The sequence below is a fragment of the Mauremys mutica genome, chromosome 3, assembly GCF_020497125.1.
Source record: "Mauremys mutica isolate MM-2020 ecotype Southern chromosome 3, ASM2049712v1, whole genome shotgun sequence".
NCBI classification, from domain to species: Eukaryota; Metazoa; Chordata; order Testudines; family Geoemydidae; genus Mauremys; species Mauremys mutica.
Window position 1 is genome coordinate 53,842,039 of NC_059074.1, and position 72,089 is coordinate 53,914,127.

A 72,089-nucleotide genomic window follows, 5' to 3' on the forward strand; every position below is an offset into this window, starting at 1 on the left:
AGAGCCATGTGAGCTGCCTCCTGGCCCTGTTGCTGCTCCTGCTCTTTGGACCTCTGGCCCTGGGGCTCCTGCTGCTGCCTGGTGAGTCCCCGGCTGCGTCCTGCTGCTCCCAGCCCCCCCCCCCGTGTGAGTATCTGCGCCCCTCCCCCGCCTTCCCTGCCCCCAGCCACCCCCAGCCACCCCCTGCCCCACCCCCTGCCCACAGCCACCCCCTGTCCCCAGCCAGCCCCTGTCCCCAGCCACCCCCTGCCCACAGCCACCCCCTGCCCACAGCCACCCCCTGCCACCCCCTGCCCCCAGCCAGCCCCTGCCCACAGCCGCCCCCTGCCCACAGCCACCCTCTGCCTGCAGCCAGCCTCTGCCTGCAGCCCCTGCCACAGCCACCCCCTGCCTGCAGCCAGCCTCTGCCCACAGCCGCCCGCAGCCACCCCCTGCCCACAGCCACCTGCAGCCCGCCCATCTGCATCACCTGCCCACAGCCAGCCCGTGTCACTCCCTGCCTCCAGCTAGCCCTGCCCCACGCCCCTATCTGCAGCCAGCCCCACATCCACTGGTGCCCTGCAGTTCCCAGGGCAGTAACCCTGCACACCTGCTTTAATGAGGGGGGGGCAGGGAGCAGCTGGGACCCACACATGTGCACACCCTAGAGTGACCAGACAGCAAGTGTGAAAAATCGGGACGGGGGTGAGGGGTAATAGGAGCCTATATAAGAAAAAGACCCAAAAATTGAGACTGTCCCTGATCACCACCCACACATGTGAAACGGAGCTCATTTCTAGTTCAGCCCCATCTTTTTAAAAAAGAACTTTAGGTAGGGTTAAAATACATCTGTATTTCCCTGGACATGTCAGGCTTTTCGGTTCTTAATCACCTCCTGGGAAAATATGGACGTATGGTAACCCTATTGGTACAAAAAATACATGCTGTCGCACATCCCTTAAATCAGAACTTTTTATAGGGAACCCGTTGTTAAATCAGAACTTTTTATAGGGAACCCGTTGTTAAGATTTTGGCAGCTCATCACTGCCTGTGAAGACTATCCAAGTATCAGGATCCGTGGTTGTGGAAGGTCAGACTAGAGGCAAGAAGAAGTATGGCTGGCCATTCTCTGTTAAATCATCCTAAATCCTCAGAACTTTGGTGGGTAAGTTTTTACTGCTGACCGTATCTGTCAGCATTACATTTCTGATGAGCATTAGTGAACTAAGTGAGCAGTTTTTTTCTGGTTTCAGTTCCAGCTCTTCTAATCCCTTTTGTTGTGGTCTGAGCTGTCTCCTCCATATCACAGTTCTAGATGTGTTTGTCCTTAGCATCCCAGAAAACTCTCACCTGCATGCAAGTGGTATGTCCATACACCCCCTGCACTTCACCAATGTTTCTGTCAATATTTTCTGAAAGCAAATCAGAATTATAAAATAATAACTAGCTCTTATATAACACTTTTAAGATGTGGACCTCAAAGCACTTTCTAAAGGAGGAAACAATCATTCTCCCCATTTTACAATGGGAAACTGAGGCACAGAGCTGTGAAGTGAGTTATGCAAGGTCAGTGGCAGAGTCAGGCACAGAACCCCGGTCTTCTAAGTCCCTGTCCAGTGTCCCATCCACTGTGTTTTATTCACAGAAAGGAAAGCTGAATGCAAGTTAAGCTGAACAAGTGGAATTTTAATAAACTCTGTTGTCTGCTCTGTCTTTGTGGCTTAGTTTTCCAGCCTAACTCACCTGTTACAGTTGTGTCCTGTCAACAGTCTCTTCAAAGACATGGGCCCTCTGACTCCAGTTCTACTGATCACAATACATACTGGCAGGGCTGATGAGAGAGTAGAAAGGGATTACAATTGTACTAGGGATCTCAGCTCAGGGCCAGCGTCAAATGGGAGGGGGTAAGGCCCCAGTGAACATAGTGTACCAGGGCCCCAAATGTCTCTCAGTGGGCTTTCACACTGGACAATAGGCTCCAACACTTGAAGTCCCTAGCAAAACACCTATCAACATGGAAGGGACCAAGGGAAGGGCCATATGATACAAAGCAATATTATCTTTAGTTTCTGTTTCTGTTCTTCTCTCTATATACCTGGAACCTCTCATGGTGCCTCCTTCTGGTGAGATATTGTTCCTCTCTCAGGTCACCTGTGGGAACAAACATGGTTGCATGCTGGCTCCCAAGCTCTTTTCCAACTTTTTTTTTTTTTTGCAATGCTCATGGATGCATTTCATGACATTGACAAGGGAGTATTTATTCAGTTCCATATTGATAGGAAGTAGTTCAATCTGCACTGCTTCCATGCTCCTATGTTTTGCTTTTTCAATCAACCTATAGAAAACTGAATATTATACCAACATGTGCCAGGGGATGATCATTTCTATCCAATTGATAAGATCAACATTGCTCCTCTCAAGTCTGTGGAGAAGTTTTGGTATGTAAGCAGTATGATGTTACAAAATGCCACTACTGATGATGAGATTACCTATCATATAGCCAAGACCAGCTCTGCATTTGTAATGCTGTTGTATTATCTGTGTAACAATAGGAGAATTCAAATAAGCTCTAAGCTAAATGTCTATTAGGCAGCTATGGTTACAATACTTCTATATGGTTGTGAGACATGGACACTGGATCCACAACCACATTAGGAAACCTGACCTGTTCCATATGCGCTGTCTTTGGTGTGTTTGCAGGGTCAAACTGTGGTATAAGGTTCCCAATATTGAAATCCTTAACCATTGTTGGATGGCTGACATTCAAAGCATGCTCATAAAAGCTAAACTGCAATGGTCTCAGGATCTCATTCATAAAAGCTACTCAAGAACACCCTTTTCTGCCTGCTATTAAATCATCCCTACCAGAATTGATATCTCTGAGGCTCAGAAAACTGTTCTGGAGAGCAAATACTTGGCTTTTGGAATGAATTAAAGTTACATCAAATGGCAGGTATTTAAAATTCTCCAGGGTAAAGTACACCAGATGCCCCTCTAAATGTTTTTTCCTCAGTTCCCAGTTCAAATAACATAAAGACACTTTTCTGTACTATCAATATAGTAAGTGTTTTTTTTCCAGGACAAAGTAAACATTTCCAGCAAATGCACTTAATGTCTTTTTGTTTGCCAAGCTGTGTTGCCTCCCTCTTTAGTAATGGGAATAAGAAAGCATTTTTCTGTTTCAATAAGAAAACAAACTGATTTCTCAGTCTCTCACCCTTCCTATCAGTAAGTGCACGCACCACTGTGACACAAGGATGATTAAAGGGGAATTTTCATGGAAGCCCCTTGTTAAATAGTGGTAGCACATCATTATCAGTTTGGAAACTCTCTGAACATGGACTATGCAAAACCATGTTTTTGTGGTGTTAGTTTTTTTGAGACCTGGAAAAAAAGAAAGACCCTTTTAAAAAATCAGTTTAAACACCTGACTGTGTGATTTTATTTCATTTGACAACCAACCTCTGAAAAAATCAAGTGACTAATCCAGATGCATTAATTTATTAGCATGCTCTGTAATGTGACATACATATATCTCTTACACTTAAATTAATGGGACATAGGTTATTCAAAGAGATAATGTTGTCTAAATGATTCCATATGAGCTTCACAAGTTAGGCTATACCTTAAGTCTTTTTGCTCTTAAAGCACAAATTCCTTCCCAACTAACTTGAACAAGAATATCATTTATTTACAGAAATCTTAGGAATTATGAAACATGGGGGAACATGTCTCACATACAGACTTGTTGAAGACAGGGGTCAGATGCCCACTAGCTAGTGTGTTGCATAATCTATAATTAAAAATAGATCTGAAAGGAAATTTTTCTATAGGGAGGCTTGTTTTCTAGCCCAAGGTGAATATCTCACCTGACAAAACATCTGTTGTATTTTTCCCATAAAAATGCCAACAGTCAAGTGCTTTTCCTGACTGACTGGGGATAAATTACTACAACATTACTGCAGGGCGATGATATATAGGCTAATGAAAAGGTAGTGATTGCAAGACTATAATTCACTGAAATAGCTTGGAGATGCAATAGACACTTGATAGAAACTTGGGAATTTAACACTACTCTCAGTTATAGATTCATAGATTTTTGAGGCCAGAAGAGATCACTATGAACATCTATCCTGACTTGCATACCATACCATGGATGAATAGATTATAATTGCTGATTCATACATGAGCTACAGTATTTTTCTTAATGTATATTTACTGTCTTATCACTGAGCCAAGTTTCAGTATTTTGGCTGGTCTGGGACGTCTCAGACCCTCAAGACTTATTGGAAAATCTCAGGATTTGGGGGTGGGAGCAGTGTCACAGCCTGGAGTGCTCCTGGTGCCATGACCACAGGTATAGCAGTTGTGAAAATGGCATTGAGTAGAACAGAAGAGTAATACAGGGTCCAGGCTGATGCAAATAGGACAGTTGTTGAGTTCTTGAATCCCCCATTGTCTGGATTCACTTATAGTTGATACAGTGTATATCTGGTGCACAAAATAATTGAAGTTTGTATGATAACAGGTTTTTTATGTTTGTTTGTTTGTTTTTGTTTTAATTGCAAATACATGAGATACCTAAGTGGTGTAGGAGAGCCATCTGAGAGGAAAATCTTAGAGTTTTCAGTTTCCCATTATAGTCAGATGTGAATACTGCTCTATTACACAATTTATCTGGTTATTCATAGATTGCCTATGTACTATTATGATTCTAATATCTGGGGAAACAAATAATGTTTACAATAGGCAGGTTGATACAGTTCTGTCAAACGTACAGTTTCAGGAGTGTCACCAGGTTATGCAGCTGCCTCTCCAGTACAAGAGCAAGAAGACATCTCCTGGAAATAGAAAGGCAATATATTTAAAAGTAATACAAGAAAATACTATTTACACAATTCATAATTAACCTGTGGAACTGCCTTCACAGGTGCGCAGTAGGATTTTTAAAAACAAGAATTAGACCTTCACATGGATAATGAGAGCATCCACATTTGATAGGATAATACACCCCCCCATATTCTCTGTGAGTGGATTATTCTATAATTATCAATTATTAGATTACTTGCACTTTCATCTGAATCATTAGTCAGAATCAGCCCACTGGACTAGACGTCCATTTGATATGACCCAGTATGGTGATTTTTCAGTTCCTATAGTGTTTGCTGGTTTTGCTTTAGTGCTTAATGTAAGCTATTACTGGCTCAATGAGACATCTGTGATGACAGTAAACACCTCGAACAAATTGAAGTTTATCCCCCTTTTCTGTTCCTTTGTCCCCACAAACACATACAGTCCAATTGTGGTTATAGTAACTACTGACCAACACCCCCTCCCCTCACCCACACCAGGCAGTTTTGGAGAGCTGAAGGGAGTGGGAATTACGGTAATGTTACATGATGAGGGTAAAACCCTGGACCCCTGAAGTCAATGTCTAAACTTACATCAACTTCAATAGAGTCAGGATTTTACCCTGAATCTTTGCCCATGCAACGAAGGGACTCTAACAAACAACCTATAGGGGGGCCCTGATTTTCTGGAACTGGCTCTGGAATTTGATTGAAATTGAATTGGAACTGGGATTCCAAAGTGCCTGGTATGTTTCAAGTAATCTTACAAATCTTCTTGTGCAATAGAATCCCAATGAAGGTCTGATTTCAGAAAACTTGAATCACATCACACTATGCAGGCCCAGTTACAAGTTAACAAAAACTAAAATTAGCAGAACTAAGTAAACCAAAATTAGTAACAGCATGTTTCTTGCCTAAGGCAACATATACAGTAACTAATGGATGATGACAGATGAATCTTCAGTTCTCCTTTTAATTCTTCTAATAAATTAAATCAGCAATTTTCATCAATGTCACTGACACTCAGGGGCATATCCTGCCTATGGGGTCTGGAAACCTAGTGAATTTTAACCCTTTGAGTTTGCTTTTCACATCAAGTGGAGGCAAGACTGTCATTAGTAGAACTGGGCAGGAATTTTTCAATGAAATATTTTTTGCCAAAAAAGGCTGATTCGTCAAAACCAAAATCTTTGCATTAAAGGGTTGCATTTGATTAGTTTCTCAATTTAAAAGAGGGTTTTTTGAGGGGGGTTGGGGGGAGGAAGGTTGAAATTGATAGAAATATCTCATTTAATAGAATAATAGATTTAGAAGGAATCACCAGGGTCATCTAGTCTAACCCCCTGCCAAGATGCAGGATTTCAAAACTTCTGAAACAAAGTGTTTTGGTTTGTGCTTCTAAATGGCTTTTTGTTTCAAAATTTAACTTATTTTTAAAAGTTTTTTAAAAGATTGACATTGAAATGAAATATCTCTAAATTATTGAAATGAAATGTTTCAATTGATCCAAACTGATTTCATTTATTTATTTATTTTTGGTTTGTTGGTTCATGAAAAAAAAATGAGATTTTTGTCTCTTTCCTGATTTGGGACAAGAAAATAAAAATGAAATCTTGAAAATTCTCCCAGGAAGGAAAACAATTTCCCACCAAGCCATAGTCATTAGCAATAAAGAGGGAGTATTGCATCAGGAGGTGCCATTAGAAATACAGAATTCTACCAGGTGGTGATGGACGACCTACTTAGATACAGCCAGGATGATTCCACATGCACCTTCCATGGGGAGAGCTGTTCAACAGACACATTGAGAGTCTGGTTCCCACAAAAGCAGTAGTTCATGGGATCCTGGCCTCTTCCATAGCTTATCATCCATTTCCTTCTTGGGAGGGCTTCATATTAAAAAAAGAAAATATTGATGGGGTCATAAATCTAGTGAAGAAACAAATTCCAATAGACAATGATGAGGCACCTTTTTCACACTGTTAAGTATTAGTGGAATTGGACACTGATATGGGTTCATAGATTCATAGATTGTAGGGCTGGAAGGGACCTCGAGAGGTCATACAGTCCAGTCCCCTGCCCTCATGGCAGGACCAAATACTGTCTAGTCCATCCCTGATAGACATTTATCTAACCTACTCTTAAATATCTCCAGAGATGGAGATTCCGCAACCTCCCTAGGCAGGGAGGGTGGACTCTCCTCTCTCTAACACCAGTAAAAAAGTAAATCAGGAGTAGCTTCACTTAGGTTAATGAAACTGAGAGGAGATTCAGGCCCTAACAATACAATAAGAGTCCTAAAATATTATTTAGAGCATATCTCATTTTGCCTTTATTTTAGTAAATCTAGGCACTCTGATAGAAGTAGTCTTCTATAAATCCACTGAGATTATACTGAAGACCAATAGATTTTGCATAATACCTTGTCATCACTCTTTCTCTAGCCTTTGCCCTTATCTATTGAAATGATGAGTTATACTGATGAGAAATATAATTAATCAGGTATTTCGATAATATATACCAGTGATATGATTTTAAAAGGTAGCATTTTAATATGATGAGTTTTTACTGTGAGTAACTCTACATTTAGGAAAGTATATTAACATTTTAGGATGATTAACATTTACATTTTCTAACATTTGTATTTTTTTTTTAATTTCTCAAGCACTGCTCACAGTTTCTAATACTTAAATTTGGAAATCTCTTAGCAACCCTTTCCAGTATCTGCGTAAGTAAATATCAAAAGTAAATACAGATTAAATTTCAGTGAGACAGAGAACAATACTACTCAACCAGAGCAGGGTGGGGCAGACCTGTGCAGAGCACTATGGTTACTGTCCCTGCATGGAGCTCATTTCATATTAGGACCTTAGATTGTACATTCCTGGGACCCAGGACTGACTTTGCTTGTTTTGGGGGATTTTATATAAGCACTGAGCACATTGCTGCCACTAAACAAATAACAAATGATAAGAATAAACTTCCTATGTTAGAAAAGAATCAATTTCTGTTGCCTACAGTTGCCATCTGAGGGAAAGAGAAACTATCCTTATTTGATGGTACAGAGATGTCTACTTGTTCAATTAGTTCCAGAGATTCTTAAACCATAGCATTATCACTGGTCACCTTCAGGACCACAAAAAGTCAAAATGCTAGAGAAAACAACCCCACAGGATAGAAGTAGGGTAACCTTAGTGTTGGCTAACTTTAATCTTTATCTCCTAAATGTTAATACACTCTGAGTATTATCATATCATTACCTACACCAACATGACTCCATTTAGCCTCTGTTTTATGGGTATTTATAAGTATGTTATTTGATAACAATTGAAAAAAAATAGTTTTTTTTTTAAAGTAGCTTCTCATCTGTCATCATCCAGCTCCTTTTCCATGTTTTTGCCTCTCTCTTAGGGTTCTCCATTATTAGTTTTCTACTAGAGACAGGCCCACACTGGAGCACTGATCTGAACTCCCTGAAATTTAGAGCAAGTCTGGGTCTGGATCTTCATCTAGCTCTAAACTTCACAATTTGGGCTACTCTCGATAATGGGGAAATGTACACACCACCTCATTTAGGTGAAGTTCACATAGAGATATATTTCTGGATCTTAACTTCCCAGTTCAGGATCTCTCTCTGTTTCCAACACGTGACACTGAACCTATGACCATCATTAAAATGTATATAATTTACTCTTAAAAATGTCATTTTCTATTCTCTTTTATAATGGTCCAGTAAAAGAAGTATATATCAGACACTTACCTGAGTCACTGGTGAATTAATTTATATCAGTGATACCCAGACTGAGGCTTGTGAGCTACAAGTGGCTGTTTAATGTGTTTCTTGCAGGTCTTTGCAGCACATGATATAAAAACACTGTGTGACTTAACTATTAACCAATCTAAGTTATTAACCAATCAGGCTGCTTTTACTGTGTTATGAACTAATTGTAGTTGGTAAAATAATAGGTCACTTTTTCTGTGAAAATTGCCAGCACTATTATGATGGGTCCCGTGCTTTCTCCTCTTGTGGGGGGTTCAGGGCTCTGTTTTTCACCCTTGAACTGGGGTATCAACTGTCCCACTAGTGTCCCAGAAAAGGGGAGTGGAGAGGGAGGGACCCGGGCCTGTTCTCTACTCCAGGTCCCAGCCCAGGGGCCCTAGGGATAGCGGTGAACCACTTGAACTAGCGATTCACCACTTGAACTAGCGATTCTTTCCCCTGGGCTCCTTCCACTGTCTGATTGAAGCAGGGGGGTTTTATCAGGTGACTAGCTTCAAGTGCTCTAATTGGCTTAAGGTGTTCTGATTAATCCATAGAAACCTCTCTTCCCTCTATAGGGAATAAGGCTCTCATCATCCTGGGGCTTACAGATCTCCCCTCGATCACTCCTCTGCTGCCCTCTGGCCATGCTGTGTGTGTGTGTCTCTCTCTCTATATATATATGTATATATACAATGTGTGTGTGTGCTTGTGTGAAATAAATGAAATAATGAATTCGCACTACTGTAGCTCTTTTGGGTAATATTGATCACTAATTTGGCTACAAAACCACTGAGGTGTGAGTCTCAATGGTTTACATACTGCCCTATTGGTAAGCTTTATAAGAAAATGCTTGATATTTGAGATAATTCATTCACAAACCTAAACTGGTAAGTGTCCAAAGATGAACTTGCTAGTACTTAGAATCTGTTTATTTATAAATATAAATCAGACACTGGTCAGATGCACCACTGTGATCAGCATATAATAGGGGAAACTGAATTGAAACTCAAGCTATTCTTAGCTCAAATACTGGCAGAAAGCAAAATTCCTATCTGTTTAATTTTTGTTGTGATGAAATTAAGTTAATTTTAAGCAGAAGCAAAAGTTTATAAATGTTAGATCATCCATACAAGGAAGAGAAACAATGCCATGTAATTTAGTCTGCAAATTTGATTAGCCAACCTGGAATATAAAAATAAATTGACTCAGTACTTTGGGAACAGTCCACCGCTCCAATATGCTCACTGATACCCCTTTGTGAACAATTTTAAATAATGAACAAATTTATAAAGCAATTATGATCTGTTTCTAGCCAATTTTCAGACAGAAGTGTCTAAACGCATTACATATGTATAATCCACAACAAACAGCTCAAACAGCTCCAATGGTTTTGGAAGATTTTCTCAGTTTTAAGGTAACAAGTTTAGTTTGGGTTTGTATGAAAGTTTATGTTCTTATTTTTATCAAAGCTATTCCTGTTTCAACTGAGCTACCTCTATGAAATAGTAAACTTATCAGTTGTGTTTATTCCAGACACTAGTGAGTTTACCTGAACAATACAACATGTCTCTAACTAGGGAGTGAAAATTGTAAGTCTTAGTTCTAAATGTAAAGGAAAACATGAGTACTGAAGATGCTTCTTCCTCTTGTACAGCCATGATTATAACGGAACACAACTGTATTGCAGAAACATCTATTTATGTCCTGCTTTTCTTGATGGTGGCTTTCTGGATGGTTTTGGAAGCTAATCACAACTGAACTCTGGTTTATGAGTGGTTTGGTTAATATCTCAAACATGGCATCTGCTTTTTCTGTATGTACTCACTCTACTAAGAAAGTTAAATCATCAATTGAATTTGATTGCACTGCACATGAAATTTAAGACAGGTATAAAGTGCCACCAGCCACCAAATGCATTGTTATCAGCAAACTGGCAAATAACCCTGTGTGTCATGAATAGTTAGTAGAGGGTTAAAAATAGTACCTGGTAGGCACCTGACCTGAGGACCAATGAGGGAAGAGAATTTGAAATTTCTAGGAGGGAACTTTTTCCCTCTGTTGCTGTGTTTTTTGTCTTTAGCCGTCTGGAGTTACAAGAGTCCAGACGATTTAATCAAGTCTCTCAAGTTCCACCTTTCTGAACTAATTTCTTCTAGCCAAGATAGTGAGTATTAGAAAGATACGTTGTGTCTTAAACTAATGATCCTATGTTTGCAATTCTGTGTGTTTGTTATTGATTATTCTTAATTCTGCTTGTACTGGTTGTACTGAGAAGGAGAGGGGATTCTCTCCAGAACTTAGCAAGGTTATACCCTATGAGTGTCCAGCTTGGACTCATAGAGATTCTGTATTTTCTTGTTTTTCTTTTAATAAATTCTTTCTATAAAGATTTGATTAAATCCCTCTACTGTGAATACAGGGGAGGGGCTAAGACGGTCTCTCTCGGTGGTGAGACAGCTTATCTCCGGGCAGAGAGGGGAGGGGGAAGGTTCCTCCTCTGTGAGTTGATCTGTGTTCCCCAGGGAGTGTCTTTGGAGGGAGACAGGGGGAAAACAGGGGTGTCCCGGCCCACGTAATTGACCGAGGTGGTGGCAGCAAAGGGGAGACCTACCCTAGGATTTTGGGGTGGGGGAAGTCATGTGGGTCCTCACCTTGAAACCCCCCAGTTTCAAGTGAGGGTAGACTCTGACATGGTGGCAGTGGTGTTTCGGACCCAGAGAGAGAGGCAAGGCTTTTCTACCAAAGGCACTCTGAGGCAGTTTCAGGGTTAGAAGCATTTTCAGTTTTTTTCAGGGCTTTCTGTTACAAAGCCCTCCTGCGGAGCGGTGCTTTCGTCCATTGTGATACGAGGTACCACTCAGGATTCCTGAGGTGGGGGGAAGTGCTGATCAAAGTACATTCCCATCCAGCGGGAAAAACAGGTTTGGGGGGGGGAGAGATAAACCCTCCAGCCAGGTTTTTTTCCCTGTGTCTTTTGAAATCCTCTGGAGCCAAGGAATACAAATGCCTGAGAGGATTCACTAGATTTTTTTTCACAGGTACTAAGTAGCAACAGCCGTCAGCTGGGCTTATTAGTGCCACAGCTCAGAAGGACAGGGAGACAGAGAAATATTTTTTTAATCTTTCCCTCTTTCTCAGTACAAAACAGTAACATTACACAAACCACAATTTGCTATACAAAGGACTGAATTCTCTTTGTTTGGTCAGCGAGAGGCAGGGTTAGAAACTGTAACCCAAGCAACTGAAGCAAGCAAAACAGCACATACCCTGCCTGCATAGGGGTGTGGCCAGCACCAGAGGGCACAGACATGAGTGATACACAGGAACAAATGGACCTTGCTAGATTGCAAATACAATTAATTGAGGCACAAAAGGAGAGGGAGGAAGCTACCCACCAGAGGGAGCTGGAGATACTTCAAGCCAGAGAGGCTGACTACAAGAGACAAATGGAGTTAAAAGACAAAGACCTGGAATTGGCAAAGGCTAAGCAGCAGGAGCCAACCAATCCAACCCCTTTTCAACCTACTGATCAACCTTCTCGGAGAAAATTTCCTGCCTACAGGGCAGGTGAAGATGTTGAGGCCTTCTTAGAAAACTTTGAAAGGGTCTGCCTTGGGTACAAGATCCCTGAAGACCAATACATGGTAGAGCTGAAGTCACAGCTCTGCGGAGACTTATTACAGGTGGCAACTGAAATGCCTAGGGGCAACATGAACGACTATAAACTGTTTCTAACCAAGGCCAAATACAGAATGGGCATAACCCCTGATCACGCCCGTCAGTGTTTCAGAGAGCAGAAATGGAAACCAGAGGAGTCATTTCCAAAACACGCCTCCTACATTGAAAAGCATTATTCTTCCTGGTTATCAGGAGCCAATGTTAAAACCATGGATGAGCTAAACCTCCTGATAATGATGGAGCAGTTCTTGGATGGTGTTCCTGAGGACATTACACGCTACATACGAGATGGAAAACCAAAAAATATCACTGAGGCAGGGGAGATTGGAGCCAAATGGATGGCAGTTACACCGAACAAGAAAACTGCTGCCAAGGGGAGCGAATCCCACAAGGTACCCACCGAGACTAAACCCTACCATCGAGGGCCAATCAAGCCCACACCTACAACCCAAGGACAGTCACACCCTACCTCTTCTTCTACCTCACCAGTCTCCAGTAGACCAACACAAACCGGTGACCCATCAAGTGGGCGATGTTTTCGATGCAATGAATTGGGGCATATCAAAGCCAAATGCCCAAAGAACCTAAACCGAGTGCAACTCCTTGCACCTTCACACCAAGGAAAGCCGGACATAGATGTATCTCAAATACCCTTAGAACATAGGGAAACTTTGAGAGTGGACGGAAAGGAGATCATCGCATGGAGAGACACTGCAGCACATGTGTCAGCTATCCACCGAACCTTCGTGGACCCCAAATTCATCAACCAGAAAACCAAAGTGACAATTCGCCCCTTCATGTCAAAACCTGTAACATTACCTACAGTGCGTTTACCTGTCCAGTACAAGGGCTGGTCAGGGAAGTGGACTTTTGCTGTCTATGACAACCATGCGATTCCCATTCTACTGGGGAACGACTTGGCCCGACACGTTGAACAGCAAAAAACAGAGGGAGTGGTTACACGCAGCCAAGCCAGGCGAGCTGCCGGACCCATCCCTGTTCCTGAGCCATCCACCAGGACCCCGTCTGTGTTACCAGAGACCCAGACAGAGGTGGTGGAACCGGATCCCAGGCCAACACCTACAGCAGCCATAGTACATCCAGTCTCAGAACCGGAACTGGAAGAGCAACCGGCGCCAGCACCGACGCCAGCGCTTACAACGCCATCGCCAGAGGGCACCAGCGAGACAGAACTGGCAGAAGAAGCAAACAACCCTACCCAAGAGGCTCAGCCAGAGCCTGAAATATCACCTTGTGCACCAGCGGAGAGCGGTTCACAGTCAACGGAAACAACCTCATCATCTACATCGCTCCCAGAGGAACTGGTGTCTCCCGCCTCAAGGGAACAGTTCCAGACAGAGCAGGAAGCCGATGACAGCCTCAAGGAAGCATGGGCGGCGGCACGCAGCAACCCACCGCCTCTCAGCTCTACTAACCGATCCCGGTTCGTTGTGGACCAAGGACTTTTATACAAGGAATTTCTTTCTGGTGGACACCAGGAGGGCTGGCATCCTCAAAAACGGTTGCTAGTTCTGACCAAGTACCGGGAAAAGCTCTTAAGCTTAGCCCATGATCACCCTAGTGGCCATTCTGGGGTGAAGCGAAGCAAAGACAGGTTGGGAAGGTCCTTTGACTGGGAGGGGATGGGCAAGGCGGTAGCCACTTACGTCCGGTCTTGTAAGGTATGCCAAACGGTAGGAAAACCCCAAGACCAGGTCAAGGCCCCTCTCCAACCACTTCCCATAATGGAGGTCCCATTTCAGTGAGTAGCTGTGGATATTATGGGTCCTTTCCCAAAGAAGACCCCCAGAGGAAAGCAGTACATACTGACTTTTGTGGACTTTGCTACCAGATGGCCGGAAGCAGTAGCTCTAGGCAACACCAGGGCTACAACTGTGTGCCAGGCCTTAACTGACATTTTTACCAGGGTGGGTTGGCCCTCTGAACTGCTTACGGATTCGGGAGCAAATTTCCAATAATTGGGATCTAGTGTTACAGCAGTTGCTGTTTGCCTACAGGGCTGTTCCACATCCCAGTTTAGGTTTCTCACCATTCGAGCTGGTGTATGGCCATGAGGTTAAGGGGCCATTACAGCTGGTGAAGCAGCAATGGGAGGGGTTTACGCCTCCTCCAGGAACTAACATTCTGGACTTTGTAAGCAACCTTCAAAACACCCTCCGAGACTCTTGGGCCCTTGCTCGAGAGAGCTTAAAGGATGCTCAAGCGGAGCAAAAGGTTTGGTATGATAGACACACCAGAGAGCGTTCCTTCAAGGTTGGAGACCAGATCATGGTCTTGAAGGCGCAACAGGCCCATAAGATGGAAGCGTCCTGGGAAGGACCATACGTGGTCCAGGAGCGCCTGGGAGCTGTTAACTACCTCATAGCATTCCCTGATTCCTCTTTAAAACCTAAAGTGTTTCATGTTAACTCTCTAAAGCCCTTTTATCCCAGAGAATTACAGGTCTGTCAGTTTACAGTCCAGGAAGGAGATGACACCGAGTGGCCTGAAGGTGTCTACTACGAAGGTAAAAGAAATGGTGGTGTGGAGGAGGTGACCCTCTCCACAACCCTGCACTGTCTACAGCGGCAACAGATCAAGGAGCTGTGCACTCACTTCGACACCTTGTTCTCAGCCAACCCAGGACGGACTGAGCAAACCTGCCACTCCATTGACACAGGTAATGCTCACCCGATTAGAACCCAACCCTACCGGGTGTCACCTCATGCCAAAGTTGCTATTAAACAGGAGATTGACAACATGTTGGAGATGGGTATCATCCGCCCTTCTACCAGTGCATGGGCATCTCCAGTGGTTCTGGTTCCCAAACCAGATGGGGAAATACGCTTTTGCGTGGACTACCATAAGCTAAATGCTGTAACTCGTCCAGACAACTATCCAATGCCACGCACTGATGAGCTATTGGAAAAGTTGGGACGTGCCCAGTTCATCTCTACCATTGACTTAACCAAGGGGTACTGGCAAGTACCACTAGATGAACCCGCCAGGGAAAAATCTGCCTTCATCACCCATGCAGGGGTGTATGAATTTAATGTGCTCCCGTTCGGATTACGGAATGCACCTGCCACCTTCCAAAGGCTGGTGGATTTTCTACTAGCGGGATTGGGAGACTGTGCAGTTGCATACCTCGATGATGTGGCCATTTTTTCTGATTCATGGCCCCAACACCTAGAACATTTGAAAATGGTTTTTGAGTGCATCAGGCAGGCAGGACTAACTGTTAAGGCCAAAAAGTGTCAAATAGGCCAAAACAGAGTGACTTACCTAGGACACCAGGTGGGTCAAGGAACCATCAACCCCCTACAGGCCAAGGTGGAAGCTATCCAACAGTGGCCTGTCCCACAGTCAAAGAAACAGGTCCAATCCTTCTTAGGTTTGGCTGGATATTACAGGCGATTTGTACCACACTACAGCCAAATCGCTGCCCCACTAACTGATCTGACCAGGAAAACCCTGCCAAATGCAGTTAAGTGGACTGAGGAGTGTCAGAAAGCCTTTACCCAGCTTAAGGCGATGCTCATGTCTGACCCTGTATTAAGGGCCCTGGACTTTGACAAACCCTTCCTAGTTACCACCGATGCATCTGACCGTGTGGGGTAGGAGCGGTACTAATGCAGGAAGGACCGGATCACAACTTCCATCCTGTCGTGTTTCTCAGCAAGAAACTGTCTGAGAGGGAAAGGCACTGGTCCATCAGTGAAAAAGAATGTTACGCCATTGTATATGCCCTGGAAAAGCTACGCCCATACGTTTGGGGCCGGCGCTTCCAGCTACAAACTGACCATGCTGCGCTAAAGTGGCTTCACACCAACAGGGGAAACAACAAGAAACTTCTCCGCTGGAGCTTAGCTCTCCAAGACTTTGACTTTGACATTCAATACATTTCAGGAGCTTATTGGCTCAATACATCTCTAAAACTGGGCAATCTAACTAAACTTTGTGTTCTATAAACTGCATGGCTCAAGTGGGATTTCCAGTGAAGTGTGTTTTGTCATTATTGAGTTTCTCTGCTGTATAATTTTTCAACTTTCAATAAACTCTGTAAAATCCGAACACTCTAAAACAATCTTGTTTCTATGTCTTCATAGCAAGGAGAGATGCAAGGAGGGCTCCTATGATTTTTCAGATTAGATTTGTTGTCACTGTAACCAACAGTGTCATGAAAAAGGGAAAAGGGAAGCTTAATTCTGATTTGTTGTGACTCCGGTGTTTCCACTTGCTTTGAGCATTGCAACAGTAGAAACTGTGATTCTAACCTGGAGCCAAAATAACCAACCAACCAACTACATATACCATTTATTAAAACAACACAACACAAAACAACACTGAATTTAACTCACTCATCCCACCCCAGATATTACCAACTTTCTGTTGTAAGATAAAGCTTTTCAACAGGTACAATCTGCGAGTCTCAGATGTTTTACTCTGTTTTTACTATATAATTGAAACTGGTAAGGACCTCTGCCAGCCCTCCATCTTGTTTTCAAACTGCAGTGAGATAGGCACTTCAAAACAGCACTGATCAGAGGAGTTTACAAAGATAGTAAAGCAAAACTAACCTATTTTGCAAAAGTAACTGATACTGTGGAAAAGCATTAAATGTTTCTAAGCTTTTTCTTCTTTTCCTTTATTTAATCTCTCAAAAAGCAGAGGGGAAGGGAAGGGAAGGGATAACATTGTCTCTAGTTGTTTCCTGTCCATTTCTATAGACATTCTTCTCTTTTTGCCTGAGCACAGCTATGCCTTTAGATTACACCTGATTCTTTGCCAACAAACACCTTTTCAAAGGTTTTGTGCTATTTAATGATTTTGGAATCTCTATTCAGACTTCTGAAACTGCAGCTTCCTTCTCCATTCGACGTGGGAAATATAAATTCACTTTTTATTTTTTTCTTTCCCTGAAGAATGAAGCTCAACCACTTCATCTTTCTTCGTCTATGCTGAAAGAAAGACAGGAGGCCATGGATGTGGTTTAATTAGGGGGCACCTTTATTCACTCAAATCTGGGAGTTCCCAGTAACAAATTGTACAATGCAGGGGAGGTTTGTTCCCCGCTGATCCAGCCATAGGAACCCCATGCCTCCCCTTACTCAGCTCCCATCAGAGATTTTCCTTCAAATCCTTCTCCTATCCAATTTAACTGATAATCCCTTCCATACTGAATCCCTTCCATACTGAATATGTGTACTGGACATATCCCACAAGGAGGCACCAGCAACGTGCTTGGCTGTCTCTTTCCCATCCCGCTGGGTTTCCAGAATTCCACAGATCCTTTTATTTTTAAACCAAGGTGAACCATATTTGCATCCAGTGTCCACTCCCAGGCTGCCAAAGAATGTATAAGGTGCAGAAGTTGGTCCCATAGCATACTTCAGTTTGCTGATATGGGTTGCAAATCCTGTAATGACACCTCTGTGATGTTTTGGGGATTGTCCCAACTAGTAAGGGATTCTCTCACAAAATGCCTTATAATTTTGGGTGCCTTAATGCTATGATGCTATGGCTCAGAGCCTTGACACCAGTAGCCAACCTACAAGCAGAAAGGTCTCATCCTGTCTTCCACCAGCCTTCTTAGCAGGGTGACCTCAACAGGCCATCCAGGCCTGAGTATCCTCTTATCTACCAGACACTTGAAATTTTCCCCTTTACTTCATCACACTCAAAAGTGTGAGAACAGCCCCCAGTTCGCAGTTTACTTTGGGGGACACACTCTAGACAGTTTGCACACCAGAGACACATGTGGTATAAAAATAAACAAAAACTTGTTTTTTAATAGAAAACTCAAAGATGAAGTAATAAGGACAAGTGAACACCTACACATTACACAAAAATAAACATAAAGATGCAACTTCAAGTTTCACACTTCTATATTAGATTAATTCCCTTTTCTAATAAGAGTTATCTCTTACTTCTGAACAATTCCCCTTTGTCATAGAGGGGATACAGTATTTCACAGACAGTACCTTGCCTACATTCTGGCCTTCAGTTTCTAAATATCCTTCCCTTCAAACCCCTTTTCTTTTCTGGGTTTGTAGGTTTTTTGTTTGTTTGTTTGTTTTTTTCCTTTCAGATCATGGTGATTCATCCTAGGGGAAATGCCCTCCTCTCTTAGTTTTCCAAGTCTGGGGCAGTTTCTTTTTCAGTTTCAAGTTGTTTCAATGTTTTCCCATTAACTCTAGTGGTTCACTATTGGTTTTTTTTCCAGTGTGAACAATGAATGGGTACTTGAAATTAGTTCTGTGTAAACGACTGGTTCTGTAAACTCCCTACTGTGAGGTGTACTTGAGATTGTACTTTCAGTCATGAGCATACTATTCTGTATATATAAATACATAGATTAATAATCACAGTCCGTATACATATCTCATAATGAGTGTCAGGGGCGGCTCCAGGCCCCAGCACTCCAAGCGCGTGCTTGGGGCAGCATGCCACGGGGGGTGCTCTGCCGGTCGCCGGGAGGGCGGCAGGCAGGGTGCCTTCGGCGGCATGCCTGCGGGAGGTCCACCAAAGCCGCGGGACCAGAGGACCCTCTGCAGGCACGCCTGCGGGAGGTCCACCAGAGCTGCGGGACCGGCGAGCGGCAGAACCCCCCCGCGGCATGACGCCATGCTTGGGGCGGCGAAATGTCTAGAGCCGCCCCTGATGAGTGTCAAGTTCAGAACATTATGAACTTTCATAAAATACCTTCCTTGTTATATGTTTATACTTTTATACAACCAGATGATTCAATTGCTTAATCTTTGGTTCTCCATGTGGGGTGTCTGGACCCTTTATTGTCACACCACCTTGACAGTCTGATCCTGGAGTTTTGGCTACTAGATAGCATGTTGGCTATGTTGTTTCCCAACCACTGAATATGTTTAATTTTCCCTGAAATGACCACCCTAAGCCCATAGATTAAGGGCATCCTTTCCCCATTTTTAATATCTATACTTCCCCCAGCAGTTGCTTCATACCCATCTGGATCACTCAGGCCAGTAAAGGGTTCTTTCCCCAATGAAGGTGTGCCACCAGATCGCTTAACATCCTGAGTCTTTCTTGCTCTCAGTGGATTGCTGGCCCACAGCATTTCCTAGTTGTACCAGATTCTAGCAGATTCTAGGCCACAGTGCCTTCTAGCTGTGCCTCAGTTTCCACCACCCAGCAGAGAGTTCTCTCACCCCTTGAAGCATGACACCAGATCTCTTACCACTCTGAATCTGCTCCCCTCCCAGTGGAGTTCTGGCCCACAGATTTTCTTAGCTATGTCAATGTCAGGAGTGCTGGAACAATTTGTATAGTGGGAGTGCTGAGAGCCATTAAACCAAACTGTAAACCCAGTATATCATGGAAACCACTTCCAGCCAGGAGGTGTGGGGGACCCCAAAACCCACTAGTTCCAGCACCTATGGTCAATGTCACCCCTCACTCAGCAATTTTTCCCTGCTTCTAGTGGAATCCTGGCCTACATCATTTCCTACTTGTGCCAATATCTTACCGCTCCTAGCGGATCCTGCACTACCTCAACGTTTAGCTGTTCCTCAGTTTCCCTCGCCTCATAAAGAGGGCCTCTCCGGAGAAGAGATACCTCTCTCACTCTTCCAGTCAGCAAGTAGGGCAATACTGTGATCTTGACCTGGCTGTAACTGCTTCCTGCTCTTCCTGCTCATCCCTGTAAGCTTTCCCCCTACCATTGTGGTTGCAAGGGAACCCTTAAAGGGTCAATGCCTCTTTTTCTTTCAGCTAGCCGGTCAAAGACCATCTCACATAAAGATTGCAGTGTGTACATTTTCAGTGTCCATCTCTAAAATTATCATTAATGGACAATTGTATCATTGACTATTGTTTAATAGTGTCAGCTAAGAGTGATAGTTTCATCTTCTAATTGACACATGGGATATTATGTGTATAAGTCCAAGTGCATTGAAATGAGAATAAACTCCTTGTTTCCTAATTTTTTCTCTGATTAATTGGTTGTGCCTCCCCACACCCCATGACTTACAGATTCATAGATTCTAGGGCTGGAAGGGACCTCGAGAGGTCATTGAGTCCAGTCCCCTGCCTTCATAGCAGGACCAAATACTGTCTAGACCATCCCTGATAGACATTTATCTAACCTACTCTTAAATATCTCCAGAGATGGAGATTCCACAACCTCCCTAGGCAGTTTATTCCAGTGTTTAACCACCCTGACAGTTAGGACATTTTTCCTAATGTCCAACCTAAACGTCCCTTGCTGCAGTTTAAGCCCATTGCTTCTTGTTCTATCCTTAGAGGCTAAGATGAACAAGTTTTCTCCCTCCTCCTTATGACACCCTTTTAGATACCTGAAAACTGCTATCATGTCCCCTCTCAGTCTTCTCTTTTCCAAACTAAACAAACTCAATTCTTTCAACCTTCATTCGTAGGTCATGTTCTCTAGACCTTTAATCATTCTTGTTGCTCTTCTCTGGACCCTCTCCAATTTCTCCACATCTTTCTTGAAATGCAGTGCCTAGAACTGGACACAATACTCCAGTTGAGGCCTAACCAGCACAGAGTAGAGTGGAAGAATGACTTCTCGTGTCTTGCTCACAACACACCTGTTAATGCATCCCAGAATCACGTTTGATTTTTTTGCAACAGCATCACATTGTTGACTCATATTTAGCTTGTGGTCCACTATAACCCCTAGATCCCTTTTTGCCATACTCTTTCCTAGACAGTCTCTTCCCATTTTGTATCTGTGAAACCGATTGTTCCTTCCTAAGTGGATCACTTTGCATTTGTCTTTATTAAACTTCATCCTGTTTACCTCAGACCATTTCTCCAATTTGTCCAGATCATTTTGAATTATGACCCTATCCTCCAAAGCAGTTGCAATCCCTCCCAGTTTGGTATCATCTGCAAACTTAATAAGCGTACTTTTTATGCCAATATCTACGTCGTTGATGAAGATATTGAACAGAGCCGGTCCCAAAACAGACCCTTGCAGAACCCCACTTGTTATACCTTTCCAGCAGCATTGGGAACCATTAATAACTACTCTCTGAATATGGTTATCCACCTAGTTATGCACCCAACTTATAGTAGCCCCATCTAAGTTGTATTTGCCTAGTTATTGATAAGAATATCATGCGAGACTGTATCAAATGCCTTACTAAAGTCTAGGTATACCACATTCACTGCTTCTCCCTTATCCACAAGACTCGTTATCCTATCAAAGAAAGCTATCAGATTGGTTTGACATGATTTGTTCTTTACAAATCCATGCTGCTATTCCCTATCACCTTACCACCTTCCAAGTGTTTGCAGATGATTTCCTTAATTACTTTCTCCATTATCTTCCCTGGCACAGAAGTTAAACTAACTGGTCTGTAGTTTCCTGGGTTGTTTTTATTTCTCTTTTGATAGATGGGCACTATATTTGCCCCTTTCCAGTCTTCTGTAATCTCTCCTGTCTCCCATGATTTTCCAAAGATAATAGCTAGAGGCTCAGATACCTCCTCTATTAGCTCCTTGAGTATTCTAGGATGCATTTCATCAGGCCCTGGTGACTTGCAGGCATCTAACTTTTCTAAGTGATTTTTAACTTGTTCTTTTTTTCATTTTATCTTCCAAACCTACCCCCTTCCCATTAGCATTCACTATGTTAGGCATTCCTTCAGACTTCTCAGTGAACACCGAAACAAAGAAGTCATTGAGCATCTCTGACATTTCCAAGTTTCCTGTTACTGTTTCTCCCTCCTCACTGGGCAGTGGGCCTACCCTGTCCTTGGTCTTCCTCTTGCTTCAAATGTATTGATAAAAAGTCTTCTTGTTTCCTTTTATTCCTGTAGCTATTTTGAGCTCATTTTGTGCCTTTGCCTTTCTAATCTTGCCCCTGCATTCCTGTGTTGTTTGCTTATATTCATCCTTTGTAGTTTGTCCTAGTTTCCATTTTTTTATATGACTCCTTTTTATTTTTTAGATCATGCAAGATCTCATGGTTAAGCCAAGCTGGTCTTTTTGCCACATTTTCTATCTTTCCTACCCAGAGGAATAGTTTGCTTTGGGGCCCTTAATAGCGTCCCTTTAAAATACTGGCAAATCTCCTCAGTTGTTTTTCCCCTCAGTCTTGATTCCCATGGGACCTTACCTATCAGCTCTCTGAGCTTACCAAAATCTGCCTCCCTGAAATCCATTGTCTCTATTTTCCTGTACTCCCGTCTACGCTTCCTTAGAATTGTGAACTCTATGATTTCATGATCACTTTCACCCACGCTGCCTTCCACTTTCAAATTCTCAATGAGTTCCTCCCTATTTGTTAAAATCAAATCTAGAACAGCTTCTCCCCAGTAGCTTTTTCAACCTTCTGATATAAAAATTGTCTGCAATGTAGTCCAAGAACTTATTGGATAGTCTGTGGCCCGCTGTGTTATTTTCCCAACATATATCGGGATAGTTGAAGTCCCCCATCACCACCAAATCTTGGGCTTTGGATGATTTTGTTGGTTGTTTAAAAAAAGCCTCATCCATCTCTTCCACCTGGTTAGGTGGTTGACTCCTAGCATGACATGACCCTTTTTTTTACCCCTTTTAGCCTAACCCAGAGACTCTCACCACTTCTGTCTCCTATGTCCATCTCCACCTCAGTCCAAGTGTGTACATTTTTAATATATAAGGCAACACCTCTCCCTTTTTCCTCTGTCTATCCTTCCTGAGCAAGCTGTACCCATCCACACCAACATTCTAATCATGTGTATTATCCCGCCAAGTTTTGGTGATGCTGACAATGTCATAGTTGTATTTATTTATTAGCATTCCATGGTCGAGGAAGCCAAAGCTCTCCTGGCAACACCATCTTCGCAGCCGGGCATTCACCTCCACGATGCACCTGTCTCTGCCCGGGCCCCTGCCTTTGACAGAAAGGATAGAAGAGAATACCACCTGCACTCCAAACTGCTTCACCTGTACTCCCAGAGCCCTGTAGTCACTCTTGATCCACTCAGTGTCACACCTTGCAGTATTATTTGTGCCTACATGGATGAGTAGCATGGGGTAGTATTCAGAGGGCTGGATAATCCTCGACAATGCCTCTAGAATGTCTCAGATATGGGCCCCCTCAGGCAGCTTATCTCCTGAGATAAAATGTCAGGGCAACAGATGGGCGCCTCCGTCCCCCTCAGCAGAGAGTCTCCGACCACCATTACCCTATGTTTCCTATTCGCAGAGATGGCAGCAGACCTCCCAGCCTTAGGTGTACAAGGCTTCTCCTCCTCTGCTGTAGGGGGTGATTCCTTCTCTCCTGTATCAAGAAGAGCATAACGGTTTCCTATTACCACGGCGGGAGGGTTTGGAGCAGGGGTGGAGCACTGCCTGCTGCCAGAAATAACCAGCTGCCAGTGTCCACCCTGAGCCATCTCCTCCTCCACCAGTGGTGTGTCAGCAGTCCTGTATACTGGGACAGCTGTTTCCTCATGGACACTGTCCAGTACTTGCTTGTGGATTTGGATGCTCCGCAACCTAGCCACCTCCTCCTGTAGTTCTCCGACCTGCTGCCTGAAAGATTCCACCAGCAGGCACCTTTCACATTGACTGGTCCCCCCAGTCTAGATATCAGTAAGTGGGAATTGCTGATGGACTTACTCAAACTTTTTCAAAGTTACATGACTGATCTATTCTGTATTAATGTCTAGGGTTAAATCCTAGTCTCAGATATAATGAGGTAAATATAGAATAATTTAAATGAAGTTAAGGTAGTTACTTTGTATTTTCACCCATGTAGCAGAGAAGATAATCTCACTCAGATCCTTTAATTAAGAGTACAGACGTTACTGGAAAGATCAATCAATATTCTGTCGAAAAATATAACTTGTGATAAGAATTTATAAAGCTCAAAATAAGACATTTAAGTAATATTCTAAGCCCCACTTGCCACTCTCCAAAAATATTGTAACCTTATTTTTTCTTTCAACGACCTAATCAAAACCACTAATATCTTCTGAAATACTAGGCATGAAGCCAGAACTCCATAGGATGTCTTCTACATTTAGTATCACACTCAAATGACCATTTTTATCATCACTTCCAAACTTTAATCCTAAAAATAATAGCATTATCTCAGCTGGTGGACTTCTCTTCTTTTTAATCATTGTGACCTCTGAGAAATGAGAAAATACAAGATTCATATTGACTGCCAAGACAAAGGGAGTTCTGTCTTAATGTCTGCAATACAGTGACTACTTACATGATTGAAGATAATTGTTGTGTCTTGTAAAAATGTATATGTAAATAATCAAGATAAGTTTCCAATTAAACTATCCCCTTTAGTATCACAAATCAAAAATATAAATAATTATTTATGGACAGTTTTGTTTTAGACCCTGACTCTCAACGCACTTAAACACATGCTTAACTTTAAGCTCATTTAAGAACATCCCTGTTCAGCAAAAACTTAAGTATGTGCTTTGAATGTTTAGTATGTGCATAACTCCCATTGGCTTTAATGAGATTTAAGTGATTATTCAAGTACTTTGGAGGATGGGGTCTGTGACAATTTTTACTTGAGACATCTACGCAAGTAGAGAAAGAAAGCAAAAAATATTAACTGTGTGAGCTATGCCAGCACATGTTAAATGTCTGACATTTCATTTAAGAAATTGTAGTAAAGTTAAAAAAAAATAGCTTCAGCTCTTAACGCCATCAAGCTAAAAATAAAATATTACCACTTGTTACTTGACAGTTTATCTGAGATTATGTGCACTTAAATAATGTCAAAGTTGATAGTGTATTATAAAACTCTCCAAAAAAGCTGAACAACCAGATTGTATTTCTGGGAGGCTCATTATTCTATAAAACAGAAAATCTGTCTGTTGAGAGTAAAAGTTCCTCCAGTAAAAAGACGTTTGGCCCAACCTCTGCCCTTGGATGCATGTGCTGCATGGGAGCTGAAGACATAACTTGGTTCTTAACAATACCACTATATCTGGAATTTATAAAATCTATTGTTATTTTTCTCACTCAGCTTTACTAGGAGCAGTAGACCTATTCTACACTATTATATTCTGTTCAGGATCTTAGACATTACTGAGGTGTCTAAGCACAATTTGAACCTCATGTGTGGATTTTCTTCTACCACTTGGAAGGTGAGTCTGATGTCTTCATAGCACAGTACTTGATCTTCTGAGAAAGTTCCACAACTATAAGGACTATTGCTTAATTGTGAAACAAAATGGGATTTAAGCGTGACTTAGGTAGTGCAAAGGCGCTATCCTGGGAGTTAGTCTAGATGACCCTTTGCATTGCTTCTAACCCTATGATTCTATGATACTACACAGGGTTGATTTTCATATTGTTAGAGCTTCCCCTAATGGCTACTATCCCATTACTCCCTCTACAGATGTTTTTCCTGGCACAATAGGGATTTAGCAGGAATGATAATACAACCTCAACCGAATTTGTCTTTTCAGCAGATTACCTGTTGGTGTCCAGGTTGGGGAAAGATGTTAATCATAAACACAACTTCTAAAATTACCCCTTTACTTTCATGCCTGATACCCAGCCCTGAAGAACATTGGTAGCATCCAAGGATGGAGATGATGATGCCATGAAGACAGTAGTTTCATCATGCAAGTGGTATGGAGCTACAGTGAGGATCCAATCTATGCATAGATCTGATGTTCTGGCCACAGGGAAGTATGCACTGGAGAATCTTGCTTCTCCAAATGAGAAAATACAGACTGACTTAGTACCTCCAGGTCCACATGGTAAATAATGCCTCCTGATCCTCATGTAGGGCTCCAATTAAAGTCAATGGAAGTCATGTGCCATTCACACATTCCATATCAGAATGTCTGAGGGATGGCAGCAAAAGTAGATGAATGGCTGTGAGGTGCTACAGCTATGCAATCAGCATCAGGCCAGGTTGGGAGCCTTTTTTTTGAACCTCAACAAAAGCTGAGATCTGCAAAGTTTTGAACCCTGTCTGATTTTGAGCTGGTCCTAGATTCCATGTGAGCTTTTTGAAGAAGTCCTTAATAAAATATCTTGCATCTATATTGCATGGGAAGGCACTTTATGAAAACTAAATAATGGGCAAGAATGCATAATCTTCTAAATTATTACAACATAGTTCTGATAAATTCTTTTTAAAAAAAGATCTTTTTCCATTCTATGTGCTAAGGGTCAATTTCTGCGAAACTTTAAGCATGTAATATGAGTGCATAACTAGGCCCTAACTTCTATAGCTATAAAAAGAAAGTTATTTTGGCGTAAGCTGACTGACAATGTTGTTTTAAAAATAAATATATATTAAAAATAATATGGAAATTTACAATCTGAATATCAGGTTTAGATTGAAGTGACTGTAAATTGCTGAGATACTCCAAATACATTGCAAAATAGAGATTTCTAATACAAATACTGACAGACCACTAACCACAGAAGGGTGGCACTACTAATCACTGCCATATTAACATACTAATGAGAAGCCACTTTACTGCTGTCACTGGACTATATGATGTTCTCACTCACTGGATTGATGGTGAAAATTAACACATCAGAGACAATCTCAGAGGATGGAGGGGAGGGATAGCTCAGTGGTTTGAGCATTGGCTTGCTAAACCCAGGGTTGTGAGTTCAATCCTTGAGGAGGCCACTTAGGGATCTGGGGCAAAAATTGGTCCTGCTAGTGAAGGCAGGGGGCTGGACTTGATGACCTTTCAAGGTCCCTTCCAGTTCTAGGAGAGTGGTATATCTCCAATTATTACCTTTTAGAATCCATATGAGACTTGGGGCTGGAATGGTTACACAAAAGCTACAAATAATATCAACTGGATGTGAGAGAAATAATGCCAGTTTGGAGAAATATTAACTAGAGTTGAATTGTCTCATTACTTAGTGCTCTGCTACTTATAATCTAATTAACTTAAGGACAGACCAATTGTAAACTTATTAACTCTGCTGATGATATAAAATTGAGAAAGCAACGAACCAGAGAGCAAGCAGCAAGTACAATTAAACCGGACTGTGATCTGGACTGTTCCACAACTGAGGATGCACTGCATTACGATTTAAGTGGAATTCTGTTTGAAAATATCATGAGATGTAGTAACCTCCAAAAACAGGGGTGGAGTGGGGACTAAGCTAATGATCCTATCCTGAGTATGAGATATTGGGGGATAATTACATGTCCCTCTCTGTTGCAGACACCATTTGCAGAAGTAATGTTTCTTTATGCCTTTCAAAACACAGTATGGCAGGAGGCAGAGGGTGAGGGGAAATGTACTATCTGTAGACCTGCAATAAATGATCAACAGAAAAATATTAATGTTAGGTGCAGACAACATGAAAATAAAAGTAATAAAAATGAATTCAATCAAATCAGAGAAGGAATTCCTTCAAATAAACTGAGTAGTGCTGGCTTTACGGCTTTTTGTTGGGCTTTAAAGCAATGTTGTTTACCAAATGGTTAAAAAAAAAACCACCAGGAACAAACTCTCAGGCTGGTAGGATAAAGTGAAATGACAGAGGAACACAAATCAGAAAGAGATAAGAAGATTATACAGCTCTTATAAGAGACCACTCACAGATTGTTGCGTTCCATTCTGCTACAACCTTCTCAAAAAGATACTGTGGCACTTGAAACTGTGAAAAGAAGTGCAATAGAGTTTATACCAGGATCTGAAAGCATAAGCTATGCTATGAATAGCCTAAATCTATGTATCCTAGAGGGAGAAAGACGGTTAAGAGGAGATTTAATAGAAGTTTATACAATTTAAGTGCTAAGATGATATCAAGTGGAGCTACTATTTTTAGCTCCTTGAAGATGAGAAGAGAGGATATAATGAAAATAACATGGTCAAATTCACAGCAGATCAGGAAGGAGGCATTTATCCATACAGATATATGAATATGTGGAATACACAACCAAGTAAATCCATGAAGTTTAAGGTAATGCACTACATCCTCTGTCCACTATATTCAGTCTAATGAAGATTACTAGACTAGCAGCATGACATGATGAAAATTATTAGGAAAATATCTAGAGTAGTTTGATCTTGACTATTTTAGTTATTACCCAATTACCTACTTTTCAATAAAACAAAAAGAAATAGTGTGTCTCTATTATGCAAAAGCTAAATATTATCTCAGCAAACCAGAGCTAACATGAACTGGGTGACTCTCATTAGGGAATGTAGTCTCATCATGATATGGGATTTACTGTAGATTAGTAATGGGAACTGCATGTATACATCCTTGTTTATCCAGGATTATACCTCTATTCCTCCTTTTTTTAATGAATTAGTTATAATACTTTACTTATTGAGCTAAATTTGGCCCTTTGTTTATGTGCGCAGCTTCCTTTACATTCAGTTGGATCTGCACCTTCAGTCAGAATTTGGACCTTTCAGTAGAAATGATTGGTCTGTGACATTTATAAATGTAGCAACCATCTTATGTTAACTTTCCCTTGGAGAAAATGGGGAAGGTGATGACAGCAGGCTTATATATGGATCTCTTGAAATTTGTGCAGGATTCAGAAGACAACCAATGTTTAGACCCTCAGTATGGAGGCCTTGTACCTCTGCAATATTTCCTGTATCTCCCTCCCTCCCAGTCCCTTTGGCCTGACAGCAGTATGACTGCAACAGAAGCCATGATCTCATGGTTCTTCCATTGGCTGTTTGGCACCAATCTCCTTTTTACTGGGGGTTTAAAAGGCAAACTCAGCCCCACCATCTCTTGTTTCAGGCTCATCCCCTCACCATAGGGTGTCCAGATAGCAAGTGTGAAAAATTGGGGCAGCGAGTGAGGGGTAATAGGTGCCTATATATATTAAAAAAACCCAAATATTGGGCCTGCCCCTATAAAATAAGAATATCTGATCATCCTTCCTCACCATCAACAGAGCCCATTCCCATACAACACCCACAGAGATATTCATAGGAGGATAGGACAAGGCCAGAGAGCCAGCTGTGACACTGCACCCCATATTCTTCATAGTGCTATTATTATGATATGATCATGACATAATTATGATCCATTTTGTACAAGACGGGTCATGTAAGATGTCATTGGGAAAGTTAATATTTGCTTAATATGATTATCCTGTTTGTATGCATGTAACATTTTTGTATCCGAAGTTCTGAATATTGAGTATGTACCTGTATTTCACATGTAGTCACACCTGGGTGACACCCACTAGGCAAGACAATTCCAGCCTAAATAGCTTCCAGTCTAAATAGGTAATGGGCTATTAGGGAAAACAATAGGCCTTAGGAGAAGCTTATCCCCCACCTGGTGAGCCTTCCTGAGAAAGCTCCTGACTGCCTGTAAGTAATGGCTGCTATGACTTTGCAAGGGCATGTGACCAGACCACATGACTCTGGACTCCATGTTGGGTACCTGTATTTTTCCACAAACTGGGCTGGGAAATGATTTTGTAACAAAGGGTTCCTGCCATATGCTAAAGCTATATAAGGCAGGGAGTAACATTATCTGTTCTTCTTCACTCCCCCACAGCCCAACACCTGAGAGAAGCTCTGAAAGAAAAGGATTTGGTACGAGGATGGGATCCCAAGCTGCAAAGCAAGTGCAGCTTGTGCCTTCAGAATCTACAACCCTGCTTGTATCATCAGTCAAGATGAAAAATTACTAATTCTTATCCAATCTTTCTAATGCTTTAGGCTTAGTTTGCAGCTTTGTTTATTTTCTAGGTAATCTGTTTTGATCACCTATAATCACTTAAAATTTATTATTTTGTAGTTAATAAACTTGTTTTATGTTTTAACCTAAACCAGTGTGCCTTTACGTGAAGTGTCTGAGGAAAAATCTCAGCTTGGTTACCACCAGTGTGCATATTTTTCTCCACACTGAGGGAGCAGTGACATATTAATGAGCTTACACTGTACAGATCCCTGTGCAGTGCAAGATGGTATAACTTTGCAGTTATACTCCAGAGTGGGGCGTGTGCCTAGGGAGCTGTGAAACTGACTGGTGTCACCTGTTTGCATTCAGGTAACCCAGTTGAGGTGAGTGGCGCCACCTGCTGTCACATTGGGTGATAACAGGGCCTGTGTGAGGCTGGTTGCGTCCCCAACTCAGCTGAGGGCAGAGCAGTTCCCACAGCTCCCAGACTGCACCCCAGGGGTAACAACCCATCACACCAGTGATTTGCTCAAGTGAGGCTCTGGTAAAAGAGGTGATTTAAAAAAATATCAGCATCCGTTTTAACATTGAAATCCACCATTTTAATGTTTACTCTGTCGGAAGAGCAAGGAGGGAAAAATTGTGGACCCGATCTTTAAGAAATCTTAGGTCTCACTTAGGCAGCTAAATGAAACACAGTGAGAATAACAGGAGTTGTTGGGTGGTGAGCACCTTTGAAAATCTGGTCACTTGGGCCATGTTTACACTACAAACTTTGGTCAACGCATGTGGCTATTACACTGTGGAAGCTTACAATGCTGGATTGTTACCAGTCAGTAAGAAATCATTTTGGAGTTGTAAAATCCACAGTGGGGTCACTGTCGTACAAATGTGGAGGGCCATTAATCGTATCCTGTTATGCAAGACTGTGACTCTAGACAATGCACAGGACATCATGGATTTATTTGCAGCTATGGGGTTCCTGAACTATAGTGGGGTGATAGATGGCATGCATATCCCTATTTTGGCCCCAGCCCACCTTGCCACCTAATGCGTTAGAAGAAGGAGATACTTTTCTAGGGTTATGTAAGCACTGGTGCATCACTGAGGATGCTTCATTGATATCAGAGTGGGCTGGACAGAGGTGGTGTATGACGCACACATCTTTAAGAACACAGGATTTTTCAGGAAGCTGCAAGCAGGGACATTTTTCCCCCGACCAGTAGATAACCACTGGTGATGTTGAAGTGCTAGTAGTTATCCTGGGGGACTCAGCCTACCCTCATTGGTCCCCTGGCTCTTGAAGCAGTACACTTGTCACCTAAACAGTCCCAAGGAAAGATTCAACCATTGGCTCAGCAGTTGCAGAATGACAGTTGAATGTACTTTTGGCAGATTGAAGGGACAGTAGTAGTGTTTATTCACTAGATTAGATCTACATGAGAAAAAATATCCTGATGATTATAGCTGCCAGTTTTGTCCTGCATAATATCTATGAGGCAAAGGGAAAAAGTTGGTCCCTGTGTTGGAGTGTGGAGGTGGCGTAGCTGTTTGCTGACTTTGAACAGCTGCACACAAAGACTATTATAAGAGATTAGTGTGGATCTATGAAGCTGAGGGACGTCTTGAAAGAGAACTTTAACAGTCAGCCATAGTAACATGCTATGCTGGACAGTGCTTTCCCTGGCCCTGAATTTTGGGGGGTTGTTAGGAATTGTGTAGTGTTTGATGTAAATTTATGAATATCACACTGTCTTTTAATGAAACTATGAGTTGTGTCACTTACTGTATATTTATAATTATTATACCGTGTTCCTAACTGGACCGATGAGTTCTGTGGTCCTGTTCTATTACAAATAATATGTGCTTTGCGTAGCACTAGGAATTGGCCAGCATATATTATCACGTAATAAAGATGAAATTATTTCCAGACAGTAACAAATATTGTGTACCAAAAACAGTACAAAACATTAATGTGCAATTAAAAACCAGTACAGTGCAAACTTAAATTAATGGAGCAAAACCTTAAAATTAGAACAGCAGAAAACCTCTGTGTCCATTTCAGTCAATTTCTGCCAAACATAAACCAACTGTGACTCTCACAGGTCAATGTATGCAAAGTTGTGGTCTTCCTTACTATCCCCAGATGTTGAGTGGTACAGGGGTAGGGATGCGGCCCATGATGCCAAATGGAATATCACGGCCAAGACAATTTTCAGTATAAAACATGCACTAATAAGTTAATGCAAAGTGACTTGTGTTGACCTATGTGTGTCGTGTAGAGCAGGCCTTATTTAGGTACTTGACTGGAAGCTCTTGGGTGCAGAGTTCTTTTGAAACCGGTCCATCCTTTTTATGTATCCATTCTGTGTTTATTTTGTATGTCTATGTCTACCTAGCAGAGAGAGACAGACATGCTAAGGGAGATAGAAGAAAGATAAAATGTCAAATTCCCATCTTCTGATTTTATTCATCATATTGGTTAAGTTATGTCAGCTCTTTGGAATTTTGAAGGCCTCTGAATAACATTGAGGCCACTAATCAAAAGATTTAGACTCAATCTCTTTTTTTCATAAAATTTGCAAAAGATAAATTGATATGCAGAGTAGTGACAGTCTTCTTATTTTATTTTCTACTGACCGATCTTGACCAAAGCTAAATCTATTCAAAAAGTGGTTCCTTTGTCCAACCCATTAGTGGCTAAAATATTATTCTGTCAACATTTTAGACCATCTTAAAACGTCTGGGACTCCAGCGAACACTTCAGCTCGGTTATGAACTCTAGAGAACAAGTTCCTCTCAGTTTTTGATCATTAATTTGAAAGCTATTTGTCAGTTGTGTGGTAAGCAGATGGAATGTACTCATCAAGAGATGTGAGCCAAGTAAAGAGAAAATTGAAAATCATGTCTCCAAGTCAGCAGGAAGTTCAAACTTTTCCAAGCCTGGGAATTAAAGAGAAATGCATAAAATCATAAGCTAATGGACAGAATTAAATTACTTTGTCCTAACCTTGTTCTGGGCATGAGTTTTGGAAGTGTTTCTGGGACAAGCTCTAATACTTGACTGTGTTAACACTGTTATCAAGACTGGGACAGGAAAAAGGTTACAATCTTATGAACTAAAACTCAAAACTCTTAGTACTGTCTTCTGCCCTAAGCATCTCAAAGACTGAGAAAAGGAATACCAAGGCCAGAGTAGCTATTTTCTTTGTCATTGCATTATTTTTTTCCCCAAATAACATCTTTTCTAGAAAAGCAGAGTCAAACCAACTCCTAAGCAGTCTTACTTCTTGTTAAATTGGTGCTGGAAAAATATTTCTTTACCTGAAATTGATTTTCATTAGGAGCTCAATAACTTATTGAGTAATGTCAGAAAGAAGCACTGAGTCACCAGTAGAGTTGGGTGAGTATTATGCTTGCTTAGTCACAGTTCACTAAAGTGAAGTAAGCTGAGAGGAGTGAGCAGTGTGGCCTGAACAACATACCATGACATATGATACAATATTGAGGTGACTGTTCAGGATACCATTTCACTAGAGCCCTTGGTTACATTTCTTTATTAGCGGATCATCTTCATGACTATCCTGTTCTCATTTTTTTCTAAGTGCAGCACCTAAGTCCTCCCAAGTATATTATTATTTCTAGATGGTAAAAGGACTAAATGAAACTTCTGAAAATAGTTACTACTCCTGTCATTTATAGTCACAGGCTTGCATTTAAATATATAGTTAGAAGACTAGCAACAGATTAATCAGAATGGCAGCTATCTCGTATACTGCAACATTTATGGCTTCTTGTCTTCTGACCAACAAGTACACAGACTTACCCACTATAAGCATATCATGACTCTCAGAGACCAAGTATTATTACTTATATTTATTATAATAATAAAGGGCAAGTGGGACTATGGCCTCAGTGTGTGAGGCACTGCACAAACACAGAATAGTGGAGAGTTTCCCCTGAGAAGCTGACAGTCTAAAGAGACAAGGCAGACAGCGGGTGGGGGAAAGGCATGTAATATGCAAGCAGCATGATCAGGGTCAAGGACTGCAAACATCACATTAGCATCATTTTTCCCCCTTCAAGTATGAGATTATGAAGATGGATGAGGAAAAAGAGAGAATTACGGAGAGATAATACATAAGAGCATTTTAGAGCAGGCCCACCTCAAAAATGGGTGTTCTCCAATTCAAGAAGCTTGTGTCATGACAGAAGTGCCCCAGGCAGGAATGGAGGGACAAACTTCCTTAAATGGGAATCAACTTCCAATAGAAGCAGAGGAGGCTGATTATTCCTTTGGCACCAAGGAGATAAGATGCATTTGTGAAACAAAGACTGACGTATAATAAGGGGATTCAATCATTATAAATATCAGGACTGCTTTAATTTGTGCCTGATTGTAATGGTTCTGTAAGCCCATTACACTGGTCATGGGTCAGGAGTTCAGTATGCTCCTTACATGCCTCCAGCATGCTCTCCACGCAGGGTGTGGAAGGAAGGGGGCCAAGTACAGTAAGTGGCATAGAGTTAACTATGCTGGCTCTGTGCAATTCTGGAACTCCTACACTGGTTATTTAAACCAGCTTTTCATCCACTACATTGACCTAATATGGTAACTCCTTATTCTTCTAGACAGGTGCTGAACTAAAACTAAGTCCTAAGTACTGTCTCTTTTTCTCTCCAAACTTCACTCAGTAGCCTGCAGAATTGAGATCCACAAGCTGAACAATTTATGGTGGTCACTTCTTTCTTGACAGCTTCTGTACTGTAACTCACTGTGTCTGATCAGGACGGGGGAAGGTAACATAAAACCCCAGGATCTATATTACCATAGGTGTAATTAGGGAGGGAGATATAAGGGTTCTACTGATCTTGAAACATCTGAAGTAGCTGAAAGGCAAATTTTACTGTATAGTAAAATATATTTGTATAATCACAGTTTAAACCATAAATAATGGAAGAAGACCAGACCTTATGTTCTTCACTGTAATATGTCTGTTCTTTTCACCCACAGTGAGTCTGCAGCAAGTCAGTGAATAGGGTTCAGCTGTCCTGACGCCTACTGCAGTGTTGTTACACAGTAAATAAGAAAATCATAGAAGTAAAATTGAGCATTTCTGATTTGTGTTTTCTACTTATAATTTTGCACAATTTGAATGCTAAGCAAACAGCAGACGAATGAAACAGGTTCCTCTTCAAATGACATATGCAAGTCATTAATTCGTTGCATCTGTATTTAATCACTCAACTAAAATGTAACAAATATGAAATGCAGCTGTCAGCAAAAGGAAGCTCAGCACAAGGATTTTCCCCCCCTCTAGATTGGCTGGAACTTTTACAAAAGTTATATGGGTGATGAAATTAGATCTAATTTATCTAGTTTGATCCTTTTCCCCAATCACATTTGCAAATGAAGAACTGTGTTAAGTGAGTTACTTAGATGAAGCAAAGAAAGGTCCCTTAAGAATTTCCCCTTGATGTATGTAATTAAGTGCCTTGTTAAAGTCAGCCCTTAGTGCTTCTTTTCTGTTAAAACAGTATTTTCTGCTAATTTAGTCTAATTAAGCAGGTTGTCATGAGGTCATTTTAATGTGCCAGCTCATCTTTCCTTTAAGATTTTTTTAAAACAAATAAACAAACAAACAAAGAACATTGAGTGTCACATGTACTTTATCATGTTGCAAGATCATTTATATGAATATTGAAAATGGGGAACTATTTTCCACTTCCAAAATCAGGGTTGAAAAATCATTGAACTTGTCACGTGCTGACTCCTTTGGAGAGTGAAGGATCTGATACACATTAAATAGGGAAGGATATAGAGCACTGGTGGGCAACAGGGCTGCAGGAATGTGCTGGCTGCTGCTTCCCACAGCTCCCAGTGGTTGGGAATGGCGAACCGCGGCCACTGGGAGCTGTGGGAGTCTGTGCAAATTTAAATATACTGTCTGGCGGCTCACCAGAGGATTACCCTGATGGGCCCACCTGTAGGCGAGCGGACTCACCCCTTGCGGGTCCTCCTGCTGGTGACTCCTGGGAATTACTCATTCCAGCTCTGGAGCGCCCTCTGCAGGCCAGTGATCCACCTGTCCTCTGCCCCCCACCCCCGTGTCCCTCCCTGGACCCAGTGCCCTTTTACATGGGGTGCTGCCCCCTGGCAGAAACCCCCTCAGTCCTAGGGTCTCCCCTCCCTGGGGACCCCCCACCCACTATCCCCACCTCGCCTCAGTATATGGCTACTGCCAGTCATTGTCTATTCCCCACGCCCTGGGGCAGACTGCAGTATCAGCCTGCTCATCACTGGCAAGGTTGGGTTTGGAGCTGATGCCTTGGCCTTCTCCTGGGCTGCCCTCTGCAATCTCCAATACCTTTTAGCCCAAAGCTAGGCCACAGCCTGGGTCTTTCCAGGCTGGAGCTCCCCAGCTCCTCTGCCTTTCCCCAGCCCTGTTTCACTCAGGTACCTTGTGTCTAGCTTCCTGCAGCCAGGCCCTTCTCCCTCTACAAACAGAGAGAAAGACTCCTGGCTTCCAGCCTCTTTATACAGGCCAGCTGTGGCCTGATTGGGGCGTGGCCCAGCTGCAGCCGCTTCCCCATCAGCCCAGCTTAGTAGCTCCCAGCCACAACCTTCCCCCAGGGCTGTTTTAAGCCCTTCAGGGCAGGAGCAGGGTAAGCACCCTGCTACACCACCACTGATATAGAGTGTAACCACCACAGCTCCTTTTAAACCCTTCATACTTCACAGCACTGCCTGCTTCTTATTTAACAGTCCCTTATAGATGGTTATGCAGCTTTGGGACCTGCCTGGATCTAAAGCCCATAGAAGGCAGTGGAATTCTTACCTATTGGGCTTTGGATCAGTTCCTTTAAGATGTTTTTCTATTGGACAAGCTAAAACTTGAAACCAGTCAAGTGATGCGCTGCTGAACAAACATCCACTGCACTATAGAGAAGGTTGCAACAGTAGGAGTTAATCATAATCCAACTTAAAGCTGCAAAGAAACAAAAACAAAACAAAAACAAAAAAAGAAAAACTTAGATATGAAATAATGTAAAGGAAATAGGTCATTGCTGTCTGCTATTTTTTTCACTCTGAACTCTTTTCCATAATGGAATGATATTTCCCTACATAGGTAGCATCTTTCTCAGTTTTTCAGTATATAAAAATGCAAGTTTAGATCCATATGATACCATTACACTAGCAGAAGGTGTTCATTAAAATATGATTTAGAAGACGGAATGAATTAGACATCTCACTGAATAAAAGTATTATTTGTGGTCTACCAAAATGCATGCTGAGCTTTCTTAATGCTACTGAGGTCTAACATCTATAATGAAACGTATTGACTAATCAGCCAGGAAAAAAAGTCAGCTATGTATTTATCTGTTGAAAACTTATCTGTATTCTAAGTGTTTCTGCATGTTAGCTGAGCTTCTGTGAGATTCTGTCCTGTAGGAACCATTGCATAGTAATGCAGATTTCCATGATTTCCCTGCAGGTTGTCATAGACTTTCAAGTTTTTCCTCTCAGGGAAATTCACTTTTCTTTTATTTCTATTGAACAGTGAACCACTGTGTTTTATTGTTCACGTACACATAGGACCTGATCCTGTGATCTGGAAAAGCTCCAGTTGACTTCAATAAAGTTTTGCCCATGTATAGACGGTATGATGGGGCCCCAGTATGAAACTTATTTCAGGCTTTTTTCCAGCTTCAAAAGTAAATGGATATAACAGTAAATTGTTTTTTCTCCATCTCTTTTTTAAACCGTGAGGAAATTGTTACTCTCATAAAGATTAATATATTTTTGTGAGTAGGGTGGGAAGTAATAGGTGCCTATATAAGCAAACCCCCAAATATTGGGACTGTCCCTATAAAATTGGGACATCTGGACACCCTATTATAAAATGTATGTATTAACTCTATAGAGGAATTATGAAATGTCATTGATAATATGTTTTCAAGTGTGAAGCAAAACAAAGGAATTCCCAAGTGTGCCTTCCTGGGCTCTCAAAGGGGTTCTGCACTTGGATGGTGGCAGCATCTACCAATGCAAGGTCAGATAAAAGCTGTAACCTTGGGAGTTTAATACAAGCCTGGAGTGCCCAGGATTAACCACAGCACCAAGACATTGTAAGTCACCAAGTATTGCAGGCAAGTGGTGATACAACCCCCTCAGTGGTCTAGGTTTGTACCCTGAACCAACTGGACCATAACAGGGTCAAATTCTGAATGTATGTAAATGTGGAGATGTAGTCAATGGAATTACACTCTTTTACATCTGTAGTATGAGCTGCATTTCAATCTGCCTTTTTTGTGAAGAAGGGGGATACTTTGCTCTCTCAAGAGTAAAAAATTCCCATTAAACATTAGTGCTAGTTCACAGATGTAGCAATCTGCACCATTTTAATGGAGGGTGCAGAACATGTAATCCCTGTGTTCATTGAAGAGCTCTGGGGCAAATTACGACTCCTGAGACACAACATCTACTGGTGTTCTCCTAACAGTGGATTTCCACATCACCTTTTAATAAAAGTTCTGTGCCAGTTTCACAACTGACTTTAAGGAATAGATTCTGCTAGCCTGACTGAACTTGGATAACACCTTATTCCAGTATAGCACTGTTGTCATCAATGGGACTATTTATGGAGTGAGGTTCTATTCAATATGAGTATGAGTGTGAATGAGGACAGAACCCTGAAATGTGACTGTTTCTTTGTATATGGTATGAGTGTTTTTGTTGTTGTTGTTATTTTTCTTTTGTTTTATTTTACACTAAGTAGCTATTTCTACTGCCTTTTCAAGTATTTTCACTGCCTTTAGCTTGGTTGAACATATTGATTTGGCATAAATGTAAAAGTTATGAAGAATATTGGATAATTATATCCAGACCATTTCTGAACACTGGCATAATCCCCGTGTCATTCATTTGCAGCATGGAGTTGGGTTTTGGAAATTATTTTATCATGCAATTTACAATTCATTCAAAAATCATTTTTGCAATGCTCTTATTAAAACACCATTTTTTCAGCATTTGCAGTAGTTGCATAGAATGAATAGTGTAATAAAAAGATTGTTGTCACATATGTCATCTGTATTTCCTCATCATCAAGTAACTAATCCACTGGCACTTTCTTTCCAAACCAAGTGCATAGAAATATTTCAATGTGTTGTTGATATTTTCACTGAAATCCTTATTTTCCATGACCAAGGGACAACGTTGAGTGGTCAGTAGAAATGGATACAGTAGTTTTGGCATAAAAGTTGTCTCCCGTAGGGAACCATATAGGGTAACCAGAATCCACAAAGGAGTCAGTGCTGTCTAATGGAATGCAAAACACTCATTATTACCTCCCACTGTTGCCTAAAATGTCTCTCGGAGATATTTATAAAACGGATCTATTAACCTTATGTCATGTGCATTGTAACATATAATGACAGATCTAACAGTACCAAAATGACTACAGGGATTCTAATGTTTGTATATAGTAGTTAGGAAAAAGATAAAACATATACCTCATTAAGTATTTACTTAAGTAAAAGCTATTCCTTTCTTTACAACAGAACATTATTAATTCCAATTGAATGTTCCTCACAAACAAACTTAAAAAAATAATAATAATACAATGAGAACTGTGCTCCTCCTATCTTGCTACTTGCAAATTCTGGTTCAGAAATCCCTACTTAGAAGGGAGAAATATCTTAAATTAAACCTCTAGGACTTAGGTCAATTAAAAAAAATAGTCTTCTCAAACGATATCATTCCTTTTAGAAGAGTTACCAAAATTTATCTTATTTCTCACATCATGTATTTGAAAATAAAAATGCAGCATTGATAGATAGATAGATAGATAGATAGATAGATAGATAGATGCAGCCACACAAGTGTTTCAAACTCTGAAATTCAGAGGCATGCACACTCATAGTGGGGTAAATGTAAATTGGTAAAGTTTCATTTACTACTGTAAACTTTATTTATTAATTGATTTATTGAAGTGCCTCCTGCTGACTTAAATTGGCTGTGCCATTTTAATTAATCTCAGTCTGTTATATCATGGTTCTTAAATTGTGAAGTAAAGATATGTTAACTGAAATTTAAGTGTATAATGATTGCATATTGTTTGTAATTGGTACTTTTGAGATAGACCCATTGCATAGATTAGCTCAGGTTTATTCCTGAAGGCACCCAAGGCACACCAGTGAATGTGTAGAGGGCCCAGCCAGGTGGAAGCACCGCCAAGATAAATTTCCTTTATATGTAAAAGGACTGCAGCAGAGGAGTGGCTAGAGGATTCCCACCAATCCAACATCACCACCATCCAGCGTAACTTAGACAGGGCTGGGGGCCTATATTAATTACGGTCCCCTCAGGATGCCCTGTGGGCCACAGGACTGCCCAAAATCTTCTCGGCTCTTTGTCCTGAAGTCCTCCTTACATTGCAAATCCAGATCCCAGCACATGCCTTACACCAGGGCTTGTGAGGACCTGCGACCAATGAGAGCTGTGGGGGGCAGTGCCTGTGGACGGAAGCAACATGTCTGCTTGCAGAGCCACCTGGCTTCACCTTTGCCAGGAGCAGTAGGGATGGGGAGCTGCTGGAGGTGATCACCCCACAACCAGCACCCTGAACCCCCTCCCATGTCCCAACCTCCTCGCCCAAGCCCCTTCAAGACCCAAGCACCCTCCAAGAGCCCTGCCCCCCCATGCCCCTGCCACGCATCACCCCAGCCCCCGCACTGCAAACCCTCTCTCTGAGTTAACTGGAATTTTTAATTTACCAGCACCCCCTGATCCCCCAGCATGCTGGTTAAAAAAGCTTTTACTGTATATAGGATTTTATGGTTGAAGTAATTTTCATTCGTATGAAGAGGGTATTTCTAGAGAACTAAATCCAATCCAAGTGTTTGATTAATCCATTTAGCTTATTATAAATACAGCAATACACACGTTAAGCAAATTCCTTATAAATATAATGTATCTAATACTTCACTTTAATCAAAAAAAGTTTCTGAATGAAGGGTTCATACATAAACCTTTATTACAAGTAATTGTCTTGATGTACTGTCATCAGAAATAAATGCTATCCAAATAGTTTTGGTCAAATGTAATGCTTGTTAGTGTTTCTTTGTTTTTGTGAATACTACAAGTTTTCTTGTTTTTCATGGTTTCAATTACTTCATGGTACAAAGAACACACATTCTATGAAAATTATGCTAGAATAAGAAAGGAATGGCCATGAATATTCATGGGAATCATTATTATTCTTTTTCCATTATTGTTAGGAAACATGGGAAAGCTTGCACATACATACAATAGTGTGAAATACACAAGGGTGCTGAACAATAAGGGGTCTGTATATTTTGTGCACAGTTCCTAAGAATTTGCCTATTCAATAAGTGTTTGGTAATGTAGATTAAGCAAAATGTTTGCATTATTTTGGAAAATAATACAGAAAGCAGCTAAAGTGTAAAGAACCTGGAGAATATCGTAACTTTGGGGGCACATATGGTAATGTAGTATTAATAACCAAAGAGCCTGAACAATGCTTCTCCTCCTGTTTGCATTGTTATTCTGTAAGTGGCATTGAGAGTGCTAGAGGAACCTGCTGGGAAACTGAGAAAGTGCATAGAGGCATAAATGACAAGACAGTCAAGTGCTGAAACAATATGTGTCACATGTGCCTGCTTTTTGGAGTTGCTAAAAGGAAACAGAATAAATAAAACTTTCTCCAATCAGTGTGTATTTATTAATCTGTTTTCTTCACTGATTCTTACTGGCCATGAAAAAAAAGGTTTCCTAGTAAACCATCAGTCTATCAGAGAAGAAATGTGTTCATGAGACAGAAGAAATGCAACTGGGAAAATCCTTTTCTCCAGCTATAAAATGAATATATTGATATTCTTTTTCAGCATGCAAATGAAACTTTGCCTCAAGACTTATAAATGATGTTCAATCTGTAAACCATGCACTATATGAGTGCGGAAGCCACCATATACTCTTCTGGTTGTTGCTTAGCTAGAATTAGAAGGTATTATATTTGTACACTAATGTCATATCAGGATTTTTTTCTAACACTATATCTAATAGATGGTGGGATGATTTCCAAGGAGAATGGTCGTAGCCCCATCTCTTGGGTCTGCTCTGGCAGGCATGTTTGCCAAATCTCCTCTAAGAGAATGTTACACAACCAGGGATCTTCAGATCTCTGATGAGAGCCCAGTCTGGATGGCACCTGGAAAATCTAGGCCTGATTCCCTGTTGCCTGGCACCTTGTGCAGTCATTTACACAAGTGCAAACTGGGCGTAAAATGCTACTAAATCAGAATGGTAATGTCTTGCACTATTAGTAACTACACGGTGCAATGGAGAATCAGGCCTTGAGAACAGACTCACTCTAGCTGATTGTAACTGCCAAACAAGGATCTCCATGATGGTGGTGAGGACAACACTCATGTGAAATGGGCAGATTTCCAAATAAGGGGCTAAGCCCTGTTGCAGCACAAGCCTGTATAATAAGAAAACAATAATGAGTTACCCCTCAAATTCTGCATGACTCACTAGTGATGGTATCGTATAGAAAATAAACTGTAAGAATGTTGGAAACAAACCTGTACTGGCTAGGATAGATACAAAATAAAATAGTATACTTTGCATTTAAAGCTGACTTCCTTCCAAGGATCACCAAAAAGCTTTAAAAGCATTAATTGATAATGAATTAATAAATCCTTTTTTTTAACATCGGTAACAACAGGTTAAAATCAAGCTGGGGCGGAGTCAAGATAAAATCACATGAATCCTGGGTCCCAGGTCTTACTTCAACTTCTCCTTCCATAACAGGTCTTTCCATTTTCTAATTTCTGTTATTCTTTAATTATAGTAAAGACTTCAGAGATTGAGGAAACTTCATGTGTATCCTCAATCCCCTCATGTGGAGTGGGCAGATTTGAACAATCATATTGTATATTCCTTGATTTTTGTCTTAGGAAAACCTAACACTGTACTTGGACAAATATCATATAAAAGCATTAGCATAATAGTATTGATCAGGACACAAAAGAGAATGAAAGAGACACAGGGATAGAATTTAAAATGGAAGGCCACAACTTTATTAACTTTTAACTTTAAGGGGCAGTGAGGGGTGTAGATCACACTCCTACTTCCTTCCCCAAATCACAGGCTTTTATTGGGTCCACTGTAGAGTTAAATGGCTGCCATACCAAATAACCAATATTTAGTATTAGTCCCCTTCAGCCTAATGTGTAGGATTCAAATCATCTTTGAATTCTCTTGGCCTACCATGTAAGGGAGAATGGGGATACTCGTGAAAAGTACCTAAGTCAATGAGAGAAGTTCTCTCCTCTTTCCTTTAGGCTAGTAGAGTATACCAGTCATTTCCCAAATCTCATGTTTACCTTCGGGAACCAGCCCTTTGGAGGCTATCACCTGCACTGGCCACAAGATACAATGAAATTACAAACTCAGTTACAAATTTTAAATCCTGTCCTTACTCCTAATTAACCTAAAGCCAGGGTGATGCAAGGAAGGGAACCTTCCCACCCCACCAAACACCATGTTAATCTTGCCCAAAGGGGAAAAAATCCTTCCTGAGCCCAAGAACTGGTGACTGGTGAGACCCACAGCATCTTAGGGTAGGTCCATACTTACCCGCCGGGTCGACGCGGAGAGTTCGACTTCTTGGAGTTCGAACTATCGTGTCTAATCTAGATGCGATAGTTCGAACTCCGAACGCGCTCCCGTCGACTCCGGAACTCCACCACCGCGAACGGCAGTGGTGGAGTCGACGGGGGAGCCGCGGAGTTCGATCCCGCGGCGTCTGGACAGGTAGGAAATTCGAACTAAGGTAGTTCGACTTCAGCTACGCTATTCGCGTAGCTGAAGTCGCGTACCTTTGTTTGACCCCCCCCCCCCCGTAGTGTAGACCAGGCCTTGGAAACACAATTCAAACTATGCCTCTGTTATAAAACAGGAAGGGTACACCTCAGCAAAATGGCTTCTGTGTGCTCTGAAGTCTTGACATACAAGAAAGGGAGGGCTCCTCCCCACAGCCTAGTCAATGGTGACCAAGAAGAGACAGAGAATTCTCTTCTCCTCTTCTGCTCCCTCATCACTCTGACTTAGAATCAGAGAATCACAGATGTGCAGTCCTCCTCCTTGTAACAACCTTTTTATGTACTTGAAAACTGTTATAATGTCCCACCTCAGTCTTCTCTTCTCCTGACTCCATTTTTTTCAATCTTTCTCCATATGTCATGTTTTCTAAACCTTTAATCATTTTTGTTGCTCTCATCTGGACTTTCTCCAATTTGTGCACATCTTTCCTGAAATGTGGTGCCCAGGACTGGACACAATATTCCAATTGTGGCTTTATCGGTGGAGACTAGAATGAAATAATTACTTTGCATGTCATGTTTACAACACTCCTGCTAATACATCCCAGAATGATGTCTGCTTTTTTTGCAACTGTGTTACACTGTTGATCCATATTTAGCTTGTGATCAACTGTAACCCCCAGATCCCTTTCCACAGTATTCCTTCCTAGGCAGTGTCCCCATTTTATGTGTGTTCAAATGATTGCTCCTTCCTAAGTGGAATACTTTGCATTTGTCCTTATTGAATTTCATGCCATTTCCTTCATACCATTTATCCGGTTTGTCCAGATCATTTTGAATTTTAATCCTATCCTCCAAAACACTTGCAACTTCCCCTCCCCCAGCTTGGTTTCATCTGCATACTTTATAAGGCCAATATCTAAATCATTATGAGGCTATTGAACAGAGACGGACCCAGGACTGATCCCTGTAGGACCGCATTTGATGTATCCTTCCAGTTTGCTTGTGACCCACTGATAACTACTCTCTAGGAATGGTTTTCCAACCAGTTATGCACTCATCTTACAGTCACTACATCTAGGCTATATTTCCCTTGTTTGTTTATGAGAAGGTCATGCAAGACAGATTCAAAAGCCTTAATAAGATACAACACATCTACTGCTCCCCCCGAATCCACAATGCTTTTTACCCTGTCAATAAAAAAGCTATTAGGTTGGTTTGACACAATTTGTTCTTGACAAATCCCTGTTGACTATTACTTATCACCTTATTATCTTCTAAGTGTTTGCAAATTGATTTCTTGATTATTTGCTCCATTATCTTTCCAGGAACTGAAGTTAAGATGACTGGTCTATAATTCTTTTGGTTGTTCTTAGTCCCCTTTTTATAGATTGGAACTATATTTGCCCTCTTCCAGTCTTCTCAAATCTTCCTATCTTTCATAAGTTTTTTAGGATAATTGCTAATGGCTCAGAGATCTCTTCAGTCAACTCCTTGGGTATTTTAGGATGTATTTCATCAGGCCCTGACTACCTGAAGATATTTAACTTGTTTAAGTATTTTTAACTAGTTCTTTGTCTATTTTAGTCTCAGATCCTACCTAATTTTCACTGGCATTCACTATGTTAGACATCTGATTATTACTAACCTTTTTGCTGAAAACTGAAACAAAAAAAGTGATGTAGCACTTCCTCCATTTCCACATTTTCTGATTTTGTCTTTCCTCCTTCATTGTTTAATGGGTGTAACCTGTACTTAGTCTTCCTCTTGCTTATAATGTATTTGTAGAATGTTTTATTTTTACCCTTTATGTCTCTGGCCATTTTAATCTCATTTTGTGCTTTGGCCTTTCTAATTTTGTGCCTACATGCCCTCCCCCCTTTTTAAAATACATATCATCCTTTGTAATTTGACCTAGTTTCCACTTTTTGTAGGACTATTTTGAGTTTCAGATAATTGAAAATCTGGTTAAGCCAGTGTGGTCTCTTGCCAACTATGCAGTGGAATAGTTTACCCTCATAATATCTCTCTGAAAAACTGCCAACTCTCTCAAATTGTTTTTCCTCTTAGACTTCCCAAGGGATTTTACCTACCAACTCCCTGAGTTTGCTAAAGTCCGCCTTCTTGACATCTGTTATCTTTATCCTGCTGTTTTCCCTACAACCAGTCCTTAGAATCATGAACCCTAGAATTTCATCATCGCTTTCACCCAATCTGCCTTCTATTTTCAATTCTCAACCGGTTCCTCCCTATTTGTCAAAATCAAATCTAGAGCAGCCTTTCTCCTAGTTGCTTTCTTCACCTTCTGAAATGAAAAATGATCTCTGTGATCTTCACCTGTGTTCTGGAGGGTGAGGTGGTGAGAAGGCCCCAGAGCAGCCAAGCCAGCCCCTCCCTTCCTCCTCCTCTCAATACCTCAGGGATTATATTTCCCTTACCAGTCTGATCAATATCCCTCCCACTAAGAGGCGAGAGAATTTCATCTCCTTCAAAGCACTTTATCAAGTTTGCCTGCAGCAAAATTTAATTAAAAGTTCTATTTTGAAACAGCTAAGCACTCATCCTAGTCTTTTTTTCACACATGTTACATAGAAAAATCATGTTTTACATCTCTCTTGAAATTTATCTAGTGGTCTCATATAATTTAAACAAAATTGTTTTTCATCACATAGGTGATAATGATTTATTATTTTGCCTTGGAAATGATCTAAAAGCACCTGATTAATATTGGATAAAGATGATAAGAAGCTCTTATCTATAAAGAGCGTCAGCATAATGCACTATTTTCATGAATTGTTCATAAAATCTGCAGACATAGCTTTTTAGAAAGCTCTAAAATGAGTTTAAATGAACCTAAGAGCATTTAGGGAGAGTATAAGTTGATGTAACTTACACCCTTTTCCAGACCATTCAATTTGTATGCTATAACTATTTTTCTCTGTCTAGACTCCCTAAGGTATCTTATTTGAATTTGGTCTACTTAGTCTTATTGAGTGTAAGGTTTTCTACATTAGTCTAAGATGGTGCAGCTTATATACTAAGTAGTCAGAAAACAGACGCTAGGAAAGAAAAACAACTAAAACTACATAACACATTAACTCTGAATTTGGCCCTACCATCCCAGAGACAGTTAGCAATTTTGTTGTCAGATGTCTCATCCTTTGAAATGGATTTTCTTATTTTGAAATATGAAGACTCATGTGCCCTCGTCATATTGCCTTAGATTCTATATATGTTTATACGTAATTGTCTATGACACTATTGGCAATATAGGTTGAACTAATATAGGTATATTATATATTGATGGGGGGCTATTGCAGCCCACAAATCAAACCAGATAATAGGAAAAGTTACTCCTTAAGCACATACCTTTGATATGTGAAAAGAAAAATTGTGTTGTTATGGAAGACTTCAGTTTGCTGGAATTTTCATGCAGCCAGTAGTAAAACACAATTATTTTCTAAAAATTATAGGTAATTTTCTAACACAAAATTTATTGCCTCCAACATGAGGTAACTCTATTTTGAACCTTGTTATGATGGATAAAGATAAATTAATCAGTGGACTGGAAGTTGATGGTTGCTTAGGGACCAATGATCATTACCTGATTGCATCTAATATTGACAAACTGAGGAGAGTTCCAACAAATATGTGGGTGGGTGTGTGGGTGTAGAGCTTCAAAAGGGCTAATTTCCCCAAACTGAAGAAAATTATGAGCAAAATTAATTGGGAGGAAAAATTTAGACAAAAATAAGAATAAAAATGGGAGTTATTTAAGAAGAATGCATTAGCTAGACAAAAAGCCACAATTCCACAATCAAGAAAGAGACCAACTTTGGCTAAAAGCTCAATCTGACTCAATGGTGAAGTGAAAGTAGCAATTAGAAATTAAAAAGCAATATATAACAAATGGAAAAAGGGGAAAGTAGATCACAATAAACATAAATGGAATAGTAAATGTTCCCAGTGGCCTCTTTTCCCTCTAGTGCACCCACAGAGTGTTCAATCGTTATTTGATTATAAAATATCCCACCTGAAATTCAAATCTTCACTATCAACCTGTCTCTTCCATAGACTTCAATTAGTGTTCTATTAAATGTCCTATAACATTGGGGGTAGGAGGATGGAAGGGGGATTTCATAAGCGCTCAGCAATGTCCTAACTCTGTTCCCATTGAAGAGTACTTCCATTCACTTGAAAATTCCAACTTTGTGCTGACGCGCTGCATCCTGAGTCACCAAAATCAACAGGTGCTTTGCCACTTGCCTCATCTGATGATGAATCAGACCCTATGAGATCATTTGCAATATATTGCGAAAAATGCAATGTTTGCTAATGATGAATGGAAACGCAAAACTAGTGCTATCTCTCCTTTCAGTGTATATCGAAAAGCTAAAGAAGAAAAATTACAAAGCAAAAGATGCAGTTTTACGAAAAAGAAGACAGTGTGACTGAGTGATAATAGATAGCATAAATAAACTGCATGCACTTCCAAAATCTGAGGAAGATAATGGCCTATTGATCTATAAGATGTATTAAAAAAGTTGCAGACAAAAGCTGGTTATGCATTTGATATAAATAGGACCTTAAAATAGAATCTAACAAGCTAAGCTAATAATATACAGTTTTTCCTTTCTGTTCATATCATTGTGAGAAATATTGCAAAACTAACTTACATTATCGAAGTTCTAACCATTTTACTATTCCATATCCATTTTTCTGTTTCATTTTTCAGTTCCCCATTTCCATTTTCTACTATACAAGAGTTTCTTTTCATTTCTCACAATCTTTTTTTTTTTCCTGCTAATGAAATTATGTCTTGGCATGGCAAGCCCTGCATAGCCATGTATAAACTACGGGCTCATTAAAGGGTTGTTAGCAGAAACAATCATGAATAGTGTAGAGGGGTCATAGAATGTAATTCTGTCCAAAGAAAAGACACTTAGCTCTGAATCAGAAAGTGATACTGAAAAGTGCAATCAGAATGACAAATCTAATATGGTTTGAAAGCTCTTTGTGAAGGCCAAGGCCAAGAAAGTCTAATTCAAAGTTTATCTTACAATCGTTTCCGTTCCCATTTAATGCTCATTAAAGATCCTGAATGATAAAGTTAAATTGATTCTCCACTAAAATTCTATGATGCTTTACAAAGTTAATGTAATGATACCATATTGTTCAGATTTGGGGTGCCATTAACACTGTAGCATAATTAAAATGGGAGTTACACAGTTTTCTATTTCAAATTTTTTCAACTGCAGTAAAACTCTACTAAAACCATATTCCAAGAAAGTAGAATGTGAATCAGCAGTGTAGCTAGGCTCTTGGTTATATTTGCAAAGGGAATCATTCATAATAATGTTCAAAACAAACTGTCAATTCAGAGCAGATTTTGGGGGAAACTAAATATGTTACGATGAGAGGCTAATGGCTTCCACATTACAGTCATTAATGTATAACAGGAATCGGCAACCTTTGGCACGTGGCCTGTCAGGGAAATCCACTGGTGGGCCGGAACGGTTTGTTTACCTGCTGTCTACACAGGTTCAGCCGATCGCAGCTCCCACTGGCCGTGGTTTGCCATTCCAGGCCAATGGGGCTGCGGGAAACGGCATGGGCCGAGGGATGTGCTGGTTGCCACTTCCCGCAGCCCGCCAGTGGATTTCCTTGACGGGCCGCATGCCAAATGTTGCCAATCCCTGATGTATAACCACCATGGGTGAAACTCTCCGTAGAAACAAATAGACTCAGGTCAAGGTTTTTGTGTGTGGATGGAAGTCTGGTTAAGTAAAACACATAAGAGCCATTAATTCTGCAATGAAGACTATGTCTACACTTAAAAAAGCTACAGTGGTACAGCTGCAGCAGTGTAGCCTCTTACTAGAGTCAGTTTTTCCATTGACCTAGTTCTGTCTACACTGGGGCTTAGGTCAGCTTAATTACATCTGTCAGGAGTGTGCAGCTCACATCCATGAGAAATGTAGGTATGCCAACTGTAACTTTTCAGTGTAGACCACCCTGAAAACATATTCAAAGATGATATGCCTTAACTGGACCCAGAGAGTTGTTAAAGATTACTTTGTGGACTAAAGCATTCTTCTTTGACTGGGCCTTTGTTTTGCAAAGCACCTGCAGAAAAGAAGGGTAGATGCTCAGGCTACCTTTCTAGGCTATGTGCTCCTCATGTGGAACCCTGAACTAGAGGCTTTCCCAGGTTAAATGTGCTGGAGTTACAGGAGGAAAAGGGACACCAAGTTTATTAAGCTGTAAACTTGTCTGAGGCCATGGAGAGAATCAGGAGTGCAAGGAAGCTACTTCTGGGGCAAAGGAAGACATGTCTTACTTGAGGTTTCTGCAAAATGGGATAGCCTGTATGAAATGTATTACCACCATAGTTAAAGGAATCAGAACTTGTGTATTATTTCTAAGAAAACAACTTACAATAAGAAAATACCTGACTATGCATCACTGATTTGTAAAATTTTGCTGCCACTCAACAATGGAACAATAATATACCTAGACAGATAGCTGTGTGTTTGTATAGAGAAACAATTTAGAAACTCATTTCTCCTCCTTTCAGCATTTTTGGCTACTTGATTAATTATTGTTTTCTATTTGTATGACGGTACACCCACACTGTGCTAAGTGCTATCAGACTCATATGGGAAGAAGCATCTACCATGAATAACTCACAAACTAAATAGACAAGCAACAGATGAAGGGTGAAGGAGAGGAAAAACATGCAATTTTTTAAAAAATAAATGAAAATGCTACATCAGAAGACAGCTTTATTGTCTGAACAATAATACTTTACTAAAATAATTTTTATAGCACTTGTGATCCTTGAAACAATCATAAAAGTACATAAGAACATAAGAACGGCTGTACCGGGTCAGACCAAAGGTCCATCTAGCCCAGTATCCTGTCTACCAACAGTGGCCAATGCCAGGTGCCCCAGAGGGAGTGAACCTAAGAGGCAATGATCAAGTGATCATTCTCCTGCCATCCATCTCCATCCTCTGACAAACCGAGGCTAGGGACACCATTCCTTACCCATCCTGGATAATAGCCATTTATGGACTTAACCACCATGAATTTATCCAGTTCTCTTTTAAACGCTGTTATAGTCCTAGCCTTCACAACCTTCTCAGGTAAGGAGTTCCACAAGCTGACTATGTGCTACGTGAAGAAGAACTTCATTTTATTTGTTTTAAACCTGCTGCCTATTAATTTCATTTGGTGACCTCTAGTTCTTGTATTATGGGAATAAGTAAATAACTTTTCCTTATCCACTTTCTCCACATCACTCATGATTTTATATACCTCTATCATATCCCTCTTTAGTCTCCTCTTTTCCAAGATGAATAGTCCTATCATCTTTAATCTTTCCTCATATGGGACCCTCTCCAAACCCCTAATAATTTTAATTGCCCTTTTCTGGACCTTTTCTAGTGCCAATATATCTTTTTGGAGATGAGGAGACCACATCTGTACGCAGTATTCGAGATGTGGGTGTATCATTGATTTACATAAGGGCAATAATATATTCTCAGTCTTATTCTCTAGCCTCTTTTTAATGATTCCTAACATCCTGTTTGCTTTTTTGACCGCCTCTGCACACTGCATGGACATCTTCAGAGAACTATCCACGATGACTCCAAGATCTTTTTCCTGACTCGTTGTAGCTAAATTAGCCCCCATCATATTGTATGTATAGTTGGGGTTATTTTTTCCAATGTGCATTACTTTACATTTATCCACATTAAATTTCATGTGCCATTTTGTTGCCCAATCACTTAGTTTTGTGAGATCTTTTTGAAGTTTTTCACAGTCTGCTTTGGTCTTAACTATCTTGAGCAGTTTAGTATCATCTGCAAACTTTTGCCCTTTCTCCAGATCATTTATGAATAAGTTGAATAGGATTGGTCCGAGGACTGACCCTTGGGGAACACCACTAGTTACCCCTCTCCATTCTGAGAATTTACCATTAATTCCTACCCTTTGTTCCCTGTCTTTTAACCAGTTCTCAATCCATGAAAGGACCTTGCCTTTTATCCCATGACAGCTTAATTTACTTAAGAGCCTTTGGTGAGGGATCTTGTCAAAGGCTTTCTGGAAATCTAAGTACACTATGTCCACTGGATCCCCCTTGTCCACATGTTTGTTGACCCCTTCAAAGAACTCTAATAGATTAGTAAGACACGATTTCCCTTTACAGAAACCATGTTGACTATTGCTCAACAGTTTATGTTTTTCTATGTGTCTGACAATTTTATTCTTAAATATTGTTTCGACTAATTTGCCCGATACCGATGTTAGACTTACCGGTCTGTAATTGCTGGGATCACCTCTAGAGACCTTTTTAAATATTGGTGTTACATTAGCTAATTTCCAGTCATTGGGTACAGAAGCCGATTTAAAGGACAGGTTACAAACTTTAGTTAATAGTTCCGCGACTTCACATTTGAGTTCTTTCAGTATTCTTGGGTGAATGCCATCTGGTCTCAGTGATTTGTTAATGTTGAGTTTATCAATTAATTCCTAAACCTCCTCTAGTGACACTTCAATCTGTGACAGCTCCTCAGATTTGTCACCTACAAAAGCCGGCTCAGGTTTGGGAATCTCCCTAACATCCTCAGCCATGAAGACTGAAGCAAAGAATCCATTTAGTTTCTCCACAATTACTTTATTGTTTTTAAGCTCTCCTTTTGTATCTCGATCATCAAGGGGCCCCACTGGTTGTTTAGCAGCATTCCTGTTTCTGATGTACTTAAAAAAAACATTTTGTTATTACCTTTGGAGTTTTTGGCTAGCCGTTCTTCAAACTCCTCTTTGGCTTTTCTTATTACACTCTTGCACTTAAGTGTGTAAGTAGTGATAAAACTTCTTTGTAAGCCAGCATCTCCTCTCTGGTGATGTGGAACACATGATGCCCTGTGGGCTTTGGGAAATGGGAATCGAGAACACCATATCATTCAAGACACAAGCATTCAAAGTGACGAGTCAGGCCTCCCAAAATCATGAGAGTGGTTTAAAAGTCATGAGATTTAAAATAAATAAATCAATGTGATGTTCTTTGTCTTTGCTTTTCAGATTTTGAGCATTATGGTGAAATCAAGTAACATTTTCAATATGGTCTCTGCAAGACAAGGGTGGGCAGCTTATATTTTCTGAACATGCAATGTAATTACATGACTCTAGGACCTAGGGCTATTAGAAAAAAAACACAAATATTGTAACAGTTTGCATCGCTATATCATGTATTGAGGTAGTGGCTGATGTTATGGGAAAACACCTTGTGACTTTGTGACCAAAACAATGTGATGCATGGATGATATGATACATGGTTTAGCAATGAGAACTGGATATGAGTTAGAAAACTTGGCTCTGTTTCTGATTTTGGTCAAATTTTTCACACCTCAGAGTGTGATTTTGTTCAAAGACTTAAATGGTAGCTGGTCACCTCATTGCCATTTGTGCCTCTGACAATTTTCGCTTAGGTCCATAAAAATGGGTTCCTATATCAGTATTTAGGTGCCTGTGTGGAAGTGGCCTGATCTTTCAAGGTGCTGGGGACTTGCAGCTCCCACTGACTTCAATGGGACCAGAGGTAGCTCAGTATTTCTGAGTATCAGGACATTTCAGTTTTCAGGTCGAATTTTCAAAATTTTGATTTTCAGTGGGACATGTGGTCTTAAGTTGTGTTGGTGCTTTTGAAACCTCAGCCAAGGTGCTTAAACAGGGATGAAAGAGCCTATGTTTAGAGATACAAGTTTAAAAAAATTGGCATCTGCTAGTGGTTTGTTGTGTGGCTTACCCCATGGATACCTCAGATTCCCCACCTGTAAAATAAAGACAATGCAATATTCTTCGGGGGTGCCCAGGAACTGGAGGCTGGGTATCAACAAAAGAACTTAAATAGATAGATCTCTAATGTGTTTTGTGATTTTTGGTTTAAAGTTACTTAGTAAGTACATCAGTTTCCCCATCTGTGAAATGGTGATAATATGTAGCCTAGAGAGGTGCTTATGTACATCACTGGTGAGTGCTATTATACGACCTTTCATAGATATTGGGTGATAGTGAGATGTCTAGTGGGAGTTGAGGTTTTTTAATAAAAGGCATTGTATAAGTAAAAAATAGCAGCAGCGCCAATTGGTAAATATTGAATTGTAATATTAGAAGAAGTGAAAAATACAGAGCTAAAATGCCAGAATACAGACCAGTCTGGCTCAGTCATCAGAGTGGAAGAGATGAAGAAAACAGGGATAAAAAGACAATAGAGGACAGCCTGGTTCAAATGGCAGAATGATCTGTGTTAGAAACTTCTGAGGAAAATGATAATATACTCAGGACCTGCTCCTACTCTCACTGAAATCAATGGCAAAACACCAACTGATTTTGATGTGAACAGAAGCAGGCCCTAAATGATGAAAGAAAGAACATGACAATATTTCAGGGCTCAGTTTTGTGGATCCAGTCAGTGCCAACAACTGAGCTGTTTTTGAGATTGCACAATAAACAACTTTTCCTTTTAGCCAGTACAGTTACAGGTATATCTATACAGGGAACAATGCAAACTATTTGTATTCATTTAATAAGGGAAGTTGGGAGCATATGCATTTTCTTATATTGGATAAAATAAAACACACTACTAAATAAAAATAGTATAAGAAAGCTTATGCTAACAATCCAAGAAACCATGTATCTTAGCCCTGGTCTACACACAGCCCCGGGGTCGAACTAGGGTATGCGAATTCAGCTACGTGAATAACGTAGCTGAATTCGAACTACCCTAGTTCGAATGACTTACCCGTCCAGACGCCGTGGAAGCGAACTCCGCGGCTCCAAGGTCGACTCCGCCAACTCCTCCTGCCGCGGTGGAGTACCGGAGTCGACCGCGGCGCTTCCGGAGTTCGAACTATCGCGTCTAGATCAGACGCGATAGTTCGAACTCCGAGAAGTCGAACTCGCCGCGTCGACCCGCGCGGTAAGTATAAACGTACCCTTAGATTGTTCTATAGTTTCCAACTATAGTTCTATACTGTCTATACTGTCTATACTGTCTAAGCCCTAATGAGAAACAAGGAATAAAAAGTTCTGGTCTTGGTTTCAGAAACCCAGTTTGATATCATGAACAAGAACTACAGATAAAACACAACCACCATTTTAAAGGAAGTCAACTCCAAATTAACTGTGTGGTTAGCCAGCAACCCCATCAGAAGGTTCACTCCTTAACACTAGAAAAATGAGAACTGATGGTTATATACACTGCAAATATGTCAAATATTCTATAAACTGGGGGTGAAATCCTGGCATGATTGAAGTCCATGGTAAAACTCCCAATAATTTCAATAGGCCAGTATTTCACCCTATGAATATATAAGCATATGGAATATTATAGATTTCATAAATGAGGATCCTTCTCTGAGATATACAGTATCTTTTAGACAGCTGGGTTTACCCTTCAAGTCTTTCAGTTTCCCTCTCTGCAAAATAGGGATAATAGTACTTAACTACCTTTGTAAAGTATTTTTAAATACTTTCATGAAAGGAAAAGTGAAGATCAGTATTATGATTATCCATACTATTACTAGCAAATAAGAATAGTTGAGAATACTTATTCAAGGGAAAATCCTTTTACAAAGACCTTTGTGTGAACAATCAATTCAGAAAGCTGGCCCTTTAAATAACTTCTCTGAATCTAGTGAGTTCAGAGAGTTGAATCTCTTTCTCCGCTTGTCTCAGAACTCATTCATATCTACCAAAAATTATGCTACCATTATTTTTCTGTGATAGCTCACACAATAGAAGGATATACTGTGGTCCTGGTACATGGTGAATGGGATTCCCACCTGGTCAAAACAAAGGCAGAGTACATCACAGCAAACAGGCATTACTGAGGTTAGATAAATAACAGCTCGGCATTACTGTTTAAATTCCAAAGCAGAATTTTAGAAATACTCTTTATTGATTGCATTATGCACCTAGGAAATAAACAGTGAAATGCTTCATTTTATTGGTTTAACAGGGTTTGTTTTGTTTATTTATTTATTTATTTTTAATTTAAGATTTCTAATCAATTGATTGATCTGTCTGTCTCCCTCCTTACTACTACATCCTGATTAAAAGTTGTGCTGAAATGCAGTGTCAGGATGGAACATCAGCCAAGTTGGCATTTTCTAAATAATGGATTTTATTGATATCTGCCAGTCACTTCAGCTAATCAATATTAATGTTAATTTTAAGAATGTCACTGACTTTGCTTAAAACTCAATGTACCACAGAGTGTTCCAAACTTTAAGTAACTGCCTCACATTCCATAGCAAGTTACTTTTATCTAAATTGCTAAGCTTATTTATTTAAAGGTTGCACACGACTAATTTTGGCATACAATAATACTGCATTCATATTTGATACAATCAATCATGGGTGAGATTTTCCAAGTCAATAAAACTTGTGCACGTTTGACTATTTGACTATTAGCGGTAAATATGCCCAGTGGCCTGCGATGGGATGTTAGATGGGATGGGATCTGAGTTACTACAGAGAATTATTTCCTGGGTGTCTGGCCAGGGCCGGCTCCAGACCCCAGTGCGCCAAGCGCGCGCTTGGGGCGGCATGCCGTGGGGGGCGCTCTGCCTGTCGCCGGGAGGGCGGCAGGCGGCTCCGGTGGACCTCCCGCAGGCATGCCTGCAGAGGGTCCGCTGGTCCCGCGGCTCGGGTGGACCTCCCTCAGGCATGCCTGCGGATGCTCCTCTGGAGCCGCGGGACCAGCGGACCCTCTGCAGGCACGTCTGCAGGAGGTCCACCGGAGCCGCGGGACCAGCGACCGCCAGAGCGCCCCCGCGGCGTGCCGCCGTGCTTGGGGCGGCAAAATTGCTAGAGCCGCCCCTGTGTCTGGCTGGTGAGTCTTGCCCACATGCTCAGGGTTTAGCTGATCACCATATTTGGGGTCGGGAAGGAATTTTCCTCCAGGGCAGATTGGCAGAGGTCCTGGTGGTTTTTCACCTTCCTCTGCAGTGTGGGGCATGGGTCACTTGCTGGAGGATTCTGTGCACCTTGAAGTCTTTAAACCACGATTTGAGGACTTCAGTGGCTCAGACATAGGTTAGGAGTTTGTTGCGGGAGTGGGTGGGTGAGATTCTGTGGCCTGCGTTGTGCAGGAGATCAGACTAGACTATTGTAATGGTCCTTTCTGACCTTAAAGTCTATGAAAAGTGACAGAAAATGATTAAAGGTCTAGAAAACATAACCTATAAGGAAAGACTGAAAAAAATGGGTTTGTTTAGACTGAAAAAGAGAAGACAGAGGGGACATGATAACAGTTTTCAAGTATGTAAAAGGTTGTTACAAGAAGGAGAGAGAAGAATTGTTTTTCTTAACCTCTGAGGATAGGACAAGAAGCAATGGGATTTTTAAGAGAAGATTAGACAAACACCTGTCAGGAATGGTCTATCTAATATATAGTCCTGCCGTGAGTGCAGGGGACTGGACTAAATAACTTCTCAAGGTCCCTTCCAGTCCTATGATTCTATGAAAATGTAAGTCACTTAAATACACCTGAAAATTCCACCCCATATTTTTTTTTTACTTATTTTCCTGTCAGTAGTTAACTGAATGTCATTGGTCTTGAGTTATGTATTATCCAAACAAAAAATACTTCCTTGTGACTCTAAAATGGTGCCTAATACAGTGGTTGTCATTAAAATCCTAGTTTCTATTAATAGTTACCACATGCTATTATCAGAGATATTGTCATTATTTTCTATCTATATATAGATGTAAGTGTTAAACAACATAATAAAAGTTACTACTGTTCCTTTGGTATGTGTTTTGGGAAAGATAATCAAAATAATCAAAATTGTCTGGAAACAAATATTATACCCTGAATGTTAGGCTAGGTTTCTCTTTTACTATAAAAGTATGTTCCTCTATCCATTTGTGTCTACTATATTTTTATTTCTTGTAAATAGAGAAAGAATAGAAAAATACCAGAACTTTGTTCTCTGTCTATATGTTATGGGTGAAGTCCTAGCCCACTGAAGTCCCTGGGAATTTTGTGTTGAATCTATCAATCTATTATTATTACTGTTATTTAGTTTTTATTATCTATGCACAATATCACCTATAACATGCTAGCTTATTTCTAAACAGGAAAGAAGGTATGGGCCATGCCTAAAGTTCCTCACAAAATAAATACAGTTGAAGAGACAGAGGCAAGATGGAGGACAACAACATGAAAATGTAGTAGTAAAGGGTTGATTGGCTACATCTTGTTAGTAGGAAGTTATGATGTTTATTATTTATATTTTATTATTTTATTATTAAAATGGAGAAAACAAAATCCAATATTTGAAATTTTATTTGTTTCTCATAAACCAAACCATTTTTTTTCTTTTATGTTGAAATTTTCACTGGAAGATCAAAAATATTGTCAAAACCAATATTTTCCCACAAAAACCCATTTTCGGCAGAAATGTTTTGGTTGAAATATTTCTACTAGTTCTAATCAATACAAATTTTAATTTATTTAAAGAAGACCACAGAGGCACTTTAATGTAAATTGAGTCAGGAATTCCCTTGACCATACAAACATGGGGGAAAATGGGCATTTACAAATAAAAATGCCTCAGTGGAGCTCTCTCTCCATATATTTCACCAGAAGATTTATTATCATTATTTGTATTGCTGTAGCACCTAGAAGCCCTAATCATGAACCAGATTCCTATTGTTTCAGATGCTGTACACACAAAAAGCAAAATTATGGTCCCTGACCCAAAGAGCTTCTAATCTAAGTATTAGCCAAGGAAAACAGAAGGATATAGAAATATGAGGGAGTGCAAGGAAACAATGAGTACAAGGAAATTTCTCATCCATTGAGCTTCAACTAAAAAAATCCATAATAGGCAGTAAAGATAAGTGTTCATGATATAGAGGGTCTTTGGTTTCTTCCTCCATATATTATGGAGCTGTCCAAAACCTGAGCTCTTTGGAAGAGGTATACTTAAAATAATTTAATATTAGGCACTTGCATTTTGTCCTAACCAGAATTGTTTGTACCAAGTCTCAGAAACCCAAAGCTGTCATCAGGGGAGGCTCTAGCTTTTTTGCCGCCCCAAGCACAGCAGGCAGGCTGCCTTCGGCGGCTTGCCTGCGGGAGTCCCCGGTCCCGCGGCTTCGGTGTACCTGCCACCGAATTGCCACTGAATCTGCGGGACTGGCAGACCTCCCACAGGCAAGCCGCCAAAGATTGCCTGACTGCCGCCCTCACGGCGACCGGCAGGGCGCCCCCAAGCAGCTTGCCGCCCCAGTCACGCGCTTGTTGTGCTGGTGCCTGGAGCCGCCACTCGCTGTCATTTACTGATTCTATCATCTTTGATTGCAAAGTGGCTGACACTACAACACAGGAAATCACTTACAATTCCTAGGACAGAAAGTTGCAGTTGGTATAATGTCATGGCAGCTTTTGAAAAAAGGAAGTATATCAAAGAAGGGAAGAACTCCAGAAATGTGCTGACATTTGGTTTTTATTTTTAAAATTGCTGATTGACAGGTAAATATAGAATGTATTACGTTGCCTTCCTCTTGAGACAGGCCTCCCAGTGGTAGCTGTACAGGTAGGTCTGCTGATCAGATGGATTAGAGAGTGTAGGATACAGTTACAGACTAGTGTCTTTGTTCTGAGATTACTGTTTCCAGGCTGTGCATGGTATTTTTTCTGTCTAGCCCAGGGACTGGCAACCTTTGGCAAGCGGCCCATCAGGGAAATCTGCTGGCGGGCCGAGATGGTTTGTTTATCTGCAACATCCGCAGGTTCGGTCCATCGCAGCTCCCATATGGCGAAATTGGTAAACTGCTATGTGGGTTTTTCATGCTGACACCCAGGAGGTCTGGTTTGGGGTTTAGTTTACAATTGTCACAACTTTGGTCGGTTGTGGTGCAGTTGGTGGTTTCAGAAAAGTCTGATTGAGATGGGTTGGCTGGACATTGCTTCTAAGCACTGACAATGCATGAGGAGAGGGTTTGTCTCTATATCTTGCACAGACTGTGGCTTCCCTCATCTCATTTCATCTCACCTCTCCTACCTCCATCATAAAGGACAGAAATAGGTCAGGACTGCAAATTACAATCAGGATCTTTTGGAAGGTCTGATGCTATAAAGTCGAGATAATACTTAGTCCTGCCATGACTGCAAGGAACTGGACTAGATGACCTCTCGAGATCCCTCCAGTCCTATGATTCTATGAAAGGGGACATGGGTGGCGCAACAATCGGCCTTTTGGGGAGGCTAGCCCCCAGCCCCACTCCTTATGCCTCCTCCTTGCTCACCAGAACCCTGCATCCCCCAAGCCAGAAGAACCCAGGCCAAACTGGCCCAACCCCCCAACTTCTGGCCCGAGCTGCCCTGAGCTGCCAGCCATCCCAGACTGCCTGCTGGCTTCTGGCTGCTGGCACAATGTGACCCCCCTGCTGACTTCAGGGGAAAGATGAAGTGCCTCAGGGTACAGTGTGGTCAGGGCCACAGCCTGGGTTAGGAGAGGCTAAGTTAGGGGTGGCCAACCTGAGCCAGAGAAAGAGCTAGAATTTATCAATGTACATTGCCAAAGAGCCACAGTAATATGTCAGCAGCCCCCCGCCCCCATAAGCCCCCCACATCAGCTCTCCCCCCATGCTCCCAGCACCTCCCACCCACCCACAGCCTCACCAATCAGCACCTCCTACTCCCTCCCCACACCTCCCAATCAGCTGTTTTGTGGCATGCAGGAGGCTCTGGGGCGGAAGGAGAGGAGTGAGGGCACTGCAGGCTCAGGGGAGGGGGCAGGAAGGGGTGGAGTGGGGGCAGGGCCTGTGGCAGAGCCAGGGGCTGACCAGTGAGCCCCCACCCCCGGCACTTTGGAAAGTTGGCGCCTGTAGCTCCAGCCCCGGAGTTGATATCTATACAAGGAGCCACAGGTTGACCACCCCTGAGCTAAGTGATTAAATAGGTATGTCCATTCCTGTTCAACAAAGCACTTAAACACATGCTTCATGGACTGCTGAATTAGAACATTAATTAAACAAAAAACAAACAACTCCTCCCCTCAAAAAGAAATCAAAGAAAAAATTATTAGATAGTGGCATCTCAAATATCATACCAAGACAGTCAACTTCATTATGAGCAAATCTTTCACTTACTTCTCTTGTGCACAGATCCACCAGACATAAGGCAGGGGCTCAGTTTTATTTGGCCACTGCTCCCACAGAGACCCCAAGGTCTGTCTAAGATATTATGGGTGGGTATTGCTTTTCCTAATATCTATTATATCACCTTTGTAACATCATGTGTAGTTCTGCCAGTGTCCCTTCCATGGTCACAGTAAGTGCATAGTTATGATCTCCATTTTACAGAATATTTATTGCTTTACATCTATTTTTTAGAGGTAAACCCAAGCTGGATCACCAGATCTGTCTCTTTCCTTCCACAAACCCAGACTTGGGGAAGTTCATATCTGGAGCCGTATCTGATTTTAAAAATTGTTATTCAGGCCTATTTCTATGTGGAAAACTAAAATGCCAAATCCAAAGAGGTCCACATTTTGGAAAAGTTCATATTTGTAACCAATTTTACGTTTTGCAAACCGCATGATTCTGATTTCACATATTATAATTTGGGACAATCTCTATTTTGTTGACTAAATGTTCAGAAAGCATGAATAAAATAGAAATGTAGACACATCCTCTATGAGGCCTATCTGTGTTACACTGAAATATTTGGATTTGATTTTAATTTGAAATGTGTCTGCTCTGTAATGACTGACCATGCAAATGTTGAATTATAATAAAATATGCTCATATGGTACCCTAAAACTAAATAGTGAAAAAGTATACCTTTTAAGCCACAACAAACAGAAGGAGGGGTTGGGGGAGAAACAGACAAAAGAAAATAAATCTTTCATGAACCTCCTGCTTTTTAGTGTTCTTTTATATTTTTCTCCTTTCGTGGGATGTACTTGAGCATGTTAATATAACACCAATGGGTCTGTAAGAAATTTAGCTAAGCTTATATTAAGAACAGATTTTCCTTCAGTTGGCTTTTCCATACACAAAACATACATTTTGTGAGTCATTTGTGAAAAATGTCCCATTTCATGAATGTTGAATCTTGTCTTTTCTATTCCGCAAGTATCCTCTCACGCTCAGCAAACAAAGATGACTATATCAATGAATAGGGTCGTCAACTCCCAAATGCTTTTTTCTCAGGACACTAAAGCCTGTTTATGTCTTTGGCTTTGAAAGCTATAGAGTCTGCAGCATTATGTATGTGGGGTGTGAGCAGAATGCTAATGTATTCAATATTTTAGACGACATTACATCACAGAACACAGCACAAGTTCCTGATAAGCCAGCATTGCACTTCTGCCTGGCTGTAGTGCACATGTATCAAAGCTGAGTTTAAACAACAGAGACATTGTCATGCTGTTTTGTAATCACAATACAAAATGGTTCCCAGTGACTATATAAATATATCCAGTCTTTGATTTTGTTCATTTGTGGCACATAAAGTTAGAATTTAGTCACAAAAAAGGACTGATGTGAAAGAAAAGGTAAAATCTTATAGAAAAAGCCAAGCTTCTGCTTTTCAACCAGAAAAGGCAGGAATTTTTCAGGAGATAAAAAATGCTGCAGCTTCATTTTTGGTTTTGTTTTCTGTAAAATATTAATGGCTTCCCTAACAATAATAATTTGCTAATGCCTCTTCAGAGATAGGATTTTTGCACTCCCTAGTGTCGTGACATCATTTTAAGCATGACTTGTCAGATCTGTTTAAGCTCCCTGTCATGGATGACAGCTCTTAATCACGTTGCTGAGGACAGCACCTTGGTGAGTAGGTGACATTGTAGGTGAATGCACTGTTTTCCCCTGAAATATTCTTTACTATATAAGGTTGTACCACTCTCTAGCATTCTGAACCACCTTTTCTTTAAAACTTTTAAATTTAATATTACATTTTTCTTTCATCAGGGCATTGAGTGGTTAGCCATGCTGAAAATCATGTTATAAACAATGACAGGAGTAATGACTAAGATTCATAGACATGTCACAGCTCCACAGTACATTGTTCCAGCATCATAATCTTGCTAACATTCACAGTACACATTAGATTAAATAAATATCTATTGGTCAGTGCAGAAATCTATGTAAATATTAATGTATTTCAATTAGATATTTTATACAGTATTGTAAACATTTCATTATAAGGGGAAAAATGCACTACACTTTGGTCTGATCATCAAATTTAAGCAGACATTCTGACAAGGTACAAAGCTATGATTGATGTATTTATTGTGAAATTTTTAGAAAAGCTACAATAATCATTGGAAAAAATAGTTACCTTGTGATCTGCAGCTATTTTAGGTAGTTGGTAGAAATTTATGATGTTTTACCATGGCAACAATTGACTATCTGAATTGTTATATTGCCTTGTGTGAAGATTAATGTCCTCGGATGCCTTATAATGCAATAATTGTTGCTTACTGTTATATAAGTTCTGTGCACTGTGAAAACTATCTGTCTCTCTCTCTAAATTTTGTTAATAAAGAACACATTTTGTTTTTTACAATCTTAAAGGGATTCCACCTGTGATAAGTTTCACCAGTGCTCAGTTAGGCCACTAGATGGAGCATTTATCATTGGGAAAAAACTAGGAAGCTAATATTCACAAATGCAATTGTATTAAAACTCACCCAACCCCAAAGTGCAATAAAAAAGGATACATTGCAATGTGCATCTAACTTCTGTTTGCAAGATTATCTCAGTTCTGTGTGACTCACAAGAATGAAAAATATTTCCTAGTCCTGTAATGGATGATGATAGCTCTCTGCGGAATGGCTGAATGAGAAAAAAATCACTATAACATTTTCCAGTGAGATTTTGGTGGCATCCTTAATGTTATGTGATTGGCCACATCTTTTGCTTTAGATTTCTTTTTTGTGGGCTATTGAAATCTAAGGCGGCTGCCTGCATTAATGCTGCAAAAGAGTAATTTCTGTGCAAAAAACAAACAAGCAAACAAACAAACAAACAAAAAGATAATGAAGCCTGTGTGGGTGAGGAAAGGGGGGAAAATGAAAGATGTGTTTCAATGAAAGGGAAACAGCAGAGGATATTGTACTGCCATAGGATGGCTGTGAAAATCATGCAAGAGTTCCAAAGAGTTCTTTCAGTTCACTGAGCACTGAGAAAGTAAAGCTGAGCAGCTGTGAGTTCTGAGGTACTAGGTCAGTGCCGAGCTGCTCAGTCCACAGTCTTGGACAAACCAATGATGCACATCATTTGTGAGGTTCACATATGACACTAAATAAGAGTCCTCCCTCCTTTCCCTTCAGTGTTACAGACAATACATTTACTTTGGACAGCTAAATAAGAATGGATTTCCTGAAAGCTGGCTTTTGGCCAAGTTAATTTATGCATCCGCCAACTTATGCTTCCCCAATTTACTAAAACCCATCATTTAAGCCTGTTCAAATGTGCAGCTGTTTAAATGAGGTTAGAAGCAATTTTGCCACATGATGCTGATGTCAGTTAGAAGCTCAGTATTAGCAGAATGGGAAGGCATCAACTGAGTGTGTCTGCTACAGTGATCTGTGTTCCCCAATGTCTAATGGATCAGCGAGATGGATATGCCTAGCTCATCAGCCTGCAAAGTTAAATTCAGATCTATTACCTATTACACATACGCATGTATATGAGGTGAAGCATTTGAAGTAGAAGAAGAATTTGCTTCGTTCTGGCAAACATCCAAGGAGAGACTGAATGGAGACTTTCAGGAAAGGCAGGATACAGAAGTGCCAAGTCTGAAGATGGTTACAAATGGCAGTTTATGTGCAAAAGCACTCAGAACACTAGACTTATCAGCAAGGTATTCCTGTTAAGGCATGCATTTACCATGATGCAGTCTCATACAAGGAAACCACAAAAAGATGTGGGTAAAACTAAAATACTCTGCAGATACCTAATACAAATGTTTTCAGTCAATTATAATGAAAGTTATAATAAAAGTATGTGATCAGAACTAATTATAAATAGCTTTAGATTAGAGATACAAATGGTTGTTTCTAGTAGGGACTGTAATGGGCAAGGACTGATGCTACTTTTCCATCTGTAGCTTGGCTTGGCTCCTCCCTCACCCAGAAGAACTGCAAGGGTCCTACATCTTTCTCAGGCTGTTGTGGAGTCAGTGAGCTGTGAGCTAGGTTGCTTATATTCCTGGTCAGTTCTATTGTATTAGTTCTCTATGTTTTAAGCTTTGGTACGGGGATTCATAGCTCTTATGTTATGAATTAAAATAAATAATGGAAATCTAGTTTTAGCTGTAATAGTGGTAGAAGGGAGGACTTTTAATAAACATGTATAGCTCCTTATTGCTGCCTCTGAACAATGGAAAATTGCTCTTTAATGCACCAAACCATAATTATGATCTGAAACTAATCAAAGTAAGCAAACACAAAGATGGAAGTTTGCAGGGAGCTCTTTCTTAACTGGCCTTATTTGCCAATATAGTGTCATTGCCTGCCTTTTAGCACACATAACACCTATCTATCTATCCAGGAGCGGATCTAGACATTTTGCTGCCCCAAGCACGGAGGTCCGCCGAAGCCGCGGGACCAGCAGACCCTCCGCAGGCACACCTGTGGGAGGTCCACCGAAGCCACAGGACCAGTGGACCCTCCGCAGGCAAGCCGCCGAAGGCACCTTGCCTGCCGCCCTAGCAGCGACCGGCAGAGCACCCTCCGCGGCTTGCCGCCCCAGGCACGTGCTTGGAGCGCTGGTGCCTGGAGCAGCCCCTGTATCTATCCCATTGTCACAATACCTTAGCATTGCTTATGTGACAACTAATCCACCTGACCTTGCATCCAGCAGATCATCATAGGGTGAATTAAGTGTAGAAAAAAGCTTTTATATTTACCTCCTCACTGTTGTGCTTTTGGCTGTTAGTGTTGTCAGAGCCTTGTGCTATTTAGGCCAGCTCCAAATCATAAATTTTGGGGGATCTTTCCATTGCCTTCCATGAGAGCTGGATTGGGACAGTTACTCAAATTCAAAATGTGTTTATGTTCATTCCCTGCCGACATTGTTTAAAATGAAAAGTAAAATAAATAGCTTAATAGAGATGCTCTGATTGCAATTTATTAGAATACAGTGTAACCATCTCTGGACTTTTTAAAATGTGGGTTATTGAATTGCTTAGTCATGATTGCTTCTTTGGAGCTATTACACTCTCATGTAAATACATACTTTAGGGATATTTCAAAAAAGCAGATTATTGACCTACTAGACCATGACTGCTCCAAAGGATTTACAGAAGCACAGTAACAATGCTAACCAAAGCAGTTACATCAGAAGCAACATACTGTTAGCTACTTTGAAAATGTGAACATCTTAATCACTGAGGCCAAAATGCACAAAAAGGGTTAGGCATTGTGAAGCTGAAAGTCACATTTCTAATCCTTAGGCACCTGAGAAAATCACTGTGATCCACAAAGCCTGATTTAGTTGCCTAAGATCCCACATAATGGAAGGAGAAATGTAGGCATCTTAGACTGCCATTCACAAAAGCCAGCATGCGGGGCAAGACCTAAGATAGCCAATGGGAGATGCCAACCAACCCCACTCCTCTCACACAAGTCTGTGCTGTAGGGAGTTACCTATTTCTGCTTGCAAGTCCCTGAGAGGAACCATTTTGGAGCTAGGCGTCTTATGCCATTTTAGCAAGAAGCAGCGGGATTGAAGGTGGAGGCAAAGCTCCCTTATCACTTTTAACTTTGTAGCTAGGGCACTCACCTAGAACGTGGGAGACCCTGGTTCAAATCCTCCATCTGCCTGAGGGGTAAAGGACATCTGCCACTTCTCAGGTAAATGCACTAAGCATGAGGCTATGAGGAAATCCCTCATTCTCTCTTGCTGCACTACAGATAAATAGTTATTGGGACAGGGGAACTGGGTGGCCTACATCCTGAATGAGTGCTCTATCCCCAACCCCATCCCAAGCTATAGAGTCATGCTGATGTTTGTGATCTCTCTCTTTCAACGAGTCATTTTGGCCAGAGAGAGCAAGCAAGAGCAAAGGCACACTCCCTCAGGAGGTGGGAGATCCACGATGCAGCCCTCCTGCTCCAATGATTCTTTAATTATTTATCCAGAGTGTTACAGCTTCAATAGGAGAGACTATGCCACACCCAATGGGTAGAGCCCTCACCAGGGAGGTGGTAGATTCCTGCTCAAATCTCTTCTCCCTATTAGCTGGGGGTGGGGAGGGAAGAGAGTGCCTCCAACGTCCTAGGTGAATAACCACTGGCTAAAAGTTATGAGGGAAGCTGCCACAGGTTGTTGCGTGTGAACTTACCTGTGGGTACTGATCTGCTAGGCAACCTCTGAGCACACCTTCTGGATTGGGTGCCTCAAGCAGGTTAGGTGGCTGAATGCCTATCTTCCCCTGCTTTATGAATTGCTTTGGAACTTAGGCACCCGGATGCCCATAGGGAGGCAGCATGCTCAAAACCTGTTGACCTTAATCACACAATTAGCTCCGTGGACTTCAAATTTGTGTTACTCCCATTAATAGATGGGGGAGGTAGTAAATATAGGTATTGTGAATTAAGGCGTAAACTCGTCCCTCTTTAAGGGGCCCTGGCATCAGTGGCAGTAGTTTGATGGGAGGAAGCATTTGAGGAGTTTGTGTAGGATGGTCATACCTCCCGATTGCCTTGGAGCTAGTCTCCCGGGGTGCTCTCTGCGCACAAGCATAAAAAGTGTTTTTAAGCTATTGAAAATGTTGCATTGGGGGAGTTTATCTGTGATCATTGAAAGGAAGGATGATCTCATGTTTAGGCTTAGGACTCATCAAATCTAGGTTCATTTCCCAGTTCTACCACTTTTGGGTAAACCACTTAGTCTCTCTCTGCCTCCATCCCTCATCATTACTCACATATAAGACTGCCATGTGGCGAGAAGGCAGTGCCATAACTCCCTTCCACCCCAGATAGGACACCAGAGGGGCTCTTTCCTTTGCTGTTCCAGCAAAATCTCTGCCCCACCCCCTCTATTGGCAGCATTTTTGAGGCAGCAGGGGCTGGGGTGCAGTGGAGGTATATGATTCCTTTTATAATTTGTTTTTTTTAGCAGCTCCTTTATTAGGCAGTCCATGCAATCATTTCTCCATAACAGCATCATGCTCCATTCAACTATGTTACCATATAAAGAATGATGATTTCAAAGCAGTCAGAAAGTTTCACACTACATGACCAAATGTTGCTCTCAGTTGTACTAATGTAAATCTAAAATAAGCCTACCGACTTAAACCAAGTTAGTCTGATTTTAATACCAGTGTGAGGACAGAATTGGCATCCATGAGCAAATTCTGTAACTGATTAAGCAGTGTAAAATAATGTTCATGCATAATTGTTTGAAATCTAAACAGATGTTCTGATTGACCAGTTGTACCCTGCATAGTCACTGTTTGGGAGCATTGTCACACTATTCTCTTATTTATACATTTCAATTATCCAGACAGGCAGCAGAAAAATGCCATGTATCGTATAGGAATAGACACCCCAGCCCCAAATAGGAAATAGTTAATATGAATAGTTTGAAAACATTTCACAGGCTGAAATTTGTCAGTCTTTCCTCATGCGTCTAAATGACAAGTATGTTTGCAGAAATCAGGATCAGCTGACAAATGCTTCACAATTAGAAACAAGGCCAAAATTAACCAGATAATGAATAATTCAACCAACTTTAGTTATTACTTTTTGGAAGGGAAAGATTTGTCCATGTTTTACGGTTATTAAGCTCGCTTTACATTCAGAACACTACCAGTTCCATTTGTCTAGTTTCAGTTTACATCACTATCTAGTATTGTGATGATTATTGCTAAGCACCAGGGCCGGCGCCAGCATTTTTGCCGCCCCAAGCAACGAAAAAAAATCCAACAACAACCCAAAGCCGTGATCAGCAGCACTACGGTGGCAGGTCTACCGCCGCCGCACTGGCCTCCCCAAGCACCTGCTGGCTGCGCTGGTGCCTGGAGCCAGCCCTGCTAAGCATTGAAGAGTGGGGCTAGCTGCCTCTACTATGCAACTACTAATATTTATGGAACAATAAAAGACAATAGATCACTCTGTCAGGACTTAGCAATAGACTTATGAGAAAATTAAGAGCCAGAAAGAATCTTGTATAATCAGAATTTTTTTTTTAAAAAAGAAAGAAACTGGCAATTCAGGATCTGATCCAAAGCCCACTGAAATAGATGGAAACATTCCTGTTGACTTCAGTAGACTTGGATCAGGATGCAAGAACCCACTCTATCGCTTTCCCTCATTAACTGTGATGGAAACATTTAAAGTGGAATGAGAAGCAAACAACAAAAAGACATTATATGGCTGGATGCCATGATCACTTATCACCACAACTCCGTGACCACTGGCCACTCCGGAATATTACTTAAGCCTAGAGCTGGAGTCATTTCTATTCACAGCATGACTGTATTTTGGAGGCTTTACAGAAAGACCAAGAATAAAGTGTTGTGGAGTGTAAGAGAAGAATTTAGGAATGAAACTGCTTTGATTTTTTTTAATTGAATTGCCTGGCAGAGAGACATCTCTGAGAAATAGGTCAGATTCCCATAGATGTGGGATCTGCAATGACACTTTGGGCCTTGCATAGCTGAGATAACCACAGATATCTCTGCCAAGATGAAGGATTTGTTGTGTCTAGAAACCATCCAAGACAGATGGCTATCCAGTCTCCTTTTGAAAACCTCCAGTGAAGGAGCTTCCACAACCTCCCTGGGCTGTCTGTTCCATTGTCCTACCATTCTTACAGTTTTGAAGTTTTTCCTGAGATTTAAGCTAAATCTGCTATACTTAGTTTGAACCCATTGCCTCTTGTCCTGCCCTCTGTGGCAAGAAAAAAAAACTTTTTGATGGCAGTCTTTCAAGTATTTGAAGGCCGCTATCATTTCCCCCCCATTTCTTCCAAACTAAACATAGCGAATTCCTTCAGCCTTTGCTCATATGGTTTGCATACCATCCCTTTGATATACATCCTTTCTATACATTTGTGACCAAAATTGGACACAGTACTCCAAGCTGAAGCCTAACCAGCACTGATTAGAGCGGTACTATCTCCTTTCATGACTTGCATGCTATGCCTCTTTTAATGCAACCTAAAATTGTATTTGCTTTTTTTTTGCAACAGCATCACATTGCTGACTCATGCTAAGATTGTGATCCACTACAACTCCCAGATACTTCTCAGCAGTGCTGCTGCAAGCCAGTTAACCCCATTCTGTATTTGTGCACTTGGTGTTTCATCCATAACTGTAACACCTTACATTTGTCTTTGCTGAATTTCATTTTGTTGTTTATAGCTCAGTTCTCCAATTTATCAAGATCCATCTGAATTTTAGTTCTATCCTCCAAAGTGTTGGCAACTCCCCCTAGTTGTGTTCCTCCAGGACTGAGAATGGATCCAGGCTTTTGATTCTGGGCCCATTTCTACTTTTGTGGATTTTTTTTCTCGCTCTATTGATAGTGAAGAAGTTCTGGAAAGAAAAAGCAGATAACTATAATTCCATTGAGAGGTTCACAATAGTGAAGGCCCACCCTCATGTACTGGAGCCCCAACAGATCATTCTTCTACTATAATGATGGTCCTACATTTTTTGGCAGTTAAGAATGAGGACACCACTCATTCTCCTATTTTTATTTGTTTTATTATTATTCCATTCCTTCCCACTCACTTACACTTTAAAACAAGTATACATTTACTGTGGTGACATAGGTCATTTTCTCATATGTCAGACAACAATATTCTTGCAAGATCACTTGAATTAATGTTTTCTGGTGCCTTTACATTCTATGGCTCAGTGGTCTGGAGGCCAAACAACATCCTCGGTTACCGTTACAATACTTTCAGTAGAGGGGGCATTTGTTGATTACAGTTGATAAGAGCTTGGTAGAGTAGAATAATGGCTGCAGATTGTAAACATCATCTCCATCCTTAAACAAGCCTAATGCTTCCAGTTCAGCATCCAGTTCAAATTTTCTGTTTTGGCTGTCAAAACCCATGTGGATTTAGTCTAGACTATTTATCAACCTTGTCTTCTTCTCTTATCTTCCTCTTACCTGCACTCTTCTAACATCTATCCTGCTCTCATTTTCACCACTGAGGGCACAAAAGTTATCTCCTCTGTAGCTCAGGCACTCCAAAACAGCTGTCATCTCTTGTGTCACATCTCAGCTGTAAAGACACCTTTTTCCCCCATTTGCTTCCCTCACCTTTTTATTTCTTCCACTACTATTATGCACAATGTAATTCTTGAACTGTTATTTATCACAACCCTTTAGCAGAACTCATTTTAAAAATGGACAATTTGGGACGGATTTTCGTGAAAAAAAATGTTCTTTTTTTCATTGAAATGCAAAATGTTTCATTCAGTTGTAGGACTAGTAAAAATGAGAAATATTAATGTTTTCACCAGCTCAATAAGTTAGGCATTTTGGAATAGAGTTTATATGAAAGATTCTGTGCAAAATAACACACACATTCCATAGCCCACCAATACAGAGAATTCTCATGGAAGTCAATGAGAGTAACACATGACAAGGGCTGATAAAATTGGACATTCAAATTGTATTTCTTTGCTTTGTAGAACTGCAGGACTCCAAAACATATAATACTTATGCTTGCTCTTCCTTCTTAAACCAGCTCTTGTCTCTTGGCAACACAAGTGTATATGCTGCTGCTGTTGTTGCCTTTTCCCCCTAGATAGTGGGTGCTCCTAAATGACATTTCAGCACAGATGTCCACCACTGTCCAATCCTCTAGGGAGACCTATGCAGCAGATGTTGCAAATGATCTAGCACACATTTGCTGGAGTAATGTAAAAAAGACCTGCCAGATTGCTGACTTCTTTGGCATAATGCCACATAATACCACTGACTGGTTAGTGAGACTACGTGAAAATAATTGCAACTAAACTTTTCTATATGATTCACCCACTTTTTTTTCTTATTGAAGTGTCTTGGCAGCCTCCCACATCACAGATTCTTCCACAACACATCTAACTTCCTAAGCAGCTCTCTTTCTCTCGCTCAACTAATATAATCTTTATCTCTTATATTCACTATCTTTTCTTGTATTCAAATCCTCTACACTTTTCCACAGCTGAGGAGTTATATTATTTCAGATGGAGAGCATGAAGTCAGAGGAGAGGAAACGGGACAGTAGAAACTTGATGTTGGTCAACAATTTAATTAGTTTTGTTAAGTTGGCATGATTGGTCACCTATTATTTGTTTCCCATATTTGATCAATAGGAAT